This window comes from Somniosus microcephalus, chromosome 11, assembly GCF_052327205.1.
Source record: "Somniosus microcephalus isolate GS21.2 chromosome 11, FLI_Smic_1.0, whole genome shotgun sequence".
In the NCBI taxonomy this organism is placed as follows: domain Eukaryota; kingdom Metazoa; phylum Chordata; class Chondrichthyes; order Squaliformes; family Somniosidae; genus Somniosus; species Somniosus microcephalus.
The window spans coordinates 25,370,837-25,442,776 of NC_140997.1; the positions used below are offsets into that span (position 1 = coordinate 25,370,837).

The 71,940-nt window shown below is 45.6% G+C and overlaps 2 protein-coding genes across 2 annotated transcripts; both read left to right on the plus strand.

Moving 5' to 3' along the window:
* The first annotated feature begins 5,817 nt into the window (after nt 1–5,817).
* On the plus strand, nt 5,818–43,337 carry LOC147110400 (mesothelin-like). Its single transcript, XM_086002228.1, has 23 exons — nt 5,818–5,835; nt 6,019–6,156; nt 6,350–6,399; nt 8,713–8,833; nt 9,511–9,596; nt 10,448–10,577; nt 16,159–16,349; nt 17,125–17,212; nt 17,913–18,033; nt 18,790–18,968; nt 22,581–22,727; nt 23,796–23,923; nt 24,492–24,625; nt 25,635–25,729; nt 26,568–26,727; nt 27,485–27,512; nt 27,779–27,860; nt 28,362–28,529; nt 30,382–30,593; nt 39,576–39,670; nt 41,834–41,952; nt 42,858–43,016; nt 43,296–43,337. The coding sequence occupies exons 1-23, from the start codon at nt 5,818–5,820 to the stop codon at nt 43,335–43,337; spliced, it is 2,691 nt and encodes an 896-aa protein (XP_085858354.1).
* Nucleotides 43,338–43,624: 287 nt separating this feature from the next.
* Nucleotides 43,625–53,642, plus strand: LOC147110401 (uncharacterized). The gene is made up of 5 exons (XM_086002258.1): nt 43,625–43,674; nt 44,652–44,737; nt 47,052–47,179; nt 51,371–51,526; nt 53,439–53,642. Exons 1-5 carry the CDS (start codon nt 43,625–43,627, stop codon nt 53,640–53,642), a joined length of 624 nt encoding a protein of 207 aa, XP_085858384.1.
* Nucleotides 53,643–71,940: the final 18,298 nt, after the last annotated feature.

Below are 71,940 nucleotides of genomic sequence, written 5' to 3' on the forward strand. Positions count from 1 at the left end.
AATGCTCAGTCCTAGTTTCCAGTTCAGCAAAGCTAGTCTTCAAGAATGGATCTACTTGGTAGAATCACATGGCAAGCTGAGGGAATCTTTGTCATCATGTTACAATTTCAGTATTTTGTTTTAAAACAAGTCTATATCCTTTTCCTTTTGCAGAGCAATCTGTCAGCTGGTAATCGAGTTGCCATCATAGAGGGTCTGTGGCCTCAGTTTACCAACAGCCTGCCTGTGCTCAGTGAAGCAGAGGTGGATGAATGGCTTAATGTCAGACTAACTCCATATCTTCCATTTATCACCACCCCTCTTTTGTCTTCCAACAACACCCTGAGAGTTCGGTGCCTTTCCTACAGGAAAATGTAAGTACAGTCACATCCATTCCGCATGTATCTTCACGTGAGCAAAGTCCCTCATTGTCCTGTGTAAATCGTTCTCCAGCATTAGTTTACTCATTATATCAGCAGAGCGCTACAGCTGAATGATTGTCACTGAGAAAGGACAATATGGTTTGATAAAGAATATCTAATGTCCAGGTTGCTGGTGGTCATCATCTATAATTAGGAAAAAAAGAGGAAAGGAGAGTCTGAGGGGCTTCGCACACGCACGCACGCACAAACAAAGATTGTGGTTAGCTGAAATAACAACAGAAAATGCTGGAAAAGCTCAGCAGGGCAGGCAACATCCGTGGAGAGAAATTTGAGTTGACGTTTCGGGTCAAACCCTTCTTCAAAACTGGAAAGAAAAGAAAATAGATCGAAGGCAGGCTGCGATCGGACAAAAGAAGTGAAAGAAACAAAAGAGCTAGACGAGATGGTAATAGGCTGAGATTAGGTGTAAAGTGTACTGGCAGGGCAAGAGATAGCTGCCAGGTGTGAGAGAGAAACAAAAGGAAAGGCGGGGGGGGGAAAAGGAGTGGAAAAATTACAAGAAAAAAATGTAATAGGGGCCGAGGTTATGATCTGAAATTGTTGAACTCGATATTGAGTCCGGAAGGCTGCAGAGTGCCTAATCGGAAGATGAGGTGCTGTTCCTCGAGTTTACGTTGAGCTTCCGTGGAACAATACAAGAGGCCAAGGACGGTGAGGTCCGAGTGGGAATGGAGCGGTGAATTAAAATGACAGGCGACCGGAAGCTCGGGGTCACCCTTACGGACTGAACGGAGGTGTTCTGCAAAGCGGTCACCCAATCTGCGTTTGGTCTCCCCAATGTAGAGGAGACCGCATCGTGAGCAGTGAATACAGTATACTAGATTGCGAGAAGTACAAGTAAATCGCTGTTTCACCTGGAAGGGGTGTTTGGGGCCCTGGACAGTGGGAAGGGGGGAGGTATAGGGGCAGGTGTTACATCTCCTGCGCTTGCACGGGAAGGTGCCAGGCGAAGGGGAAGGGCTGTTTGGGGTGATAGAGGAGTGGACTAGGGTGTCTCGGAGGGAGCGGTCCCTACGGAATGCTGAAAGGGGAGGGGAGGGGAAGATACGTTTGGTGGTGGGATCACTTTGGAGGTAGCTGTCCTCTTTTGGTTCTATCATTATAATATCTTCATTTATATTATGTTGATTTAAATTGAACTTATCAGTAATTGAACTCGATCTGCAGATGAAATTCTAAAATGTTGTTAAATTTCACCTTTAGTGTGAGAACGCTGAGTGCTCGTTACAGTGACTTTACCTCAGACAAACAGAAGGAAATCTACAATGGCATTAAAACTTACCTACAACAAGGTGAAGTTACACTCTATTGTTTTAAAGTCTTAGAAGTGGGACTATTGTTACTTGTCTTAGACGAGGAAAGTGAAAAATCAGCCAGGGTTTTCGCTGCTGCCACCATCCAGAGACCTTTACTAGAAATGGTGCCTGAGTTGATGAGCGGTGAAGACGGCATCCAGCTGGGTTATGATGTCTCTGCAGTCAAGAAACCTGCTGACACTTCCTGTTTAGGCTCAGACGTGACAAATTGCAGAGTAGTGCCAGGCTGCTGGCACCCATGGAACTGTACCCCAGCGAGAGTCACCACCATGGGGAGGGGAGATAGGTTGTTTTAAAATTTGCAATAATTCTAGAGGGGGATGGTGAGAGCCCCTTTTGGTAGCAAAAATTGTGTGGAATTTATAACATGCCTTTAAAAATGACACACCATTTTATTTAGCGTTAATGTGGAATTATTTTATATAACAGGTCCCAAACCGAAATGCTATAATGTAAATGATCCAGCCCTGAACTCCACTGCTTGGTTTGCTCAATATCTGGGACTATATATGAACCAAGTGTCACTGACTGATCTTCAGTCTTTCTTTGATAATGAAACACAGGTACATATTTTCCTTTTACTCTAAGATTGGGATGGTAAATGATTGGGTTCTTGGGAGAACTGACCTGTTCTCAAAGATCGGGTTACATGAAGCTTCGAGTGCATGACAAATCTACTCTGAATTATGTTGCCAACTAATTTAATATTTTGCTTCCCGTGGGGTGTAAATCGTGTTGGGCAGTAGTACGAAACAGGAGATAGCGAATCGGCAGCCCATTTGAAGTCAATGGATAAGAAAATCGGGTGGAGTGTAAAATGAGCTGCCGATTCATGATCGCCCAGTTTGTGCACCCACCCAAGATGACATTATACCCTTACCGGCTTTTATATTAGGAGTTTGCCAATAAAGCCACTGCGAAGTGTTGTTGGAATCCATATTCACTACAATTGTGTGTTGCAGCAACATGAACCTTAAAGTTTCATTGTTTAAACTATAGAAAGAACATTGCATCATTGGTGTCAATATTTGTAATTTCTCCTAATCTCTGCGCAGCTTCAAGAATTCTCTGTAAACCCTGAAAACCTGGTACTTCTAGAAAAGTTGACATTATCCACTGAAATGTCAAAGGTCTACCTCAACTTGCTGCTTAAAAACAATCCTAATGTTAATATTTCTAGGTACGTCTTACACAGTTCATATTTTCCCAACATGAGTCGTGAAATGAAAGGTTCTGTTCATTATATTTTTTTCAGATCCATAAAGATTAAGAAAACTGTATTCTAAATTTGTTGAGCAGGGATGCGGCTCAAGCGGGGTGGGTGTGCAGGATGCCCGAAGGCGGGAAGACAAAGTCTGGCAGGGAATGCAGAACGGGTTGCCAGAGCAGCTGGCCTGAGTTTGAACAAAATGAATTAACTGCTTGAAGCAAGTTGAAAAAGAAGTTAAAAACTTAAATGTAATGTTTTTTAAAGATCATGGGGGAAAAATTCAGTTATTTGTGCCTCCCGTTAGCGCCTTAAGAGGACGCTAATGGGCAGAAAGCAACTAGCACCCGGCCGCGGCGATGTTTGTGCCGCTCGTGAAATTAAATTAACGAGACAATCTCTGCAGAACTTCAAGGCCCAAGCCTTGTTTTGTTGACAGTTCGAAGATGTAAATATTCTAATTACTGACAGCTGTGAGACAGAAAGAGGGAGAGACAAAGAGAAAGAGAGTTTTCTTTTTCATAATTTCAGATCTTTTTATGAAAAAAGTTATTGCAACTTTGAAACGACATAAAGTATTTTTGGGGAAAATAGCGGGTAAGATGGGCAATGGAAAAATATGCTGTTTGAGATGGGAGTGGATGATGAACCCTTGTAAAATATTCTGCAACACTCTAGGAAATTATTCAAAGATCTTATTTGTAGCATATCTTAATGTATCTGCAGGGTGCTGCGGTTCTGAAAGATATACTAATACAATCTGTGACTGACATTCTTTTACAGTCTGCCAGACTCGCTGATCTGCTTCATTACCGATACTAATCTACTTCAGTCCTTGAGTGCACAGCAAGTCTTGGCTGTGATTGGAAAGATAAACCAAGTCTGTGGGCTGAACATACCACCTAACACAACTGCCAATGGAACATTATCCGCTGAAGGTCCAACAGATGAACAACTTAAGGTAAGTAGGAAATATTTGCTGCCAAACATTGTGATTTCACTTAAAGTGTATGCTGAATAAGACGTCCAGAATTAATGCTATTTCTGTTTCTTTTCCAGCTGTCGATAGTTTTAGTGAGCAAAATTGACAACTTTGCAGTCAGCACTTTGAATACTTTGGGACAAACGGCTGTCGGACTGTCATTGTCACAGGTTGGAGATATTGATGGGAACACTCTGGAGCAAGCCCTGCCAAGCCTGAGCAATGTCAGAGGCTGGAATTTTGGCCAGGCCAATGCGATTGTAATCAAGTTACTCAGAATTGGTTTCCGGGTAAGAGCTGAGTAAATCAGAAATGCATTATAGTATTATACATTATATATACATTATAGACGGCTGAATGAAACGGATGAAAAATCTGGCTAAAAACCCTGTGAGAGTGAGGTGCAGAAGCAGATCCAGCCTGATGCAGTGGATTTTATGTTTGTGGATGGTGGAAGGCTATCAAAGAACACAGAGTGCCACATTCTCCTTGTTGTCATTAAATCTAGGTTTGTAGCGGTTCGTGTGCATCGTCACTAAATAATCGAGTTTGACTTCGACGAACTATAAATAAGTTGTTTATTTTCAGGAACAAGCTAATTACAGCAGGTAAGATAGCAGGCAAGGCGGTTGAATGCAGGAGCACCGTGATGTAGGTCTTTCCCCAGCGGGGACTCCACGTGGACTGAATTCGCAGTCCTGTGGAGAGCGTGATGATGTCATCACGCACTGCTGTGTGTTCCCGTGCTTTGGGCGTCACGTGACCGCGTCGTGACGTCAGCACGTTCTCGTGCGCTTAGGCGGTCACGTGACCTGCGTCGGTGCATCTCCCCGGTACGGAGGCTGGCCGTTGAGGCCAAGTTCGCGAGGCCGGGCTGTGCCGGTGCTTGCCGTGGGAGTGGGAGATCGCGTCGCTCCTGTCGGCTGGCCGATGCGGCCGAAGTCGCGTAAGGCCGGGCTGTGCCGGCGGCCGTCATGGAAGGCCGAGTTGGGCCGGCGGCCGGCGCGCGTGCGTCACGTGATACGTGACGTCAATGCGTTAGGTCGCCTCTTAAAGGGGCAACGGCCCCAACAGGTAAGTTAAAGGGGCAACAGCCCAAACAGGTAAGTTATACATACAGTAAGGTAAGTTAAAGGGAATTATGTATATCTTTATGTAAGGGACAACCGGTGGTACCGCCACAGGTTCATATAATTGTTCAGGCAGAATTTAATTTGTGTGCTCCAGATGGAGGTCTGAGAAGAATGGGACACAGATGACAACTTTCAGAACACTGGCACCTTATAAGGTCATTCATAAAACATTGCCTCTGCAAAAATAACTGACACCAGATTTATTCTCAATCCAAAACTCACCTTTTTGACAAGTCCAATTGAATTAGCAAATTTTCAATACTACATTTTAAACAGGTGTCCAGAATTACCCAGGATGTCCTTTATGCTGTGTCCATCATTACATGAGTTCCAATGACCTTCAGCACCGTGCAGTTGTCCTTATGCATCCAGGTTCTTGTGTAAACAGAGAGGAATTGAACCTTAAGCCAAGTGTGGAGAGGTGAAGCCAACTGAAGTGACAGCAGAATATTTTCTGTTATTTCTCATCACCTTTTCTCTGCACAATTGTGTGGGGAGCTGGACAAGTTTGTAATCGCACTGTTATGCCACAAAAAGTGGAAAACTGATTTAATCCTGTGACATCTTCTGACAACATTTGATTTGTCTTCTGATTTTTAACTAGGTCACTAGCTCACAGAATCTGCTAAGTCTGGGAAGCTTGTTGTCTGGTATTCCAAGCGGTGTGTTCCAACGCATTGATCCTCGGGTGTTCATCGGTGTAATCTCAAACCCGACATTCGTTAAGAATATTGGAGCAGCACCACAACCTATACAAATGATCTGTGTTCTGCAGGTGAGTGACATGGGATATATATCAGTGGTATTAAAATTAACCTGAAATTTATTTGTTTCCTACTTCTGCCTATATTTCTTCAATGTTAATGCTTCTGTTTGAAGACTGTTTTCATCTCTAGCTGCTGCTCACAGGGTGTTGTATGTTCTGGTTTAAATTATATTCTGTTTCATTCTAACTCAGGTGTTGTGGAATGTAAATGACCCGGTAACCACAGTAAAGAACATTCCATCTGTTCTCGCCAAAGAGGTCCCACCTGTGCTGTTAACTTCAAAGCTCAGTCTCAATGATGTCAACAACAAACAGTGGGTTCCCAGTCAGGTAAATGATTCTATTGTTTGACTGTCGAAGGCAATGCCTGGAAAGAAAATCAGCTGCAGTTGGCAAATGTGCATTAATTCAAAGATAAGTTTAAAAATCAGACTTGACCTAGCACTATCAAGATTGTGTTAGTGTAAAAGCAGTTTGTAACTCCATTGTGTATATTCATGATTTAAATGTTTTTGTCCCACAGTCTGCTGTGTTCTTTGAATATGTGGTCAGAAACAGCAAGAATTTTAAGAAGTAAGCAATATTCTTTGACAATCTATCTGGTTCTCTGCCTATCATCTTCTGTCTATCTGTCTATATTCGCATCTGTGTAATTTGGTTTTGTTTTAGCCTTGATATATAGCGCTCGATTTTGCCAGTGCTCAGGGGTCGGGTTTGGAGGCGGGACTGCTGGCAAAATCAAAGATTGGCAGCGGGTCCCGAACCCGCTTCCATCCCGCCTCCAACCAATCTTCCCAGGAGTCGGGTCCCCGATTTGCGGAGGGATCCGACTTCTAGCGGCGGGAAGAGGATTATAGCCACTTAACTGCTTGTTAAGAGGCAGTTAAGAGGCTATTTCCAATTTTGCCAAGTCAGTCAGCGGGCTTCCCGACATCTGGACACCGCGGTTGGTAAGTGTGGCGTGATGTGAGTCTACTGTAATGTTTGTTCATTGATGATAGCTGCAGAAGTGGTGGGAAGGATCCAGTGGTACACTGGTGAGTTTCAGAAGTAAGAAATGGTGGGAAAATCATTTTTAATTTTTTTAGGGGGAAAATTTGAGTCGCGCCCCCTTTGGGACGCTAACTTCGCCGGGGTGCTACGAAAAAATTAGCATCCCCACAGCCAAAATTCATCGGTAGCACCCCCAAGAGGGCGAAAACATTAGCGCCCCCGCGGCCAAAATTCATTGGTAGCGCCCCGCCTCCCTCTTGGGGCGCTGCGAGGGAATATCGTGGCGCTACGTGCAGCGGTATTGCAGGCCTTCATCCCCTTCTTAAAGGGGAGGGGCCTTGCGAAGTGCGACCCAGGGCCCAGCTGGGCCACCGGGATCGGATTGCCGGCAAAAGAGCCCGGCACTCTAGAGAAGTGCCGGGCTCATGGAGTGCAGCCGGCACTCCGCTGGGTGGGGTGTGGTGCTCAGGAGACCAGGGACGGCAATGGAGGCAGGTGCTGGCAGGCAGCCAGCAACAAAAACGGACACCCGGCACCTCGCCTTTAATTAGTGCCGCCCCGGCCACAGGAAGGCCCCCCTGAACCCGTTGGATATAGCGTCCGGCGGTAAATCAGGGTGCGCTACCGAAGACCGTGGCTGGGGCGCGAGTGGGTCCTGCGCACGGTGATGACGTCATCACCGGTGGCGCTGTGCTGCGGGGCGCTAACGGTTACCGCCTTCACTAACCCCCTGAATTTCGCGGGAGGCGTTGGCGGCGCTGAGCCCGAGCTAGTTGCTTTGCGCCCCGTTAGTGCCCTCTTTGGGCGCTAACGGGAGGCGCATAGCAACCAAATTTCTCCCCCTTAGACCTTTCTCTACGTAATAAGGCCTGAAGTGTTTGTGTAGTCCCAGCTCATTGGGAGAACCTCTCACCAATGACAGATCGCTTCTGTAACCTCACCTGCAGCTGCCATCTCTTTTATCCTAAGGAGAGAGTCTCTGGAGAGTCTGGGTGCAAGGGCTCACCTTTGTACAGTGATTGTCAGTGTTTACAGCACCTTTCAAACACTGAAAAATCATCCGACAAACTAAAATGAGCGTGTACCTTTAAGAAAACGGGTAGATGATGCGTCATCAACTGATGCCATCTGACACTGGCTTTCTCTTAATTGGCTGGCAAGCCCGCAGGGCGGGCTTAACCAGGCCAATTGACGCAAAATAGCGTCTTTGCGTCGGGCGTCGTTGGGGGCGGGATCAGAACCCGCAAGTCAGCTGACCCGCTCCCAACTCGCCTCTTTAGGTAAAATCACGGCCATAATCTGCAGAGCAGAATTTATTTTCCACGGAACGGAGTTATAGCTTAAGTCAATAATTAAACCTGTTGTGAGTGGAATGCTCGCACTATCTTTCACAGAGTAATGTTTACCAGTTGAATATTTTGTCCAGTGCAATGACAATAACTATTTCTGGGTCTCACCATTGGGAGCTCCAATTGGTCAATGTGTCCCTTATAATCCTTAGAATCCAAAAGTTCCTGTTCGTAGCAGCTCTAAACTATACAATCATGATTTCAGCCATAAAATGAGCCACATTAGGCTGTAGCAGAACTTGCATCAACTGAAATGATTAAATAGAGTTGAATGATTTGGCCCAAGTGGGTGTACATTTCAGATTGTAAACTTGTGTGATAGCCCCCGTTCCACAACTCAGTCCCTCATGATTGCTGAATTAGGCCCAGTATCTCGGTGTTCAGACGGGTAAAATGTAAAAATGTAATAAAGTCGAGATCCAGTCACTTAATGGATGATTGTGTTACAAATACAAATGATGTAGAGATTGTGATAACAGGTTTGAAAGTTATGAAGAAAGTGAGGTGTTTAGAAATGAATTAATGATGCCATTATTTCTTTCAGATTCTCACCCTCTGTCCTGCAAGGCTTCAGTTGTGGTGCAGTGAAGACCCTGAATTATACTACATTTATTCAGCTTGTTCAAGCAATGAAGGGTAAAGGGGTTGTGCTTGATGAAAGTCAGGTGAGGTCATTCACAAAAATTGCATTGGAGGAAAGTTTGAGTGCATTCCCATTAAGCATATTTTCCATTGTTGCTGATAGATTGGTTTAAATGTAAAAGTAACAGAGTATATTTTCCAAATTAATTTTAATGAATGGAAAATCCTATGGGACTCAATGACCTCCACGCTCTAATTCATGATATGTACTCCGAGCACCAAGGGTCAGCACCAGTTAAATCTACCCTGTAATATCAGGACTAGGGTAGAACGTGACAAAATGGCCATGGTCAACCTTGACCAAATGACTGAGGTACAGCATCTTAACAGCATGGACATTTGACCGTGTAAGATGCCCATTCCACTATCTAACTGCAAGATTGACTTGAGTTAACAAAATGTGTGATAGCTCCCCGACTTGATATTCAAGTAGTTACATGTCAATTTTCCAAGGACAAGAATGTGAGTGAAACTTATTTTAAGTCTGAAATGTAGCTGAGTCGAGTTGTAAGTTACAGTTTGTGTGGAGGTGAAATTTTAGTTGTTGCGATTTGGTAAAACTTCCTATTTTCTGCTGCTCACCAACTTCAGAGAAAGCCATTTGCAACAAAAGAAAACGGAGTGTACTGAGGAACATCACCAATGAATGTAGGTTTTTATGTTTTTGTTCTCTACCTGAATTTGTGGCATCTCTTTTCAGCTGGACTGTATGGCTGCTAGACTAACTTCTAATGGAACCCGATTAGCCATAGACACCTTCCCTGTGGATGTTCTGCTGTTCTTCAAGTATGTTCTATTTTATCGGAATTTTCCTCAATTGTTTTGTTGAATAGAGCTTTGATCATGAAATCTGTAACGACCCTTGAGCACTTTAACTTGTAACTTCCTTCGGGATATAACTGCCTGATAGGGTGGTGCATTCAAATTTAATAGATTTCAAAAGGGAATTAGATAAATACTTGAAGGAGAAAATAAAGCATGGCTATGGGGAAAGAGTATGGGAGTGGGACTAACTGGATTACTCCTCAAAAGACCTGATGAACCAAATGGCCTCCTTCTGTGCTGTGCTGTACTATTCTATGATTCTATAAGGGAGGAAAATTAGAGGTGGGATTAACGAGTTCTACTACACTCAGCAGCCAGGAGCAGGTCACCACCTCCCTCTATTTTACCTCGGTTTGTGAATGATGTTTGGAGTCAAGGGTATATGCCGCTGGGACATCTATTGAAAAAAATAGTATAGAATGAGTCAGGAGGAAAACAAAAGAACAGCATAGAATGTTGTTTAGTTTGAGTTTGACTCAACCAGCAAGCTTTTTTAATTCTAATATTTAGCTCTTTCATTATGCATATAATCCATAAATTAACGTTACAAAATGAGATGATGTGAAGGCAGTGGTATGGCTGTGACAATTGTCCTCAATGCCTAAGGGTGGAAGACTTGGGGATCTCACACTGATATCCATCTGGGAAGTGTATGCGTGTGTGTTTGTATGTGTCTGAAATTATTTGTGACTGTGTGCGCCTTGAGTAGAGGAAGGGAGAAAAGGAGAGAACATTGGGACTAGGGAAGTCACCAATCAATCTGGTCATCCTCCTTAATATAATCTGAACGTATCTCCTGTTTCACTTTGTAGCTCTGCACACTTCAGGAGATCCTCCAACTGCCAGACATTCTTCAAATTAGTTGGGAAATCAAACATTAATATCTTAGGAAAACGATCAGCAAGAAGACGAAATATGTTGAATGATGCCAGAACCTGTTTGGTAAGGATAAAGTGCTCAGCAGGTACAAGCTAGGGATTAATGAAACCAGCATCCTGGGCAGCACTGATTGTGAAAAGGAGCATCACTCCTCTAGCCAATCACACATTGGCACAATGTATGATTATAAGGAATGTCTCACCATTCCACCTTTTGTATTAGGATGACAAGTGAGTTGGTCCTTCAAGAGCCAATACAAACCTAAGTGTTAGACATGGTCACAATAAACTGATGATAACTCAATTACTGGACACCAGTTCCAGTGGTCTGGATGTGACATTTGTCCTCAGTGCCCAGGCTTAGGTGGTGGAAGACTTGGGGATGTTTCTTCGCTCTAATTACCATAGCTACCTCCTTTCCAAAATGGTCAGTATTTGCTTTGAGTTTTGATCATTGATACATTGGTTAGAATATACGAATTTGAGAATGTAGGAATGAGTAAAGGCTGTTAGGCCATTAGATCAGTGGAATAAAATCTCTTTAGTGACCACAAATGCAGTAGGCTGTGCTTACAAAGTAAGCATTACTATCATGATATGGAACATCATATCATTTCTAAGCTTTTTAATATACTGATAGACAACTGGAAATATTCCCTTCCTTTGAGAGCCCCAACCTGTAATAAAACTTTTCTGAAACATGCTTCATTGTCTTTGAGTAGCAAACTATATGTTGCATCCTCTTTCATCTTGAGCCTGCCAACCACAAAATTGTTTGTTTGGCTGAACGGTAACACTCTTAGCTGTGTAACAGAAAGTTGTCAGTTAAAGTCCCACTTCAGTACATGAACACATAGGGGTCGATTTTAACTCGGGTGCGGGCAATTGTCGGGTTCCCCGAATTTCGTGATTCCCACACGAATCTAAATGGATGTGTGAGATTGATGCAATTTTAACTCAATTGGCCAATTGATTTCCAACGTGTGGGAAGCCTTTGCAAATGGGTTTTTCATGACTGCAAGTCCCCTCCGATGACGTCATCATTCCTGCTGCATTTAAGGTCCACAGCAAGCCTTGCTTCCTCTGCAGGCTTCCAAGCTTTCCCCTTATGATGGCACAGGAGCCTGCAGGAACAATGGCCAGTGGGAGGGCAAGAGCTGCGCCTAAATTTGATGAGGCATCACTGCAGGCATTGTTGGATGGGGCTAGGGCCCACAGGGAGGTCCTGTTCCCTTCTTCAGGGAGGAAGAGGCCTCCCAGTCAGACCAAGGCTTTGTGGCTACAGGTGGCTGGGGAAGTCAACTCCTTGGGGCTCACACGGCACACTTGGATGCAGTGCAGGAAAAGATTCTATGACCTTCATCGCACTGGAAAAGTAAGTATGAAGTTTCCCTCACCCTCAATCTGATCCCCATTGCCTTTCCTCACCAGCACTCAGCTTTAGCAATCTCTTCCTCCACATCCCACTTGACACTGACATCCATGCACCCTTAGCCATTCCCTCTCTCTCTATGCTCACATTCACCTAACTATTTGACCATGCAGCCCTCACACTCCCTCTCACTCTGATGCTTTGAACACAACTGACAACACACAGAGAGGCCCCTTGGTCTTGCAACCTCACTCCATCTTTGTCTCCTTCTAAGTATCTATGCTATGCAATCACTATACTCACTCCTTCAGTCTCACTCAACCTCCACTTGTCTCCCTCATTGCAGGAGAAGAGAGCTCACAACAGGAGAGAGCGAGCCAGGACAGGAGGAGGGCCACCCTCATTAGCCCAGCTCACCCGCTGGGAGGAAGCCGTCCTGGAGATTGTCGGGGCTGATACAGATGCGGAAGTTGGGGAAGGACAGACAGGTGCATCCCCGCAAGCTGGTGACAGAATAGTTTTCCATCTCTCTCATTGACATTGCATGAGTCGCTGATAATGATTCTGAAGCTACATTATATGGACTTATGATCATCTGTTAAATGCAATGTGGATGTAACCTTGGCATCACATCTCTAACTTTTTCCTTGACTCCCCCACAGGACCATCGAGAGCCCCCGTCCCCACTGTGCAGGAGGAAGAGCCTGAGATTCCAGACTCGTCAGAGGAATCTGCAACCTCTGAGGGCGTAGCGTCAGCAGAAATAAGCGCACCCAGCACCAGCACAGACACTCGCACCTCGGGGGGACCTTCGGGACATAGAGTAGTGTTGTCACCTGGTGTATCACAGCTCACAAGTGAGCATCAGCAGATTGTGGAGAGTCCTCGTCGGAGGGCGCAGGACTCTGCCAGCTCGGCTCAGCTGCATGTCGACCCTCTGCCTCTGGGTCCATCCATAAGATCAGAGGTGATGGAACTCCATGCACAGATGCAGGCGTCTCTGGCAGGTTTTGTCTCCAGGGTCGCTGCGAGTGTGGAGCGAATGGAGGAGTCCATAGCGAACATGAGCAGAGCCTTTGTGGAGTCAGTGGCGCATGAACACATCAACACGGAAAGGATGGCTACCTACGTGGAAATGATTGCTGCCTCCATGGTAAGGCTGGCTACGGTAGAGGAGAGGAGGGCTACGGCCATGGAGGAGCTTAGTCGCCAGGGTATGGAAAACATGGTGAGTGTTCAGAATAGAATGACATCTCTTGAGGAGCGATGGGCATCTATTGAACATAGAAACCAGACCTTCATGGAAGTCCTTCTGAGTAGGACTGCCATTGCAGATACGGGTCCCCATGGCCCCCCTGATGTGCAGCAAGGTGCTCTCAAGCCACTAGCCGGCGCGGAGGGGGAGCTGACCCGTGAGAGGGAGATTGGTGGCAGGCCTCAAGGAAGTAGGGGGTTCCTCTCCAAGCACTCACACTTCCATGCCACTGCAGAGCCCTCGGTCAGAGCCCCGCCGGAGTCCACACCCAAGTGAGATAGACGTCTCAACCCCTGCACAGCCGCAGGAGCAGCAGACTGCTGATGAGCCCTCACAGGCTCGCCACCCCAGAGGACGCCCGCCAAAGGTGTCGAGACAGGAGCAGCAGGAAAGTGAGCAAGGGGCCTCCACATCTGTTGAAGCCACAGGGGAACCACTATGTAGGAGCACACTTAAGAGGAAAATAAAGCACAAGTAGTCACAAGGGTAGTCACTTGGGTGAAATTTTGTGCATATTGCAAAAATGCCATCAGTTGGTTCTTGTGCATAAAAATTCTGATGGCAACTGTTGCAGTTCTGGCATGTGTAATTTCGCAAATGTGACTTTCACATTGAGGGCTTAGGATTACTTGCAGTTGTCAGGATGCTGGTCAAATAGCTGGGAATCCGCAGGGTTTGGCCATTGTCGATGCTCAGGTAAGAAGCTGCGAGGCAAAAGAGTTTGATTTACTAGGCTAAGTAAATCTGGCCAGGATGAGTGCGTTCCTTGCATCCTGGGCAGCAATGTTCTCGCGTAATGCTGCCGCTGGTTGATGGGCCTCTGCAGGATGCGCGTTTTCGCCCTCCTCCTCCTCATCATCATCATCATCTGAGGAGGGTATGTGAGGAGCCACTTGGTCCTCAGGAATATGCAAGGCACGACGCTGTGCCATGTTGTGGAGTGCACAGCAAACCACGATGATTCTGGAGACCCTGGCTGCTGAGTACTGTAGGGCTCCACCTGATCTATCCAGGCATCTGAAGCGCATCTTCAGCAAGCCGATGGTTTGCTCGATTATGGATCTGGTGGAAATGTGGCTGGAGTTGTAGCGCTCCTCAGCTTCGTTGGCTGGCCTCCTCAACGGCGTCATTAGCCAAGTCCTCAAGGGATAGCCTTTGTCTCCAAGTAGCCATCCGTGAAGTTGGTCTGGCGGCCTGAATAGCGGAGGCATACTAGACTGGCGCAGTATGAAGGAGTCATGGCAACTGCCAGGGTACTTGGCACAAACATGCAAAATCTCCTTCTTGTGGTCACACACCAGCTGAACGTTAAGGGAGTGGAAGCCCTTGCGGTTGACAAAAATACCTGGATTGCGATGGGGTGCCCTAAGGGCCACATGTGTGCAGTCAATGACGCCCTGCACCCTTGGAAAGTCTGCCAGATGAGCTAATCCAACCGCTCGCGCCGTCACATTTGTGAGATCCCTGGTGAAATGGATGTAATTGTCCACGAGGGCAAAGAGGGCATCGGTTACCTGCGTGATGCAAGTGTGTGCGGCCGACTAGGAGATGCCGCTGATGTCTGCTGATGATCCCTGGAATGAGCCTGAGGCAAAAAGGTTGAGTGCGGTGGTGACTTTGATGGCCACTAGTAAGGAGTGTCCACCTGGTCCTCTGGGCAGCAGGTCTTGCTGTATCATTGCGCAGATGTCAGTCACTACCTCTCGCGAAAGTCGGAGCCGCCTTTGGCACTGCTGCTCAGTCTTGTTGAGGTAGCTGACCCTGTGTCTGTAGACCCTGATTGGGGGGTATCTCCTGCGCCGACGGGCTTCCATGCGCTGTCCCCTTCTGGCCTGTGCTGCCTCAGGTGGGTGAGCAGCAGCCTGTCACTCCTGTTGCTGCTGCCGTTGCTGGTGCTGCTGTTGTTCCTGGTTCTGCTGCTGCCGCGCCTGGTGCTCGAGCTCCTCTAATGCCAAGAAGGGAAGGAGAAAAATGGCTTCCATGCTTCTAGCATATGCCTCCACTGAGGAAGCGCTGAGTGAGGGTGGCGAGAGGGGTTTCCCAGGAGTTCACACTGGAGATGTGTGTGAGGCTCCAACCTTCCACGGGTGTGGTTAAGCTTGGTAAAAGTTGCCCCAGGCCTGAAACAACAAAGCCCTGCCACCTGCAAATGATGACTGATCAAATCTCCTCTTTAATGGTTGACCTGCAGCTGATAGTCAGCAAGCCAAAATGCTCACGCCAGGTTTCACAGGCGTGATCCCCACCAGGCGTGTTTTACGTGGGAAAAGGGTTAAAAATGCAAGGGCCTGTTAAAATGGCATTATAAAGGCCAATTATTGCTGATTAAGGGCCTTAAAGACCAGTCCCGCCTATTGGAGGCAGGACTGATTCGGGACCATCAGACACACCTGGGTTAAAATGGCTCGGAGTCGGGAACCAGGCAGGGTGGGGAGTCCCGCCCGCCAGTTTTAGCGATTTTAACCCCCCGCACGCCTCAAAGCCCGCCTCACGGCTCAGTTAAAATCGACCCCATAATCTGTACTGACAGTTAGTGCTGTATTGTGAGATGTGCTGTCTTTCAAATGAGGCCTTTCTGCCTGTTTGTGCGACCTGGCTGTGTGTAAATTGGCTCCAATGTTCGCCTACAAAACAACATTGACTACACTTCCAAAGATTTTTGGGGGATTACAAACACTTTCCTTACTTACGCTTCACTGCCATTATACTAGATTAGAGTAGAAAGTTTTGTATATGAATTGCCCAGTTAAAGTCGTGAAATGGACTGAATGTTGCATTGTTGATGGTGGCAAAATATTTTGGGATCCATTCAGCTGAAGCTGCAATCTGAGTTTAAAATGAAGCCCATGACCAGATGAAAATTTCTCATATTTTCTTGATAAAATTGATGAATTATGGCACTGTTATTTCATGCAACTAATGTAGTCTTCAAATGGTAAAGATGAACTGAGTTTCATTTGTGCGCAAAAAAAATATTGTCTTGCTGAATTAATGTTGCTCATTTTGCCAAAAATTCAGGGAATTTCTGGCAGACCTCTGACGAAGGAGAGTGTGACAGTACTGGGTGTTTTGGTCTGTGACCTCGAGGGATCCATTATCACCGAATCTGATATTTCCATTTTGGATGCATTAAAGAATTGCATTTCGTACAGAGAGGATCAGAAGAGAGCAATTGAAGTTCTACTTCAGAGTGGAGCCAGCAAATACGGGTGAGTGTGAAATGTTCACGTATTTCCTTACAGATGACACCAGAGTCTCTTAATTTCATGCTTCATTGCTTCGTGTAATACTGTGAACTTTCTAAGGGGAATGTGGATACTGTCTATACAACAATCCCCATGTATACCGCAGTAGAAGCAAGTGAATTGAATTAACAGCAGACTTGGGCCTGAAATCTGCCATCGTTGAGCAAGGAGAAGTGCATGCTTGGGAGAAGAAGTGACTGTGGACCTACGGTTCCCAAAGCTTTCCACCACTGGGGCTTTCCTCACCTCATGTCTGGGTTTGTTGCAGATTAATTGCTAGAGATTGATCGCCATGATTAGTCAACAACTCCATATCATTGTATCTTGCGACTCGCAGGATGGTAGAAGGTGAACAAGATGAACCTTGGTCATTTTTGTTTAGCAATTACCATATTCCTAAGCACTCTACTGACTGCTCTAGCAGCCTGCGGCCAGAAGAAAGGTGTGTGTGAGAAAAGGGTTCTTAATTTTCAAGTTTTTCCTTCCTCCACATCCCAATTGGAAAAATCCGTGTATATTTTCAAGGGAATGATTTTGAAAGGAAGGTGACGTTTGGGTGTTGGGCATGGGATTTTAAAATTGCTCAGTGAAATTCAGAAAAGTTTGAGGATGAATATTTAGAGGATATGCGTTGCAGATTATTTACTGTTGAAACACAGGCGGTACTTATTGGTTGTATTTTTAAGGTGGCAGTTATAGAAATGTATTCTTTAACTCAGAGTGTCTTGTTTGGCTGTAGTGTTCCTTCATCGTGGTCGTCATCTACAATACGCGATCTTGGAAATCTTCCGTTGGCTTTGACCGACACGTGGACTCAAGTAAACAGGGTATGCTTTACTTGGTTTAAAATTGATTCAGATAGCTAAATTTGTTAGACAATAACCCCGCTGAATTCCTTGGGTAGACTACAATACACTCTTCAGTTAAAGCCTGTTCTTAAGAAACACTAAGTGATCCAAATCCCACGTGATGAACATATATTTTCACTTTTTATTTGATCAAAACATTGGCACCCGCATAAAAATGAGTTCCAGTTTGAAATTACAATGACCTACAGGGTAACTTCATTAACGTGGACAATGATACTGGGCAGTTTGTCACTAACCTATAATGTGGTTGTGGTGCTTTTGTTGAACCTTATATTTGGAGACCCAAAATTGAATCTGAAATTGTGTTGGTTTCTAAATCATTGTAGCTTTCATTAGAATCTGGTGAGGCTCATTGAGAACTCTACGCAGAGCTGCTTTTACCTGTGTTTGTGTTCTTTTCCCAACATGCTTAGCACTGGAGGCTTGCATTGAATTTGAGATGTTGCAGGGTGGGCTTGTGAATTGCATGGCAATAGTGCCTTTATCCTGCAAGCACCATTCTTTCCAGTGTAGCACTGGCACTAATGTTTTCCAGCAAATGCTTTCGTCGGTGAAATATGTTTTCTTGCAAATGTTACCGTAGGCAAATCAGGAACTGTATGAAATTAGATGTTTTTTCTGTGAAATTCTTCAGCTTTTCACATTTTGTCCCATGCAGGTTGTCCTGAATGAAGCTCTCCCAAGATTTATTAAAAAAGCAAAAAGGTTGAGACCCCCACGTGACTTGCTGCTATTCATAAAACAGCTCAATTTACGAGGAAGATCAAACAATACAGCAAGTATGTAATTAGCATTTTCTATATTCATTCTTGGGATGTGGGTGTCGCTGCCAAGCCTAGCATTTATTGCTCATCCCTAGTTGCCCCTGAGATGGTGAACCTTCTTCTTGAACTGCTGCAGCCTGTGTGGTGAAGGTACTCCCGCAGTGCATGTTAGGGAGGGAGTTCCAGGATGCTACAGGAGAAGCACCGTTATGTATGTAGAGCATAAGTCATCAGTGAAAGGACAGGACTGTCCTTCATTTATGAATATGATGCAGCCTCAGTTCATGAGCAATGTTCCCTGTAATCTGCGCTTTGTTTTGCGCGGCCTTTTTCTTTTAATGCACGGTCCCTTGAAATTTCAGCGCATGTGCGATATTTACAATGTAACCTTTCAGATTACTGTGCGGCCGTGCGCGCGGGCACCTTAGCGGGAACATTGTTCATGAGCATCAATGGAACAAGAGGATGTTGATGGACACGTGCAGTATGTTTACTTGATTCCCCAACCCATATAGCTTTGTGTTGAGTGCCCATTGTTCCGCGGGTGACAGAGTAAGGTAACGCATAATTATTTTTACTGTACAGAAAATAGCAAAGTGATGCTAAAATATTCTTTATCAACTGCAGACCTGTAATTTCACCAGTGTTACCTTTCACCAGCAATTCAGTAATCCAGGAATGGCCTTGGTTTAAATGGTCATTTTTGATATTTTAAGAGCATGATTACCAGCAAACTGAAATATTATAACTAAAAGACGGCTATGTTTCCAGTCTGTACAGAGGGACCGATTGCAGCAGAAGCCATTAATGACCTGACACCTGCAATCTATGATGCCGCCCAGTTAGACCTCTGTTTGAGTAAACTTGTGCTGAAAAACAATGTCCTCCAACTGGGATCTCTTGCCTTTGATTCTACTCAGCTGGAAGTTCTGAAAAAGAGACTATTACAGGTATGTAAGTTTGATGTAAAAACAGAAAGAAGAAATTTGCATTTATCTAAAAACAGAAAATGCTGCAAATACTCAGCAGGTCGGGTTCGTCGAAAGGTCATCAACCTGAACCATTAACTCTTTTTGTCTCTCCAATGACCCTGCCTGACCTGCTGTGTATTTACAACATTTTCCATTTTTATTTCAGATTTCCAGCATCTGCAGTATTTTGCTTTTGTACTTGCATTTATATAGTGCCTTTCACTACCTCAGGACATCCCACAGTGCTTCACAGGAAATGAAGCAATTTTTAAATTGCAGTGATGTTATAATATAGGGGAACGTGACAACCACTTTGCACAAAGGAAGGTATCACAAATAGCTATGGGATAAGTGACCCAGAGGCACCCTGATTCCAAAAGGTTCAAAGTTGACCCGTATCGGTGACCGTGATTTAATTTTATTCAGCGCAAGCAAGGCTTTATACATTACAGTATTAGAGCAGTTTACAGAGTATAATTGAGACTTACATTACTCTGTTATGCTCTGAGTCAAAGTGATGACTGTAATTAGGCTGCACACTGTGCCTCTTGTCTCTCTCAGTCTCTCTGGTGTCCCCTGGATTCTTCCTGAAATCTTCTACCCTGTGTGGCTGATGGGACCGCCTTCTTGTTCCCTTCCTATCATTCAATACCTAAGGAGCCTCACTGGACCAATCATTGGCTTACACCTACTTGCTGACACCATTTTGTGCAGAGATTTTGCTTTCAGGAGTTTGCAGGTAATTTCTGCAACTTGGGAAGACACCCTCACCACATTACAAGTCACTCTCACTACATTGGAGGATTGTGTCTCTGATCTCCACTTTACCTGGCATCTATCAAATCTGCATGGTGCCACTTATGCAGTCTCACCTTGGACCTCGGATTTGGACCAAAATGAGCCCCAGCAGCAATGACACCAGCAGCCTTCTCTTCACCGACCTGATGCTCCACAGGAAAGAGGGGATCAGCACAGGGGTGCACCGCGCCGAAGGCGATACCCTCAATGCAGGTTATACAGGCTTTCTGGACATGACTGAACGGCAGTGCTTCAGGAAGCTCAGGCTATTGCGCCAGGCCATTGCAGACATTTGTAACTTGCTGGAAGATGACCTGCTGCCCAGAGGGCCTGGTGGACATGCCTTACCAGTGGCTGTCAAAGTCACCACCGCCGTCAACTTCTTCGCCTCAGGCTTCTTCCAGGATCTGCAGCAGACATTTGCAGGATCTCTCAGACGGCCGCCCACAAATGCATCACCCACGTGACCGATGCCACGTTTCACACGTCAGCCACGTATGTAAATGTCGCCACTGATGAAGCCAGTGTTACTGAGCGGGTGCTCGGTGTTGCGGCTCTGGCTGCTCATATGTGGCCAGCAAGGCACCTGCACGTCACCCAGGAGTGTTTGTGAACCGGAAGGGCTTCCACTCCCTAAATGCTCGCTGCAGGAGGAGGAAGGCGCAGAGAGAACAGCCTCTTCGAAGGTGGAGGAACAGATGGAATGTGAAGCGGAGGAGAAGGAGGAACCGGAGGTGGAGATGGCACCAGCAGTGGCGCCAGCAGCGATGCACATTGCTGCCCGGGATGGCCTCATAATGGCCCGATTTACTTAAGTTGTACCAGTGCACCATCTGACTCCCAGATGCTGTACCAACTCACCCCCCGCCGCCCCCCACCAGCACCACAAAGCAGTTGTAAGATGACCAAACCATTCATGTCAACCAAACACCCATTGCTCAAGGTTAAGTAATGTCTCACCATTCACTCCAAGTGACCCAGCCACTTTCCAGATAGCAGGCAAAAATGGACAAGACGGGAAAGTAGTGCAAAGAAATAAATTTATGTGGGTCATAAATAGAACTGAAACTTAACACCAACATTTTGGCAAACACCCATGTGCATACCTGTGCATCTACGATTGTGTCTTTTTTCTTTTCCGAGTGCTTCTACGAGGTGCAACCCCTGTGACTTCAGCAGAGGTAGAGGCAGGCTGCTCACTTCCCTGCTGTGACTGCTTCAACACTTTTGATGGACGTCCTCTGGGATTTAGGGCCTGTGAGGGCCCCGCCAAACACAGCTCCTCCTGCAACTGTGCAGTGGCAGACTCGGCCATCGGGATCCGAAGCAGCATGTGGGGCTCTGCCTGAGGGGGAGTCAATGGGGGAGAAGTGGGAGCGCTTTGAGGAAAGCCCCCACTTCCACGCCCCCTCTCACCACCATTCCTCTCATGGGCCACCCACACTTCCCTGCTAGCACAGAACTGGACATCACATTGCTGCACATCAGTGGGGCCATGAAGATCTAAGTCTACGTTGGTATCCGTCCTAAAGATGAAGTCAGTGAGAATCTGCAATCTGTTCACAGCAAACATGTTCTCATTCGACTGGCACATGAGCTGCTCCATGCAGGAGGCCATCCTTTCCATGGAACAGCACTTCATTGCCATTGCCTGTGATATGGTGGTGCTCATGTTAACGATAGACTTCTCCATTCTCTACAATCGTGCAGATCGTGGCTTGAAAAGCCCCCGAGGTTCAGCATCTGCATCCAGCTGAGCAGTGCTTGGAGCGTGGTGCGCCCTCCAGCGAGGAGTCTCCACTGCTCTCCCTGTGTCCACCATCTGCTCTTGCTCACTTGAGATGTATGAGACACCAGGTGACAGCACTGCTCCATGTCCTGCTGGACCCACTGACGTGTGTGTATCTGCGCTAGTGCTGAGTGCACATGGGTCTGGTGACTGTGCACCCTCCGAGAATGGAGCTTCCTCTGAGGAGTCGTCTTCCTCCTCCGGTTGGACAGTGGGGGTGGGTGCACTTGATGGACCTGTGGGAGAGTAAAGACATGAATAAGACGCTTATGTTAAGAATGTGTAACATTACCATTATGCACATGATGATATTTCGCTGGCTGCTGACATTAGTCACCATGAGTGACTGTTGTATGCCATGCGGGAGATTTAATTCTGTCACCAGGTTGCTGGGTGGTCCCCCTCTCTCCGTCTCCCACTGCCAGCAGCTCTGTCACTCCAGTTATTTCGAGGGCCTCCTCTGCAGTCGTCAAATTTGTATATATTGGAGGGCCACCTCCGGTTCTCTCTCTTGGACGCACCCTTCTGTCGCTGTGGCTCCATCTTTGGTTGCACTCACACACATCTCTTCAATATAGACCAATAGCCACCTCTCCCAACCACCTGTAAGCCTCCTCCAACAACCTTCAACTGGGGTGTGTGCAAGGCTCCTTTAAATATCTGAGCTGAAAGCGAGTCATCGGTTACCTCGTCAGACCCTCTCCATTTAATTGGCCGGGAAACCCGCGTGATTGTTTCAATTGATGTAGTTGAGTTAAACGCTCAGTGCAGAACGTGCTGTTGAAAACCTCGGGAGGGCGACCCGCTGCGCCGCCTGCACGCACCCGCCCCGACTCTAAGGTAAAGACTCCGGCCAGTAAGTTCAAGGTTTAAAGAACAGATCTGGAAATCAATCTGTTGCTAAATATTCTAGATCCAAAAAGGAATTTGAAGCTGGATTTGAATACGGGTAATCACTGCTAAGAAATTGACTGTATTTTATTATTTTGGATTTCCTGAAACAGATTTATCCCAATGGGCTACCAGAAAACCAGATTCAACTGCTGGGGAACATAGCCACAGTGTTTAATGCGACAGAAGTCAGCAGCTGGAATATCACTCAAGTTGTGACACTTTCCGCATTAATGATGCAACAGCTGGAAAACACAACGGTACTGAAACCAGGAGAATATTAATGTGAAAATATTGGTATCTGCAGACATAGGGTGGCTTGATCATGAGTGAAATGTGGAATTTGCTCTCTGAAGTTTAAGACCTTGAGGGAGAAAAATTTGGTTCCTTTGCGCCTCCCATTGGCGCCATAAGAGGGCGCTAACGGGGCGCAAAACAACTAGAGCCCGGGCGTGTCGCTGCCAACACCTGCCGCGAAATTCAGCGGGACGTTAGCAGCCGCGGTGTTAGCGCCCCGCAGCGCTGCGCCGCCAGCGATGACGTCATCGCTGTGCGCAACGACCCGGCCACGATCTTCGGTATCGCCCTTGACTTACCGCCGGACGTTTTCTCCGACAGGGTCAGGTGAGCCTACCTGCGGCCGGGTCAGTGCTATTTAAAAGCGAGATGCCGGGCGGCCATTTTTGTTGTTGGTCACCTGCCAGCACCTGCCTCCGCTACCGTCTCCGGCCTCCTGACCCGCCCCCCCGCGGAGTGCCGGCTGCGCTCCATGAGCCCGGCACTCTGATGCCCGGTGGCCTAACTGGGCTCCGGGCCGCGCTATGCAAGGCTCCTCCCCTTTAAGAAGTTGTGGAAGGCCTGCAATGCCGCGGCGCCCCGCTTCCCTCTTGGGGTGCTACCACTCAATTTCGGCCACGGGAGTGGTAATTTTTCCGGGGTGCTAAAAGTAGCGCCCCGGCGACGTTAGCGCCGCAAAAAGGGTGCAACTCAATTTTTACCCCTTTGTCTTTCCTTGAAACCGGAACCACCTTGGGTCAGTGATAACCAAAGACTGTTTTGAAACAGCTGCAGGAAGTTGGGTACAGTGTGTAATTGCTGGGAATGGGCAATGGAACAGTGGAAATTTGAGAGAAATAATATGTAAGGTGCAATTAAAAGGTTTATTGATAGATATTTTCCAAAAGGAGAATAGTACAATTATTGGAATTTTATGTAAAAATTGTGTAGTTATAAATTTGTGGAAAATGAGCATCAAATAAAGCAGCATCTTAAATTATAGGTCCTATGTAACAGTGAGGTATGAGCAATTTTAAAAATCCCTTCTGCAGGTTAAATCCATCATTACACGATACCTCCAGTTAGATGGTATTCTAAACGCAGTTTCATTGAAAGCTATTGGTGGAGCCAACTTGTGTACTCTGGATGAAAGTCAGCTGATGGCAATTTCAAACTTGACGTAAGTGTTGCATCTTTTCATTGCAAGTTTCCTGACGAGTGAAATGTGATCATTTCCATCAGCACCAAAGTTAGTCTATCAAGTGACTTAGTGCCGTGTAATTGTGAAGCAAACAGTGATGAGGAGACACCTTGTGGAACAACGTCACAGCTGACAGAATGCTCTCACCGGCTCAATCACTTATGAATTTTGAACATTGAACATTTCTGGCGTACATTTGCCACGGGTCTGTACCCAGTCCAAACAACTGTTCATTCAATGTGAGCCTAGTGAGCAGGCTATTTGTCTATGGAAAGCATCACAGCAGAAGGCAATCCTGCCCTCTGCTAAAGTCTCCCAGTGAATACACATGCCCTTTCTAACATGGGTCACTGAATTGATATTGTCAGTAAAAGTTCAAATTACACTGGGAGATGTGATTGAGAGTTTGGCACATCTGACACTCTACCACATACTGCCAAAGTATTGGGTCAATCTCTTTGGGCTGAAACGTGCAGTGACATGTCCTTTACCTGGTGCAGTTGCAGAAGCGCAAAACAAAATTAACATTGTAACCTTTCTCCCACAGGGATGCAGGAGCTCTGGATCTTTCTGTGTGCACACAGTCGAAGAAAAACTTGCTTTACAGTCAGGCACTCTCTGCACTGAGCTCTCAGCAAAGTAACCCGATCCCCTACTTCCACCTGATAAAGGTGTATGTTGGTGAGTAAAATTAGGCTTTTTCTTTACTCAGCTAGGTGTCTGACTCACAAGCAAACCATCTTCATATTTTTGTCTTCAATCTAAGCTCCTGAGGTGCCCATAGGTAGAGTCTCTGCCGGTCTGATCTGGAATTCACACACTCTACCCTAATTCAGAGGCTCGGATTGGGAAAGGCTCAAGTGTGTGCAGAAATATTGCTGCAGTTTAACCAGCTGCGACAGCTAACTCCGTTCACTTCACGTCTGTTCATTTTTGATGAGTTCATTATATTTTTAATCTATTGCTGACCCAATTTTGTTACAATTTGATAAAATTAGCAGAAATAACCAGTTAAAACTCCATTGTATACATAATGATGAATGCTGTTGGGAAAGCAATAATGGCAGAAGAATGATTTCACTGGAATTTTTGTTTCTCCTTGAAGCCAATAGAGCTGGAATTCCAGGAACCTCACGCCACCACTAGAAGTGCGTTGGAGCAGGACTCCTGTCTGAAAAGGAAGTTGAACCAGTCCCAAATCCTCTGAATATTTGGGGGAGGCTATCCATGCCTGTAGGGGGACTACAGAGGTCCCTGTCCCAATTGCTCAATGGAAAATCCAAGCAGCTCTCTGCCACTCCAATGGGGAAACTAGATGCATTCTTGCATCAATTATCTCAGTTCTGCAATGTCTTTGAGGACTGTGGAAGGCCCAGTACGGAACCCAAGTCTGCTCCCACCAAGCGTGGGATGAGTGGGCCTTAGGGTGGAGTGCTCAGGAATTCTCCCAAACTGCTACTTGAACATGGAGAGGGCCAGCAGATGCTTCCCCATTGAAAATTTTTTTCAAGAAGTTATTGGGGCAATATACCAAGAAATCGTCCAAGGTTTCGTCCCTATTTTTTAGGCCTCCTTCCCCTCTGGCAGAAATACACATTTCCGCACTCGCCTTACCCTCAAAGGTCATCGCCAATGTGTATAACTTGTTATACCGGAGTGGGCAGGTAACAAATGTCTCTGTTTTCTTCAGGTGGAGCCTCAGCTAATGATCTGAAGTATCTTGCAAATAACAGGGTTAACATGGACTTTGCAACCTTCAAGGGTTTGGATCCTGAAGAAGTAAAGGTATGTACAGTATGATTATGATCTTCTGCCTATGTTAGTATGGCAGTGATTCCAGTTTCTTTACCTCACATCTCATTCTCAGCCCATCGAGTGTGCACGCTGACCCTGAAACAGTGCTGTTGATTGATTGCATGTCATTGTAGAATTGCCCTTCAGTAATATAAATGTAGAGAGAGTAATTGTGTCTGGTATTATATGAGTAACAATATAATGAATGGAAAGGCTGCAAAACCCACAGTAAATGCTACACTCTTTAGAATTCTAAATAATAGACATCTTAGCAAAAGAGTACAGTGGACACTGGGCATGTGGTTCAAATTATATTGTAACATGTGAGAAGTTAGGTCAAATAACTTGTTTTCTGGCTGAACTGCTAACGCATGGCAAGGCAGTGCGGTTTTTAGTCTTCGTATTGAAAGATGGGACAAGCGTACGTGAGGGTGCATGTGAGAGATGCGATATCTAGATGACAGCAGAAGGTGATGCTATTGTTACACCCTCAAGTTATGCAAGTATGTAATTATATATTGGGCACTACCAGACATGCTCCTGAACATAAGAAGTGGGGACCACTTACTGGGGTGACCAGCATCACTAATTGTTAGAATATAACTCAAACAGACTTGAAATGTATAATATGTACCTTATACTCAGTAATGTATGAATCTTCTGGTAAGGGATCCAAGATACTGCAAACTGATCATTAGTTCAAATCCAACATTGCCAGTCCCATCCTGCAACTTGATTTCATGCTGTCAAGTTAATAAAGGGCAAGTTCCTGATGAGGTGTGAAATCCAATATGTTAGACTCATTCATCAAATATTTTTTCTGTTTCAGAAACTGAATTCCCAGAATCTGATCGACTTGCTTGGATTTAACCTTCAAGCTCTTCAAGGTGGAGTGAATGAAACTGTAGTGCTCGTTTGGGTGGCCTCACACACTGAGTCTGAAGTGAGGAGACTTGGGTTGACAGGAGGAATTCCAGATAATTCATCAGGTAATTCCTTGATGAAACCAGAAAGTACCACGCTCAAATATCAGTTGTTTTTTGTCGTGTACGTGAAAGCTTCCATGACACTTTCAGCATATTTTCTTGGTGATAACAGTTCTGCAATTTTGGTTCTATTGCCATTTTGTACTAATTGCACACATTGATTATAATGTAATGTCAGGAATCCTTAGGATTAGCACAGCCAAGGCAGTGACCGATGCTTTAAGGGGCTAACATTTACTGTCAGGCCCGTCGATTTTACAGTACAGTACACGTCAAACATCAGGTGTGGACACATTGTATTACGGGATTGAGTGAGCCTGTCAAAGGGAATGTGACATTTCAGAAATGTTGTTTCTTCCTTTTGAGATCAGTAACTGTGAGTGTAATTTAGTGGCCCTGAATTTGCGGTCAGAGGCTTCCCGCGGGGAAATGTCGTTGATCCGCAAATAAAATGCCCGCGTGCCTGGTGGTCTGGGAGGTACGGAGACTCGCAGTCCTGGGGGTTTATGGGTACCCATGGGTCGAGGCCGATGCATCCCAGGGGCACACATGGTTCGCAAGCGCCCCTGGCATCACGTGGGCCAGAATGGGAATACCCGAAAAATACATCTATACATCAAATAAATCAAAAAAAATTACATATTTTAATTTAATTAAAATGCCATGTAATTAAATATTTAAAACAAAACTTTTTTATAATTTCACCAGTTAATTTCAATATGATAATTACTACATATTATGTTTTCTACTTTTCAAACAGAAACAATACTCTGTGCAGCTGTGAACAGGTAAGAATTTGAGAATACCTTTTCTACACTGCTTCAAGTGAGGCCCTGTTTTAGTAACCCTGTCAACTTGTTGGTGTGTGACTTCACCTGACACTGAGGATATCCAAAGCCTCTCGTGTCCCTGAATTTGAAACTGTTAGAAAACTTAAACCACAAATTTGATTAATTTTAAATCATGTGACATGTTGAGCATTCGAGAAATTGTTCTGTTGTTTGTTCCTCAGTGTAATTTCTTCCCTAAGAGTAGATTTATTTCTCTCCCACAGTTCGGCTTTGAATAATTTCCTGTCTGAAGTTAACATGACCCATCTCTGCAACTTCAACATTACAGACTACGCATGTGCTGAGGTAAGCTATGTCGCAGTCCAGAGTTTCACATAAGAATGTCTGTGGCAGCTTACACTCCAATAAAACAAAGTACAGTAAACTCTTGTTTCAATGGCACTTAATCATCTGGAATTCTTTAATAACCGGCAAAATAGATAACCAGTAACTATGCCGATTCCATCCATTTTTCGTTTTTCCGAGTCTGAGTTTCCCACGATGGCCGAGTTAGTCCGTGGTTTTTATTTTTTTGTGTTAAAAATTGCCTACCTCTGTTGTCCGGAATTTTTCATCAACCGGCACCATCCCGGTCCCTTAAGTGCCGGATACAAAAGAGTTTACTGTAGTTGTAGAGCTGCTCCATTCTAAGACTGCATTTTAATGGCTGTTGCACGCAAATTCAGCACATATACTACTGAATGAATTTATTGACGCTGGAGTGTTCCTCACTTGGTGATATTTTACATTAATGTACCAGATGCCTTAACCCAACATATGTTTTTTTCTAAATTGATTGCTTTGCAGATTGATCTACTGCTTTCAGGTTTAAGCAGCGATGCCTTGACTGGTGTATTCCAGTGCTTCGTTGGCCCAAAAGCTCTAAATAGGTCAGATGAATCTGCACTGACCGTTTTTGTTCAGAAGCTTGACAGAACTACACTGAATGAGGCACTGGACAAGTTCAACAGCAAGGTAATTAATTATTAACCAGAAATATTGTATTGCGAAGCAAAACTATGCAAACCACAATTTACATGCAGTGTTAGGGATTTCTTGCACAGTGCTGTGAAAGCTGCCATATAAATTCGTCCTGATTAGATTGAGATACCTGAAGATATGCAGCCTTGGTTGGCTATCATTGGACAGGCTAATGGGTTGAGTTTCCCTTCTTAGCCAGCCTGTGTTCAGGGCTTACAGTACTCTGAAGGCAGACCACTGTAGCTGCACCAAATCATAGTAACCTTCTCTCGACATTGACTACAGCCTCCTTAGAAACCTAAGAAATCTCCTTTCAGATTTAATAGGACCCAATGTCAGATTTTACAATGCCAGCTTGTTGGCTGCCATTCCCTGTGTTATAGCCAACCATTGGTGACACATTTATTAAATGCCAGAGTTGGAGTTATTCATTTCTTAGATGAATTTCTGCCTCCTGTTATATAAATGCAATTACGTTTGTTGTTATGGTATGGGTGCTGTGGAACCTGGCTAATCCAGGTAACAATAAAGGTAGATAGTAGGTTAACATACAGGTGGTTAGTCAAGGTCATAACTGTTATCATATATAGTTACTGGAAAGCCCAAAAAGCTGTATACAAGCTTAGAAATTGTATGTAACACCATCTATTTCAACTCTTATTTTGGATGGATTTCACATCACTTGAGGTGCGATGAATAAGAAGGCACTTTACAGATTCACCATTCCCTGCTCAATAAACCCCTCCAGGCACTCTCGACACAATGATCCAGCATGGCTTCCGTCACTTGTGTGAGAACTTTGAATTTCTGCATCCCACTGCCTTTGGTCTGACAGTTTCTACTGCATTGTTTTTTTCACATCAAGGAGTAATTTCCTGGCTTCCTATCAAATTATAGAGGTTGAGAACATTGCGTTGACCCTGCTGATGATCTCCCAACTTTATATCTGGTTTGTGAATGGCAGAGATTGACTTCATGCCTGAGTCAAGTATTGCTGCTCTCCTGGCCAGTTACTCTTGCAGACTAGATAATTCAGTAGCATTTTGTGACTACCTTTGAGCCATATTGTTGGCATTCTCCTTAGCAATAACATCAGCAAGTGTACAGTTTTTCAAATCTACATTCTATTCAGTAACAACTGAGGTCACTGCCCAGTGGGTCGTTATTGCTAAGTTGAGGCCTCACATTTTTCCTCCTGTTACCTCAGGATACAGTAAGGCACTGCAAGAAGTGCAGCCACTGTATGAAAACTTCTAAGTTCAGGACTCGTGTTTTCCTCAAGCAACTCAAGATGCAATAAGATACAGCAAAAAGTAGAGCCACTGTATGAAAAGTTCTAATTGACACAGAAGGATTAATTTGAACCTAACCCGCCCGGCGGCAAACTGACTTGATCCGAGCAGCGGCCCGTTTTACACTGCGCCCAATTTTATTTTCCATTGACTTCAATTGAGAGTAAAATCGGGCAGAGTGTAAAATGACCGGCCCATTTGATTGTCAGTTTCCTGCCTGGTGGAGTAGCTTAAAATTACTCCCAAAATGTGTGCTGTTTGTTCCCCAAGAGTTGGGTAGTTTTAGAACTGGTCACAGAGACACTAAAATGCCATATTGTTGGCATTCTGCCATAACAATAATATTAGCGATTGTACAGTTTATCAGATTGTTCAGACAAGGTTCAGATGAAGAATTATTATGTACCCTACACTTGTACGATTCCACTGCATGATATTTTAGATTAGAAATATTTCAATTTTCTTTAAGTTCTAGAATGGAAGTATCACTTTTAAAACCTGTAAAATAAGTTCTTTACTGACTGAGTTTAAACACACGTCATGGTTTGTTTCAGACCCTGAACACATCAGCAATTCCTCTGATGACAAAGATCACGTTCATGAATGCCCTGTGGGAGATTGTGAAGACCAATGAAAACTTAACCAGTGCAGCTTTCCTGAAAAAATGGTTCCAGGAGCGATTCAGGCCATTCATTGCTGGCATTTCTCAGTCAGTGCTGAGCCGCCTTCTGACAATAAACATAACCTGTGATGGTTACCAAGCAGTGTGAGTGAATGACTCTCTTTTACAATAATCCATTGCTGCGTATTCAACTGGAAGAACAACCCCTATCTAAATATTTTAAATTGTTAATAGTCAGGGAGCACACTTAGGGGGAAAAATGCGGTTGGTTGCACCACCCATTAGTGCCTAAAGAGGTCGAGAAGTGGGGCGCTAACCAACTAGCGCCCGGGCGCAGCGAACCCTGCGCCTCTTCCCAAATTGAGCGGACATTTAGCGCCGGCGCTAAACCGTTGCGCCTGCTCACCGGCGCACGCAGATCATGACGTCATTTCAGTGTGCAACGCCCTTGGGGCGCCCCGGACTGGAAATTCAGTGGCGCCCCCCTCCGTTCCGCCTGGCGCTAACAAGGACAGGTTACCTTGAATGTTTCCCAGTCACTGTCGGGCTGGGGGGGGCGCTATTTAAAGGGGACTCTTCCTGGATCATTAGTGGTAGCCATTTTTGGACCACACCTTCTGTGAGAGAGAGAGAGAGTTGCTCAGAGACAAACGGAGAGCCATTTCTGCAGTGAGCCAGTGCTGGCTGAGGAACTTTAGCCTTCTGAACATTACTTTGCAGTTGGTAAACTTCTCAACCGGCATAACTTTCAGTGCGCACTTACTGTGGGGGCTGCATTGGATGGGAACGTCGTCCTTCTCAATCATATTGACAGGCCACAGAGACGCAGGGATAGAGTGGCAGGCATGGCCAGACAGAGGAGGGCCTACAGATGTCGGCACATGAGACCTTACGCTGCCAGGGTTTTCCGGCAACAGTTTTCGTATATCAACATGTCGGAGGAACAGTGTTTCCGAAGGCTGCGCTTCAGTAAGGAGGTGGTCACTGAGCTCTGCCACCTGCTTCAGCCAGATCTGCAGCCTCAACTAAGGTGCAGGACATCTCTGCCGGTGGCTGTGAAGCTCACTGTGGCTCTAAACTTCTATGCCAGTGGCTCCTTTCAGGCCGCTACTGGGGACATTGCCAACATCTCACAGTTCGCGGTGCATTGCTGCATCTGTCAAGTCGTCGTCGTACGTGTCTTCATACTGTTCCTTTTGGGGAACTGTATGAAGTGGTGGAAGGATTTCTGGCCGCGATTAACGCTCCTTCCGTGACCATAACCATCTTCGTACCAGTCATTAGGGTGGTTAGTCCTATGGCGGGAGGGTTTTACGGACGCAAGTATCCCGCTGGATGTCAACCCAGAATTTAGAGCCGGAGCTCCGACTCCACTTGCCGGGACTGTCTGGAGCAGGGTTCGAAACCCTACGCCTTCTGGCCCAGCGGCAGGAATGCTACCGCTACGCCAAAGGCCCACTCCATCCGTCAAGTGACTAATGCCCTCTTTAAAAGGAGACGGCAGGACATCTCCTTCCCAATGACCCTGGACAAGCAGCAAGAGCGCGCAGAGGGCTTCGCAAGGATAGCAGGCTTCCCCATGGTGCAGGGCGCCATTGACTGCACGCATGTAGCTTTGCAGGCACCTCTAGAGAATGCGGAGGATTTCCGCAACCGAAAGGGGTTCCATTCTTTGAATGTGCAGCTGGTCTGTGACCACCGACAGCTGATACTCGCTGTCAATGCCCACTTTCCAGGCAGCAGCCATGACGCCTTCATCCTGCGCCAGACTTCTGTGGCCGACCTTTTCGAAGCCCCGGCTCACCCAGGAGGCTGGCTTCTCGGGGACAAGGGCTATCCTCTGTGCCCCTGGCTGATGACCCCGCTCCATTCGCCCAGCACCCCTGCTGAAGAACGTTACAATGAGAGCCATCAAGCGACCAGGAACATCATTGAGCACACAATCGGCGTGCTGAAGCAACGGTTCCGCTGTCTGGAGGAGCCCTTCAGTACTCACCTGAGCGAGTCTCCCACTTCGTGGTTATGTGTTGCATGCTGCATAACCTGGCAATCCTCAGGACCCAGCCAATGCCACCAGACATTGAAGCACCAGCAGAGGAGGAGGAGCACCAAGACGGGAGGGAGGCACAAACGGCAAGGGCCGTCCGTCAGAGGCTTATAGCAAGTCGCTTCTAGGCCCCTCTGAGGGAATGCTTTCTGCCATTCCAAGAACATGAATGGAACCGTTCTGCTACCCCTAAGCCGGTCAAGGCAACAATTAGTGCAAAGAACAGACATGGACATTGTGAATAAATCAACTTCTTTATTTAACAAAATGTGTATCCTTCCCGCATGACAAAGCAATGGAAACAAACAGCAAAACAAACAGACTGCCACATAACTGTCTCTCACACCCTGGAGACAATGTCCAAAACATAACTATCTCTCACACCCTGGCGACAATGTCCAAAACATAACCAACATTCAGACCAGCATCCTCGGCCTTGAATGAAAGAAATAACATAATTTAGCAGCACCTCCTACTTTTTGCCCCTCGATGGTGATCTGCTTCCCTTGCGGAATTGCCCCCTTCCCGCCCTGCAGCTCCTCCGTAATGGGACCCCAGTGGCTGCAGCAAGGCTGGGGGAGGCCTGCTGACTGTCCAAAACTGAGACCGCAGATGCCCTTGAGGTACAGCCTGGACCAGCTCTGGGCCTGGAGGGCCTGACTGCTGACTGCTCCAACTCCGCATGGGCGGAAGCAGTCTGTTCTACAGGTGGTGGCAGCTGCAGTGGAGAAGTGCCAGTGGTGGCATCAGGAATACTGTCATCCTGAGAGCGGACAGCAGCTCCCTGGTCGGCCGACACACTGGCACTCTGACGGGGCAGCACCGCAGCATGCGCAGCAGTCGGCTGGTGCACAGATTGCTGGCCTGCTGTGGCACGGCGAGGGCCCAGGGGAATCCTGCCCGATCCAGCGAGGGTGGCAGCAGTCCGTGCTCGCGTGGCCTCAATCTGCGTCTGCATAAGACCAGCCACTGACTGCGTGGCAGCACTCAGCACTTGCGTGGCAGGTGCCAGTGCTTCGCCGAAGTCCTGGAGAATCCTTGCCAGTGCTGCCCCGAAGTCCTGGACACTCCTTGCCAGTGTCTCAGTGGAGTCAGGCACCCTTGCCACTGCAGTCATGAGCTCAATGTGCCTCAGCCCAGCCTGGGCGCTCATTTCTGCGAGGGCTCGCACCTCTTCTGCGCTCTGTGCAACAGCACTCGCGGCCCGACTCGCCCTCCGGGGAGACGGCCCCCGAGCTTCCCTACTCCCCTTCCGTTGCTGCAGGCCGCTGTGTCCTGGAGCTGCATCCTCCTCAGACCATTCCCCCCCACCCCCGCTCCCCTCCAGGGAAGGCGTCTCCCCAGTCTGGACTTGGGCTGGCTCGCCTGAGGGTGGTACGGATACTCCGGCTTCCTCCTCCTCGTCGCCTCCAGAGTCACTCGCACTGGCAGCTTGAGGGCCCGCCTCCCGAGCTGGTGATGCAGCATCTGAAAGCAGGGAGGTTCAAGAGTGGCTTTAGCGGAAGGACAGGGTGGCAGCAAGGGATGCATGAGTGCTGCAATGCTCTGAGTTGGCTCGAGAGTGAAAAAGCATGCTGGTGTGGGGAACAAGTAGAAAGAGAGAGGTCAAAAAGGTGATGACCTTACCATTGCTGTCCACAATGGGGTCGGCATCTCCAGAGGCGACGGGGCCAATCATCCGGCTTGCCACAATCCGGTGGACTCGCTCCTCCAGGTCTGTAAGGGTCTGCAGGCGAGGCCGGCCTCCTCCGGTCCGATGCTGTTGCCTTCTATTATTGGCCAGCTTGGCCTGCAAGAGAAAGGACGGGGTGTGATGAAACCTGCAGCCCTGATCTGACATGACATGCCTCCCATGGTCGATTAGCCCTTACATTATGCTGCCCTGATCTGGGATGACATGCCTCCCATGGTCGATTAGCCCTTACATTATGCTGCCCTGATCTGGCATGACATGCCTCCCATGGTCGATTAGCCCTTACATTATGCCTCCCATGGTCGATTAGCCCTTACATTATGCACAGAGCTGAATGTGCGTGTGTGTTTCCAGAAAGGGCCATGGGTGCTGGATGACAGCTGGCCATTGGGGCTTTACACACCCTCTGGCCATAAAGTGAGGTCCAGATGGAGGGATGAAGATGATTCTGAAAAAGGCACTCACCCTGACGACCCGAGTGAGGTCGTTGAACTTCTTCCTGCATTGCACAGGAGTCCTGGGAACCATGCTACTGGAGGTGACTCTGTTGGAAACTTCCCTCCAAGCTCTGCGATAGTCACTGTGTTGAGGCCTCCTGCCATTCTCTGGGTAGAGTACAGACCGCCTGCGCTCCACCGTGCCAACCAGAGCATCCAATGCCCCCTCGCTGAAGCGCTGCGCTCTCCATATTGATACGGTTGTCAACGCCACAGGTAGGTTACCGCCGAGTTTGAGGCCTATGAGGCACAGGGTGCGGCTGGAGATGATAATCGATCCGCCCCTTTAAGAGCTGGCCGACGCCAGCGTGTCTGGCTGAAATCGATAATTGACAGCACCTGCGCTGCGCCCGCCTGCAGAGAAATTGCGTCGCGCCGCCGGGTTAGCGCCTTAAGGCCTAGAAATTCAGTTAGGGGCGCCCAGCTCGCCTGGGCGCCGGAATTACCGCTGCGCGCGGAGCCACTTGCGCCAGCGGGATATTCAGTTTCAGCGCCCCAAGTGGAAGCCGGCCGCTAAACAAGGGTTTCGGCGCCCCGCTTGGGGCGCTGAAACTGAATATCGGCGTGCAAAGTGCCGCAGCGCCACCCGCTGCGGCACGGCAGCCTGCGGTACTGCAGGCCTTCCTCTCACTCTTAAGGGGGAGGTGCCTGCAACAGCGCGATCCCCACTCGCGAGTGCCGGCAAATGAGCCCGGCACCAAGGAGAAGTGCCGGGCTCTCTGGAAACAGCCGGCAATGCCGCGGGGGGGTGGTGAAGGAGGCCGGGGACGGAGGTGCGGGCAGGCGGCCGCCGAAAAAGCGGCCGGCCGCACCTCCACCTTAACTCGCCCCACTACCGGCACAAGTAGGCCCCGTGTACCGGTCGCTGTTTGCGGCCGGCGCGGGGGAGGCGGCAGCAACCAAATATGGCCAGCGGGGCGCTGCGCACACCGATGACGTCATTGGCGGCGCAGCGCTACTGGCTAACGCCGCCATTAGCGCCCCGCTAAATATCACGGTAGGTTTGCACAGTGGCGCAAAAGCCCTCTTTGGGCGCAAACTGGTGGCACAGGCCACTGAATTTCTAGGCCTAAGACTCGTGCAGCGCCTGATTTAGCGCCACAATCACCTTCAGGGGCGCAGCTACCCAATATCGCTCGAGGTGGCGATAAATTGTGCCTGGCGTTAAACTTTGCGCACCGCCAATACTAGCGCCCCAAACAGGGCGATACCGAATTTCTCCCCCTTAGTGCCTTGCACACACTGGGGAATTTCAAGATCCAAATTCAATGCAGTAACAACTGAGCTTCACTGCTGATTTTGGAACTGATCCCTGTGAGCTGTTCATCACTGTGGGAGAGATACTGGGATCAGCTTCCAGTTACAGACACAAGACCTGATTATTGAGCTTCTTTACTGAAGGATCCCAAACTTGTTCTCTGCCAGATGAAAGATCTGACGTCTATTTTTTATTCGTTCATGGGATGCAAGTTATTGTTGGAATGTGGGCATTGCTGGCAAGGCCAGCATTTATTGCCCATTCCTAAACTGCGTGGCTTGCTAGGCCATTTCAGAGGGCAGTTAAGAATCAACCACATTTTTGTTGGTCTGGAGTCACATAACTGTTTTGTTTTCTTTTTGGGTTCAATAAAGACTCATTTCTGAAAGAGAATGTTGTTTAATCTAAAGTCTTGTTCAAGACTTTCTACAGCTTTTTACAGAACACACCATGCTGCGATGCATCTAGAAAGAAACTGAAAGTAAAACTCCTCTGGACTGCTTGTCTCTCACATGACCTCTGCTGGTCAGGCACAAGTAATCAAAAACACAGACAAATATGCTGTAAGGCATAAGTAATCAAACACAGACAAATGTCATCACTATTTGCTGATATCCTTACATCTCCCTTTCTTAAAACAAAAGTATTTTACTTTTAACTAACAACATTTAATGAACTTACATCATCATTATCATGATCAAGGTTTTTTACCCTTGCTTTGTGTGTTCACATGAAATATGTCAATACACTAGAACTTGAAGAAAGAATAAGATAACATTACTTCCTTCTTTAACAATAGTCCTTAAATTTGCTCAATGAGTCTCTCAGGAGGCTTCACGTGTCTTGAGGATTTTCTGATTGATTGTCCTTGAATCTGAGTTGTTGCCTCAGATGATTGGTTCTCAGCTGTGTGAGCAGGTTGTTCACCAGTATCAGTCTCTTGACCTGCTGTGGCTGGTCCCATGAGAAGATCTCGACGATTTCTTCTCAGAACAGCACCCTCATCTGTCTGAATGGTGTATGATCTTGGTTGAACTTCACTCAGGACAGTTCCCTTCTGAGTCCATGTGTTTGTTTTGTCTTTCAACCTTACTTGGTCACCAGTGTGGAGTTCAGGTAGGTTTTGTGTTCCTCTGTCATAGTAGTACTTTTGCTTTTCTTTCTGTTGCTCTTTGAACTTCCTCACTTTCTCCCCCTCTTTTGTTTTCAGGAGGTTCTCTGGGATGGGTAGGTTTGACCTTAGCCGACGTCCCATCAGGAGTTGGGCTGGTGACATACCACACTCGAGCGGCGTTGTGCGGTATACAAGCATGCTCTGGTTGAAGTCAGTTCCACTGTCTTTTGCCTTGTACTTCAGTCTTTTCACTGTGTTTGCGGGCTCTCCTGGGTCAACAGCTCTGGACAACGTGTCTGCTGTATACATCAGCTTACCCGGTGTGTACGCAACATTCAGTTCATCATAGACTGTCTCTCTTTCACTTTCCACAACGAGGACTCTCTTTACCAGGTTCAGTCTCTCACAGGCTTTTAAACCTAGTATGGCTTGCACATCCTTTGGCACCACGATTAATGCTAGCGTGTGCTCTCTGTCCTTGTGTGTTACTTTGACAATGCATTTTTCTTTCACTGGTATATCAGTACCTGAGTATCCGGTCACTTTCACTTGTATTCCATGTAACTTTGGTCTGGGTCTAATTCTCTTAAAATCGGTCTCTGATATCACATTAACTTGTGCTCCAGTATCCAATTTAAATGGAATGTGTATGTCATTCACTTTTAGTGTCAACATCCAGTCTCTTTTTTTGTTTTCAGACACAACATCTACATTGAATTCCTCTATCTCGCTTTCATCTACTGTATGGACCTTGCTTTGTTGCGCTTGGTTCTTACAGCAACGGGCATAATGGTTGTTTTTGTTGCATCTATTGCATGTTTTACCATATGCTGGACACTTTCTTGGTGGATGCTGTGTACCGCATCGACTACATGACTTCCGATTGTCTCTTTCATTTTCGTTTGCTGGCCACGTCTCTTTTTTCACATTGGCGCTCTCTTTGTTAAACGGTTTGTATCCGTTCTTACTCGCTGCATCCACGTTGCAGCTACTGTCACTGAACAGCTCCTTTGCCTGCAACTTCACAGTCTCGGTAACCCTACACAGTGCAATGGCTTTTCCCAGGTCTAGATCTTGCTCTCTTAGCAATCTTTCCCTTAGACCATTATCTCGAATACCACACACCAGTCTGTCTTTTATCAGCGAGTCTGTGAGTCCCCCAAATTCACACGATTTGCTCCGGTTTCTCAGTTCAGTCACATACTGATCAATAGTCTCGCCGATTTTCTGTACACATGTGAAAAATTTGTGCCTCTCAAAGGTCACGTTGCGTTTAGGTATGCAGTAGGCCTCAAACTGTTCCATTATTTTATCTAGCTTCATTTTGTCTCCATCAACGGCAAATATGAAATTATTATATACCTCCAGCGCTGCATCACCCACTACATGTAAAAACACGGACGATTTCTGTTTATTACTTTTATCATCAGCTCCGATTGCTGATAAATACAACCCTACACGTTGTTTGAATCTCCTCCAATTTTCAGCCACATTACCGGTCAATTGAAGCGTCGCCGGTGGGAGTAAACCTTCCATTTTTTCACTTCGTTAGCTATTCTCTAATGGTAAGCAACGATGTTCTCTTCTGGCTTGCTAATATGTGGAGAGCTGATTTCGCTTACTTGCCACAACTGCTTTCACTGTCCCATCAAGTTGCTAACTTCAGATTTTTTCTCTTTCAGCCACTTCTGACATCATGTTTTGTTTTTCTTTTTGGGTTCAATAAAGACTCATTTCTGAAAGAGAATGTTGTTTAATCTAAAGTCTTGTTCAAGACTTTCTACAGCTTTTTACAGAACACACCATGCTGTGATGCATCTAGAAAGAAACTGAAAGTAAAACTCCTCTGGACTGCTTGTCTCTCACATGACCTCTGCTGGTCAGGCACAAGTAATCAAAAACACAGACAAATATGCTGTAAGGCATAAGTAATCAAACACAGACAAATGTCATCACTATTTGCTGATATCCTTACAATAACAACAACAACAACTTGTATTTGTATAGCGCCTTTAACATAGTAAAATGTTTCAAGGCGCTTCACAGGAGTATTATAAGACAAAAAATTTGACACCGAGCCACATAAGGAGAAATTAAGGCAGATGACCAAAAGCTTGATCAAAGAAGTAGGTTTTCAGGAGCATCTTAAAGGAGGAAAGAGAGCCGGAGAGGTTTAGGGAGGGAATTCCAGAGCTTGGGGCCTAGGCAACAGAAGGCATGGCCACCAATGGTTGGGCGATTATAATCAGAGATGCTTGAGGGCAGAATGAGAGGAGCGCAGCTATCTCTGGGGAGTTGTGGGGCTGGAGGAGACTACAGAGATGGAGAGAGGCGAGACCATGGAGGAATTTGAAAACAATGAGAATTTTGAAATCGAGGCATTGCTTAACGGGGAGCCAATGTAGGTCAGCGAACACAGGGGTGATGGGTGAACAGGCCTCTGGATTACTAGTCCAGGAACAAAACGACTATGCCATTGTACCCGATTAATACTACTATCAATGTCTATCCATTTAGCGTAAAAGGACTGAATAATGGATTCAGGGAGATGCCACAGGGAACAAGAGACAATGTGCTGAAAGTGTGGATCTTCGGTTACCTCAACACCACAGGTAAGTTACCACAGAAAGGCCTGAGAGTCGGGGAGAAAATTAGATTTACATCCAGTGAAATGAGAACCACAACAGCGTAGAAAATTTAACTTTTAAGTAGTTCTTCGTAAAATCCATCTGATCCAAACCAAGGATAATATGGGATTAAGGTTTATTGGCCTAGAAATTCAGTTGGTAGCGCCAGCGATAAGCGCCTAAAGAGCCCGAGAATTGGGGCGTTACCCAATTTTCAGGCGGGCGCAGTGAATATAGCGCCACCTCCCATATTGAGTATCCTTTTAGCGCCGGCGCTAACTCTTTGCGCGCGCCCGTGGGCGCAGGCAGATCATGACGTCATTTCAGTGTGCAACACCTTTTTGGCATCCCGGACCGGATATTCGGTGGCGCCCACAACCTTTCCGCCTGGCGCTATTAGTGACAGTTGGATGGAGTGTTCCCAGGCCCTTCTCGGACTCTGGGGGCGCTATTTAAAGGGGACAGCACTAGTATAAAAGCTGCAGCCATTTCGGCTGGCCAATCTGATCGTTGCTGGAGAGAGTTCCTGACCTTCTGTTGGACAGTAATTTTATCATTGAGCCTTCGGAGGCACTGGCACTGGCAGCTTGAGGGCCCGGCTCCCGAGCTGGTGATGCAGCATCTGAAAGCAGGGAGGTGGAAGAGTGGCTTTAGCAAAAGGACAGCTGGGCAGCAAGGGATGCCAGATTGCGGCAAGGCTATGACATGGGTCCACAGTGAGAAAGCATGCTGGCGGGGGGAACAAGTGGAAGGAGACAGTTGTAAAAGGTGAGAACCTTACCATCGCTGTCGACAATGTGGTCGGCATCTGCAGTGGTTACAGGACCACTCAGACGTCCTCCAAGAATCTGGTGGACTCTCTCCTCGAGATCCGTGAGAGTGACCACTTGTGGAGGACCTCCACTGGTGCGAAGCTGGTCTTTGCCAATCCTCGCCAGCTTGGACTGCAGGGGAAAGGAGGGGAAGTTATGTGACATGATGCCCTGAGTGATCATCTCATGCCCCCCATGGTGCAAGAGCCCTTACATGACGCCTTGAGTCAAATGTGCATGTGTGTGCCCAGAAAGGGCCATGGGTGCTTGCTGGCAGATGGCCAATGGGGCACAGCCCACCCTGCAGCCATAAAGTCAGGTGCAAATGAAGGGATGCAGAAGTTTGCAGGAACAACACTCACCCTCACGACCCGAGTGAGGTCGTTGAATTTCTTTCTGCATTGGACAGGGCTCCTGGTCACCATGCTGCTGGAGTTGACTCTCTGGCATACATCCCTCCAAGCTCGTCGGTAAAGAACATCTCGCCGGCGCTCCAATTGCTCCAGAGCCTCATTGGTGAAGCGCTCTGCTCTCTGTCTCACCTTCTCCATCTGGTCCAAGTTTTTAGCGCCAGAGAAGGGCCTGCGCCGATTCTGAGGCCTGCAAGGCGCAGAGTGTGGATGCTGAAGCTGACTGACCCACCCCTTTAAGAGCTGGCCGGCGCCTGGAAGTCTCATGGTCATCGGCAATTGAGAGCACCTGCGCAGCGCCCGTCCGCTCCGATATTGGGTTGCGCCAGAAGTTTAGCGCCTTAGGAGCCCCGTGTAACGCCTGAATTCGCGCCTCAATCACCTTTGGGGCGATGCAACCCAATATCGCGCCAGGTGGCGATAAGTTGCGTCTGGCTATAAACTTTGCGCTGCGCCAATTCTAACGCCCCAAGCGGGGCTATACCCAATTTCTAGGCCATTGTGTTTAAAGGGCCGATGCCTTCATATTTCTTAATGCACTTGAAAATTCCTGAGCACTTTAACTGTTATTGTGAGAAAGTACACACACAATTTTTGTTCTAATATTTTTCTTTGACAGTATTTTATGTTAATATGTGGGAACAGTAACTTCATTTTTTTTGCCAAAAAGCAAATGGAATAATCCAAACCGTCTAGTCTGTTATGTAATGCAGTGCAATTAAAGGCACTCAGCTTGACTGATGGACTCAGTGCAGTTGTATCAGCGCTCAAGATTCTTACTAAAACATAGCTCTTACAGAATTCTTTTCTAAGCGGCTCTGCTGACAGAAGCACAGTGTGTTAATTATAAATGTGAAACTGTTTCTGGTAATCAACTGGGAAATATCCAGTCCACACAGCTAACCTTCTTCATCCTTTAACTACAGGTGCTGGTTGTACCAGCAACACTGATGGGTCCAGAGACTGGCTGCTGATGAATTGGGGGATGTTCAGTCACCTTGTTCAGATCGACGATTTAACCAGGCTGAATTCAGACTTCAATGCAGTAAGTTACAGAATCAGTCCTGAGCCTTTAGGATGCTGAATAAAATGATTTTGCTGACCAGAGTTTGATGTAATGAGATTGAAATTATTGGACTGGTCTTTAATGTGGAGAAGATTTAAATAGAAGCAATTAAATAATGACATTTTATGTTACTTTTAGTGTTGCAGACTTATAAGTTCCAACTTAGTATTGATTGAAGTTATACATTTGAAAGGTATCAATAGTTTAATAAGATCAAATAATCTAATTTTGCCACCTATTGTTATGAAGTTTCCCTGCTTCAGAAGATAAAGTTCCCATTTGTAAACAGATGTCATTGAACTGTGCAGATACCTTTTAATCTCTCAATGACGATGTGAATCGCTATTTGTACATAAGCTCTACTCATGCCAGTATTGTTACATTTACTAAAATGACTCCTATGCCACTAGGTGTCATGTAATAATAAAAAAGTTAACGGGACTTCTCGAATGACAAGACTGTTTGGCTAAATTTAATTGCCCCTATTTAGCAAACACTAGAGAATGGATGGAAAATAAATTGGCACTTAAGTATAATGGTATTTTAAACAGAAGCCTCAGTAAATTCTGAAATAAAAACCGAAAATGCTGGAAATATTTAGCATCTGTGAATTCTGTTGGGGTAGAAATTCAACCTGGAAGGTTGCGCAAAACAGTTGATAACGAATTGGCTAGCCGTTTTGCACCCTGTCCGGTTTTCATTTTCCATTGGTTCGCCCATTTCGAGCTTCTGCACAAGGTGAATTTCTACGTCTAACTCCTGTAATTAAAAGCTCACTGATTCCAAGTCAATAGAAAATAACAGGGAAATACACGCCAAATAAATTGCTCTGTATGTGCGTCTCTGTGAAGTGATTAGTCTTCAGAGTTTTCCCTTTTTCACAGCTCAATGCAGCAGAATTACTGACATCTTCCCAACTGGGAGAGTTTGCTGGTAAGAATGGAACATTAAGTGACGCTGATGATGTGCGGAAGGTTTTCAACAGCATCACTAGCGCCACTGTTACTGAGTTCATTGACAAATTCAGAACTGCTGCCAATCAGGTAGGAGACTGTTTGTTTCAATTTATTTTAGATCAGTATTTGTTTACAATCCCTCATCATCACCTGTCCCGCCGCCCCCCGCCTCTCAGCAATTTCTCCAAATGAATTGTTTTTAGTTTCCAAAATATTCATCACCATGGACACCAAGTGCATCAGAGAACCTCCAGTAATGTTCAGTTCCACAGGAGTTGTAATGTGATTATACCAGCAGGTCATTGATTGCAGTGCAAATTTTTGTTTTTCTTTTCGTAAAATTGTAAAACTTCAATGTGTGTTTAGAAAATTCACATTGCAGCACCTATTGCAACTTTTGCTGCATGAATTTGCTGCAAACTCGGCTGGACCAGCTGGGACTGAGCTGTCTGAAATTCCCCCCTGACATTTAAAGCAGTTTTCAGTGCTGGGTTATGTGTTAGTGTCTATTTTTGGATTAATGCTGTTTCCCCCTTTTTCAGAATAATGTGGTTTTCGCTCCTGGTGTCAGAACAACTTTACTGCGAGAAGTTCTGAACCGCACGCTGCCAATTCTTTCAAATGCCAACAACACCGAGCTCCAGATCTGGTTTGGCACAAGGCTGCAAGCACTGCTCCCAGGACTCACTGAAAACATGGTGCCATTAATCTTTGTCACCGAGAGCTGCAGTGGATTTCAAATCATGTAAGTCTGATGCAGGTTTTTTGGTGTTGGTAGGAAAATAGGGAAATTGAATTACTTGACATCGCTGCTTTTGGTGGCAGTGAAGAACACTTGTAAGTTTAATGCCAACAAGACTGGTCTTTGCCTTTGCATTACCTGGCACTTGTTACCTTGCTCTTTGTCAGTGGGTGTCTAACCTTGAAGCAGTTGGATCCCCTGATGGCTCGGTGGGTAAATGCTTCACGCAGTGTTGTCTTCAGTCTCGAAAACCATGTAGTTGTCTGGATTGTGCTGAATTAGCTGTTGTCAGCTGGAGCAGTAGACCTTTGAGTCTGTAGGGGGAAAACTCAGTCATGACGCCTACGCCTCGAGTTATCCCAGCTAGAAAGTGGAGATCTGGATATTGAACAAATGCAGAACAGGGCTCAGCTGTGAAACCCCCATGGTCTAGACTCTCAAATGAAAAACAACTTGGGTGAGATACTGGAGAGCTGTCTGTACCATCAGCGCCTTCAAAGGAGGTGAGGAGCAAAAGGAATCTGATTGCACCAGCATTATGAATATATTGGGCAATTTGGAATTTCATTTTGATGGCATTGCTTCATCTATAATCAACCCCTTTGATAACAAGGAAGGTTTTCCAAGAAAAAAATCAGTTCCTAACTGAAATTATGCTCCTGTCCTTTCCACAGTTATTCCACAAAAAAAATCATGGTAACCTGGAGGTAGATTTTATGAAGTTGTGCTGCTGGCAGGGATCTTCATGTGCTGGGAATTTGGTCATTGGGACCTGCTGGATTTTCCATCTATTAAAATTAATGGACAGAAAAATCCTTGGGGGCCTGTTGACCTCCATGTACAAACTCCCGATGTATGCTTCCACTGCATGAAGCTCCAAACTAGGACTGCAAGTCTGTGAAATCTACACTTTAATATTAAGGGAATATTGCTGTCAATTACAGTGATGTGTGTATCTCATTCATTTGTTTTTTTTGTAGTGTCACAACACTGAGCTCAATCAAACAGCAGCTGAATAGCAGTGTTCAAGAAGCTATTTATAGAAACATATTAGCTTACACTAAAGGTAATGAAATTAAGTATGACTACATTCATAAATGTGATTGTTCCTGTTCAACAGAGACTGGTAATTTGATCCTTAGATGGTTTTTCATACTCCCAATAATACTTTCAATTTCCCAGTCTGTCACTGTAACATTGATCACGATGGTTAATTCTTGTTTGGGTTTTGCCAAAACACTTGGGGTGAGGGGGTTAAATTGGGTTGCGTAAGGCCCATTTTTCAGGCGCTACGCAGCCTCTAAAGGCCCAAAATGACTGGAAGTGCGCCACCTGCCATATTTGGTAAGGACAAACAGAAGAAGGCCTTTACCCATGCTTGAAGCAGTGGATAGGTGCTATGCAAATAAGGAACCTAGCACCTGCTTTAGGACCCTGCTGCAACATTGGTCTGCCCCGAGGCAGCCAGTACTAAACCAACCCTAAACATCACATAAATAAAAAAAAGGTAAATACTAACCACGAACTCCCCGATCCCTCCACCCATGTTCTCAAACTCCAAGCCCCCCGATCCCTCTCCCTCCCCCACCGAAGCCCCTGATCCATCCTCTGCCCCACGATCCCTCCTCTGAGGATCCTGACCGAGTTCACGGTCCTCTCCTTCCCTCCCCCGGGCCAACAATCTCAACTCTGAAGCCACCGATCCTGAGTTTAATCACTTGCCTGTGGGACTAACAGTGGTCCAAACTTGAAGCACCTACCTCCTCCCACAGGGCCATCTTCATTATGATGAGGTCCGTGGCCCTCACCATTTGTTCTCGGGAATAACGCTGCGTCTGGGTGGGCGGGCGTGGGGGCTCCTGAATTTAACCCCCTTGCTCTAGTGATTCGCATTTGAAAGATTTCTATGACATATCTTGCAAACTTTTACACTTGCTCCTTGACATGCAATCTGCTGAGTACCACCCAATTTGGGCCATTGAGCATGAAAAATCCTGGAGGCAGCAAAATGCTGATTTCCTCATGGATATGAGCAATACCAAATCACTTGCGCTAATAAGCACTTGCTCCATGAAACATTCCAAACAGACTAGAGAATATTCATGCCTCTTCTCACTGTTCACAAGAGCAATAGTAATGGTGAATACTGTGGAAAAATGAGCTGTGATAATGCAATCATCATTCCAAGCTTCACACAATGCTGGTTATTGTAATAAATATACATTTTTGTTTGACTAATCCATAACTTCAGACAAAAAAAGGTGATCTGTCCAAACCAAATCTATTTGCCTAAATAATAGGTCCTGAAAATCCAGGTAGGTGCGCATCCCAGGGTCAGGGGCAGATTGCTTATTTTACATTACAATGGCAGGCACCTTTGCCACAAGGGGCACAACCAGGGTTGCACCATAGTAAAGAGGCTCCTGGGCTGGAGGGAATGTCCAGACACCCAACCTCTACCCGTAGAAACAAAATTAAACTTCTCCCTGCACCCAACTTTGTAAGAGTGCTGTATAAGAACATAAGAAATAGGAGCAGGAGGAGGCCATTTGGCCCCTCGAGTCTGCTCTGCCACTCAATAAGATCATGGCTGATCTTCTACCTCATCTCCACTTTCTTGAACTATCCCCATATCCCTTGATTCCCTTAATATTCAAAAATCTATCGATCTCTGACTTGAATATACTCAATGACTGAGCCTCCACAGCCCTCTGAGGTAGAGAATTCCAAAGATTCACCACCCTCTGAGTGAAGAAATTTCTCCTCATCTCAGCCCTAAATGGCCGACCCCTTATTCTGAGACTGTGACTCCTGGTTCTAGAATCCACAGCCAGAGGAAACATCCTCCCTGCATCTCCCCTGTCAAGCCCTGTAAGAATTTTGTATGTTTCAATGAGATTTAAATATATATTTTTTTTAATTGCTGTTGCTTTGCGGGTGTCTAGGCTTTGATCCCAACCTGGTTCCCCAGGTGGGGCCCACCTTGGAGGGGAAAACCCTACGCTAGGCCCCTCTGTGGGCCAGAAATGTGGGATGTTCTGACGGAGGGGCTCCATCAGAACATCCAGCCCCATATATCTTGCACTGATAGTTGCCCCGAACAGGCCATCCTGGTATTCCCAGCATATCTGGGTCCCAGTGTCATTTCTGACTCTTCCAGTGCACTCTCCTGTGCTGGAAGGATCATGGATTTTCAGCCCCATTGATCCGGGTATCCAGTTATCAAATAAATTTGTCCTATTCTGTTACATTCTTTGTCATTATATAGATTCACAGCTAAGTTAGATGACAGATTCCAAGTCACAAGGTGACATCTTTATGTGAGTACGGTCATTGTTTGGAAAATAAACAAAATATTTACTGTTGTTTTCTTTCCCCAGCAATCCCTCTTCGCTGTTATGAAAACAACAGTTTTAGCCTTTACCTGAACAGCCAGTTTGAAAATTTCTCCAAGTTTCTAACTTTGTCTGATGTATCATCATTTGTTCCTTCCAACCGTCTTGATGAGGTAAAAACAGTGGGGGTAACTTTAACTGCGCTGCCCACCGATGGGCGGGCAAGGGTCAGGGGTCGGGTTAAATCAGTAAATATGTGAAACCCAACCTGCCACGAAGATGCCTACTTCCTGGTTTAACTGTGGTGGGTTTGGGGGGCAGGCCAAGTAACCCGCTCTGGAGAGGTGAGTCCGTAATCTATCTATATATATAAATGAGAGCTCGGGAAATCTGCCAGCTTAAAGGGAGGCGAGAACTGCCGAATCCAGCAGATAAGTGCTTTTTAGAGCACTGCTTGTGAGCTAAGACCAACCCCGACCCACCCAATTTAATTTCTGTGGCGATCCGCCTCCCTCCCTTCGCCTCTGCCCCCTCTTCCCTGCTCTATGCCCCAATCTTATCTGATTGCCTGGACACAAAATTTGGAAGCATAGTGAACAGTGAGGAAGATAGTGATAAAAGAAAGAAAGACTTTCATTTATATAGCGCCTTTCAGGATCACCGGACGTCTCAAAGCGCTTTACAGCCAATGAAGTACTTTTTGAAGTGGAGTCACTGTTGTAATGTGGGAAATGCGGCAGCCAATTTGCGCACAGCAAGCTCCCACAAACAGCAATGTGATAATGACCAGATAATCTGTTTTTGTTATGTTGATTGAGGGATAAATATTGGCCAGGACACCGGGGATAACGCCCCTGCTCCTCTTCGGAATAGTGCTGTGGGATCTTTTGGGCAGGATTTTCATTGGGCCGTGGAGGCGGGATTGGAGGCGTGTGGGGGGTTAAAATCACGAAATCGGGGGGGCATGAACCCATCCCGCCTCCATGCCAGTTTCAAAGGAGGTGGGTACCCGACCCGCACTGGGACCTGCCTCCCCGAGGTGGGAAGGGGATTAGTGCCAATTAACTGCCTGTTAACAGGTAGTTAACGGGCAGTTTTTAGTCTAATCCCTATTTTCATTGGTGAAATGTGGGATTCCCGACGGCTCCAAACCACGCCAAGTTAGCGAGGCGGGCCGTTGGGATGAAGGGCTTGGAGGGGTCGAGATGTCCGGTGTTCAGGTGAGTGATGGGTGCACGAGTGCAGAGGTAAGTGTGTTTGGTGTCAGTAAAGTGTTTAAAGAAGTTTTACTTACATGTACTTACCTATACAGCCTTCTTTCCTTCAGGTCTCGGGAGTCCCTCATCTCACCAGCACAAAAAACAGAATGGCCGCGAGCTGTCAAAAGTTTCAGCATTCAGCTTTCTGTTCCGTGGAGGAAGGAATTAACTTAGTGTACAGATTGTCAGCGTTTGACAGCTTCAAAAGGTCTTGACAGATGAAATACCAATCTGTGGCGTCACCTGTTGCCGGGTGGCCCTTAATTGGCCTGCTGGGCGGGCTCAACAAGGTCAATCAAGTCAAAATCGCATGGGTTGGCTACAACTCGACGGAGGCGGGACTACAACCCCGAAAGTTGTAGTCCCGCCTCCTACCCGCCTCCTCAATGAAAATCCAGCCCCTTATGCTCACCTGAGAGAGCAGACGAGGCCTCAGTTTAACGTCTCATCTGAAAGACGGCACCTCTGACAGTGCAGCACTTCCTCAACACTGCAGCCTGTGTCAGCCTAGCTTTATGTGCTCAAGTCTCTGGAGTGGGACTTGAACCCACAACTCTGACTCAGAGGTGAGTGTGCTACCAACTGAGCCACAGCTGACACTAGAGGATACACTTCCAAGAGGACATAAACAGGCTGGCGGAATGGGCAGGCACATGGCAGATGAAATTTAACACAGAAAAATATGAAGTGATACATTTTGGTAGAAAGAATGAGAGGAAATATAAACTAAAGGGTACAATCCTAAAGTGGGTGCATGAACAGAGAGACCTAGTGGTATATGTGCACAAATCGTTGAAGGTGGTAGGGCAGGTTGAGAAAGCAATTAAAAAAGCTTGTGGGATCCTGGGCTTCATGGATAGAGGTATAGAGTACAAAAGCGTGGAAATTATGATGAACCTGTATAAAACACTGGTTTGGCCTCAACTGGAGTATTGTGTCCAATTCTGGGTACCACACTTTAGGAAGGATGTGAAGGCCTTAGAGAGGGTGCAGAAAAGATTTACGAGAATTATTCCAGGGATGAGGGACTTCAGGTACATTGATAGACTGGAGAAGCTGGGGTTGTTCTTAGAACAGAGAAGATTGAGAGGAGATTTGATAGAGGTGTTCAAATTCATGAGTGGTCTGGACAGAGTAGATAGAGAGAAACTGTTCCCATTGGCAGAGGGGTCGAGAACCAGAGGACACAGATTTAAGGTGATTGGCAAAAGAACCAAAGGCGACGTAAGAAAAAACTTTTTTACGCAGCGAGTGGTTAGGATCTGGAATGCTCTGCCTGAAAGGTTGGTGGAGGCAGACACAATCACGGCTTTCAAAAGGGAGTTGGATAAGTACCTGAAAGAAAATAAATTGCAGGGCTACAGGGAAAAGGCGGGGGGAGTGGGACAAACTGAGGTGCTCTTGCAGAGAGCCGGCACGGGCTCGACGGGCTGAATGGCCTTCTTCCGTGCTGTAACCATTCTATGATTCTATGACCGTCCCCAGCGCTTCCCGGTTGTGGCCTTCTACTCAGACTTTACACCTTGCAGCTGGCTTCTTAATTTGACCAGCTGCCAGGCGAGAAATCGAGTAAAAAAAAATATTAATGAGGTCCTGCCATTAAATTCAGTTGGACCTCCGGCATTTCCACAAACATCCGCCCCCAATCCCTCCCCGCTTCACCATAAATATCCGTGCCAATGTGATTTCTCTTGTGAAATGGGGTGGGTATCCGTGTTTCCAGTTTGACGTTACTTACTTGACCTCCTAGTAAACACCTCAGGCAGCCTGTTCTAAACATTTCAATTTTCCACATGGCCAGTCAAGTTCCCAGAATAAACTCGGTAGACTCCTGTCAACTCAACCATGAATAAAATGTATCAAGGAGAAAAGAAATCGTTTGCTGCCTCTTTAATCCCGTCCCCCATCTCTGTAACATGTGTAATTTCCTAAGTGAGAAGCTTAAAGGGAGGCAGAGATCTTTCTACAGATCCTGTCTATACCTTTTTAACCAACTGCTATAGAACAAGATCCACTCAGGATTAATGCTTTTTGTAATAGGTGACTGCAGCTGGGCGTGTAATTATAACTTTGAACATCACATTAATGGAAAAATCCTGTTAAAAACATGATAGTACAGGTATCATCAGATATTTGCACAATTAATATTAATATTGAAAAACCAATAGGTACTGTTGAAATAGCATTTTTGAATAAAAAGGTGATTGGCCACAAAGGTGGGGGTAATTTTAACCCCCCACACGACGGGAAATTGAGCCCAAAATGTGCTCAAAATTGAGCTGGTTAGGTTCCAGTTCAAATTTCCGCTAAAAATCATTTGCATCATCAGAAACGTATGAACCAGCGCAGTCGGGCAGTGAAATAGAACTTAATTGTTTACTTTTTTTTTTACATTGAAATGTATTCCTTGATGTATTTAAGAGTGGTAACCTGGTGCAGTTTTATTAATACAGCCAAAAATGGGTTTACAACAAAAAATAAGCATTTTAATAAGAGTGCCGGTAACTTCAACTAAAATCACTGAAAATGACTTTTAAAAAAACTATTCTGAACCATTTACTATTTTCAGTCGGTTTCTTAGTAAATTAAATATATTTTGATATGAAAAATCCTTAACAACGAGCCTACTAATGGTTGTGTGCCTAAGAAAATTAGCGCAAATTGAAGAGCCTTCCCTAACCAGCGCAATTGGTGGAAACTCGAAATGTCGACCTGGGAGGCGTGGCCAGTTTTGTGGGCGGGGCCTGATCCGTGTGACTTGAAACTTGAACCAGACTAAAAAATTGCGGAAACTCGAGCGCAAGTGTTTTTGAGTGTAACTCACTTACCTTTTTAAATTCCCTGATCTTTTGCGCTAGTTTTGCCCATTCTGCCCGGATTGCGCTGATATTACTGGCGTAATGGAACGGAAACTCTCCCCCATCAACTTTTTTTGAAGAAGAGCACAATATACCCACTTAGTTTGGATTCTTAATGGAGTAATGTGGGCATGATATATTCCATTGGAGAATAGGTTGACATTACCCAGCTTATTCAACTTGCGGCTCAGTCTATACTTTTAATTGCCTCAGAAAAGTTAAAAATTTCCCTCTTGTGTTTTTACAGGTGCTCAATGCCACTGCTCCCAGTGATTTGGCTGATTTGTTGAGCAGGCCTGGTTTCATTGATGACAATAGAATCCTGATCATGGTGTTAATGAATTACCAATCCATCCAGAATCTGGCAGCGTTTGTGGATCAGTTCAACGAAAAGAAACAAGATGTGAGCTGCCAGTGTCATTTTTACCTTTAGTATCACAGGAGTTGATTTTTTGCAATGCCATTTCTCTGGGGATTCCGCGGATCTTCCGCCGAAGTTACAGCGGAGAATCGGGAGAACCCCCGCAGAAGTTCAACCCCACAATGTTTAAGCAGGGCACATTGAGGTTTTCCAACTTCAGTTTTTCTTCCCTGTCACTTTCACAAATCTCTCAGCTGTCTGAAAGATTGGAGGCTAGTTGCCAATAATTACACATATATGGTACATGATGCAAGATTCAGATATCATAGTGAGCACAAAATCAAATTAAAACATAGTCTATATTTGGAACATGTATTGTTCGGGAGTGAAAACCAAATCTGGAGCCTTGTGGTGGAATGTATCCAAGCTCCCTAGCACAGGCAAAATCATTTGAACTTTCTCCTGCACTTAAGAACGTGCAAAAGAACTACCATCATCAAATAGCTATACTGTGATTTATACGATCTTCTAATCACATTTACAGTATATGGATTTCATATCCTTCAAAGACAAGTCTGAATCCCAGGTCTTATCTTAGTTCTTTTTTCAATATTCAACAATTAATAATCTGAGAACAATAGTGAGCCAACAACAGCAACTTACATTTATACAGCGCCTTTAATGTCGTAAAACATCCCAAGGCACGTCACAAACAAAATGTGACACCGAGCCATATAATGAGATGTTAGGACAGAGGACCAAAAGCTTGGTCAAGGAGGTAGTTATGAAGGAGTGTCTTGAAGGGGGAAAGGGAGGTAGAGAGGCGGAGGGGTTTAGAAAGGGAATTCCAGAGCATTAGACCTAAGCAGCTGAAGGCACAGCTGCCAGTGGTGGAGCGAATAATATCGGAGATGTTCAAGAAGCCAGAATTGATGGAGCGCAGAGATCTCTGGAGATTGTAGGACTGGAGGAGATTACAGCGATAGGGAGGGGCGAGGCCGTGGAGGGATTTGAAAATAAGGATGAGAATTTTAAAATCGAGGCATTGCTTAACTGGAAGCCAATGCAGGTCAGCGAGCACAGGGGAGATGGCTAAGAGGGACTTGGTGCAAGTTAGGACATGACAGCAGAGTTTTGGATGACCTCAAGTTTACAGCCCAGATAATTACAAAATAATCAAATGGAAGGTGGAATATACGTTAAAGGATTGGGAAATGTGAGTCATTGAGTAGGGTAGGAGTAAGGGATCAAGCAATCGCTAACATATCCATTGCTGAATGTGGTGTGTTTGGCTTGGTAATGTGTTACTGTTGGATGTTAAGGTTAAGAGCATTCATCGGAGGGGTAAATCCTCTAGTTAGCAAAACAGAACAGCAGTAGTCCAGAAATGGGCCATATCCCAGAGAATGTGGGATGAGTTGAAAGTAGTGCATAACTTTCTCTGTCTGACTGTTGCTCCCACAGCATGTATATCCATGCTGCAGACAACAGGTTTATTCTGTTTGAAAGACCCCAAATGGCTTGTTTCTGTGCTGTAAATCCCATGTAATACTATGTTAGTATGCACCTGTTCAAGATGGGAAGCAATAAATCCCATGGATGGGCCAGGTGGGACCTCACCAGGAGGCTATCAAGGTGCCTATTATCATATGAAATAGGTGACACATCATTCAACACCACTTCTTTACATTATGACTTGACCAGTTACAACCCATGCAACTTAACTTCCCCAAGTACTCTCGCACAACCATGGCGGACTCTTGTAGGTCATTTGTATAAATGTATTGAGTGAGAGTCAGGCTCCTCTTAGGTGGTTGCTAAAGAAAATTTAATAGATAAAAGATCAGGATCTACTTAGAACAAACCCCAAACGTGGTAAGTTCAGGGCCATCTCGTTTGTAATTTTACATATCTAAAATAACAACAAACCCATTTCCCTTTTCTTGTTTTTCAGGATAATCTGACAGATGCTAACCGAGCTGCCATCATGGAGGGTCTGTGGCCTCAGTTTGTCAGTAGCTTGCCTGGACTCAATGACACAGAACAGGATGAATGGCTTAATGCCAGACTAAGTCCCTATCTGTCTTTTATCACCACCGACCTCCTGGCTTCCAACAACACCCTTAGAGTCCAGTGCCTTCCTTACAGGAAAATGTAAATATAGTCACATCCATTTATAATCTATTCTTACGTTAGCAAATTTCAACATTATTCCATGTCAATTGTTCAGAAATATCAGCTTATTCGTTAGTGTCATTTAAAGTTAAAATCAGATCAGTTTCATAGAACTAAATCATTGCTAATAATCTGGACAATACTGGGTTCACATAATGGGTTTGTATAGCTATGTGTGGTGTACTTAATTCAGTATCTAGGAACTGGAATATATATGTCACCTACAAGAATCCAAACCGTGATCATTATTGGCATGATTTAGTTCATGTTGAGTTTATTCATGCCCAGTTTCAAGTATATGCAGCAGCAAAATCACTTAATATTCTCTCCCATTGTAATGAGCCATTGATTTAGGGAAATTCTAATGTCCATACTCCTGATCTAAGAAGACCATTGTTTATGTTTTCAACACTGACCAAATCTATTGCCCATTTTATCCAATTATAAGTGAACTGATCTTATATCGGAATTTCTAGATCAAAAAAGACCACGGTCCATCTAGTTCGCCTTCCACCATCCTGGTAACCACATGATACAATAATGGAGTTGTTGACTAATCATAGAAATCAATCTCTATCAATTAGTCTACAACAGACCCAAAAATAACATCTTTCAGATGTTATGATTTTTAAAACATTGAATTTTGTCACTTCTGAGAAGAAAATGCAAGTTGAGTGTTGCTGAAATTCGGTTACATGCTGATTTGTCAGTTGTTGGCATCTGTGATAATAACCCCTTTTAACTTTTCTAAACCATTTCGTCCTTTACATCGAGGAAAGGTCTTTTTTACACATGATGAGCCCGAAATTCATAGGGCTATGGGGCATGTGGACTGGAATATGGGACAAGACCTGGTTCTGCCCGATCCCCATGTCTTTTTTTTTTTGTAACGTCAAATGACACTGCAAAAAGGGGCCGTCACTTCTTCGATGCCTGGCCCCTCAGAGCAAAGTCACCAGAAGAGGCAAGAATGGTGGATGACATTATTCGCTGGAAATCTTGACCGTTCTGGTTCAGTTGCCCCCCCATCACTCAGCTTGCCTACATGATGCAGGCGTACCAGCATGCCAGAACCAGATCCTGGTGGAACTGGAGTCCACAAGTAACTCAAATGCTGGTTTCCCAACAACAATTGATCGCAGATTGGGAAAGGAGCAATTCTGAATTACTGACCATTTTTCACATTTCTGGGCATCTTTGGTTAGCACTGCTAGCCCCCATAACATTGCACAAGGTGCCCCTCTGACATTCCTCCCTTCCCCTACCAGTTGGCCCCAGTAGCACCAAAAATAAGGTGGGTGCCCACCACTCATATGCAAATACCCCGACCATGGGGTTTCGAGATGGCCTGAGACTCAGCAGATTGGCGGCCAGATCTCCCAGCCCTTCGTACTTCTGGCAGCTGAGCGGGTCCCCAGGAATTGCAGGTCCCATATCAGCAAAAATCCTGATCCATCTATTATACTAATTTAAGTATAACATTCCTTGGTGAACTAATTCGAAGTGCATGTAGACTACTTAGCTCTAGTTAACTATAGTTACTAACTTAAAAGAAGGAAACAGCTGTAACAGCCCCCGCTATCATTGTCTGTATTATGATTATTAAAGGGATACAAAGGAAATGACAGGGAAAAGTAAATCAAGTGGATTTCTTTTCAATTGAATTAAAACTGATTATCCTTTGAGACTGTGTAACTTAGAAGATTAATTTAGAGCTCAAAGTGTGGGAATCTTACCTGTCCAATAGCATCTGAACCATCATTATTAAAATTATGAAAAATCTTCTACAGCCCCTTAGGATTATGTGTTCATCTAATTAAGATATTAATCCAGGAAAGGTAATAAACTATATTACATGGATCTGAAATCTTATACACAAGTGTGTGAAAGTGGAATATGCAGTTGAACTGATTTGGGCAAGTTATTCTTATCTGATTATGTTACAGTGATCAGTTCAATTATATTGCTTGAACTTAGAAATTAATTGTAACAACTCAGGTGATTAAATGTTAAATTTCACGTTTAGTGTAAGAATGCTGAGTGCTCGTTACAGTGACTTTACCTCAGACAAACAGAAGGAAATCTACAATGGCATCAAAGCTTATCTACAACAAGGTAGTATGACACTATTGTTTTATAGTATTCTCTATGTGTAATAAAAATAGTGTAATAGGAACACATTGATCAGTAAATGGAGTAGATCCATCAAATGAATTTATTGAATATTACCAATCCAGATTATAATTTCTATGGGGTAAGTTTTAAGGTTGCACACAGAAAGATTTAGTTTTATGTTGCAAGGCTCAAACACTGAGATTTTTGTGTAACTGCCAGTTCAACTACAAAGCAATTACAGATCAATACTCAGCAGCTCTCCCTGCTGTTCTGCTGGGCTCCGCACCTCTGTCTAGACTGAGTAGAGTTAGCTTTATTTAGTCTGAGGTAGAATACAGCAAATAAGTTAATAATATTAACATGGACCAACCTAATATGATTCACTCAAAAGACCCCATTCACAGTCAGTGACACTTAGATCATAGTCGTCTGGAATATACTGCACCTTAAACAAATTATTAACCAGAGCAATTGTTAATATTTCCCCGAACTGTATTAAATACTGCACTGATCAGTTCTATTATTATTCTGTACTTCCCAGTACAGGATATACCATCAAGGACTAATGTAAAATTGTGAAATACTATTAGAATCTCTACATATGGGTTTGGGTTGAGCCATCCAAGGTAAAAGCTGTTGGTTAGACCTGTAAGAAACATGAAGGGATTGTGTCTGAAAAATTGAAAGAAGCAACACTGAATTGATTTTTTATTTCTAAAGATGTATTTAAACCTTTCTTTATTCATCATTCTAACATTTTGTTCACTTTGTGTAACAGGTCCCAAACCAAAATGCTACATTGTTAATAATCCAGTCCTGAACTCCACTGCTTGGTTTGCTCAATATCTGGGACTCTTTATGAATAAATTGACAGTAACTGATCTTCGGTCTTTTGCCAACAATGAATCAATTGTATGTAGCTTTCTGTTTACTCTACTATATAGCACAAAAATAGATTGAGTTCTAGGAAGAACTGTCCTCTTCTCAATGACCAAGTTATGTGAAGGTGCAACTGGGACTAATCTGGTGGGGATAGAGTGGCAACTGGTTTAATAGTTCAAAGGGGTTGAAGTTGCGTTGTGTGTTAGTGTGTTCATATGAAATTCTATTCTGCAAAGCTGTTAACCCAGTTCAAATAAACAGGTTGAAATATTCATTAAAATAGGGAGCAAACATTTGTTTGTTGCACACCGTGTAGTTCACGTGATTTCAGATGAAATAAAGCTTCACTTGTGATCTCGCGATGGAACGCCTAAATCATGCAATTGCCTTTGGAAAAAAAATGCCGATCTGTGCGTGTGCGGAAAAATATGTGATTTGCGCATGCATGAATAACGTATATTTTTTCGTGCATGCGCAAATCAGCATTTATCCCAGGATTTAGGCATTTTTGAAGATTGTTTGAATCTAATTGTTAGCAGCAATGTTGCAGTACAACTTAGAATCATAGCATGGTTACGGCACAGAAGGAGGCCATTCGGCCTGTCGAGCCCGTGCCAGCTCTCTGCAAGAGCACTTCAGTTCGTTCCACTCCCCCCATCCTTTCCCCGTAGCCCTGCAAAAAAATTTCCTTCAGGTACTTATCCAATTCCCTTTTGAAAGCCACGATTGAGTCTGCCTCCACCACCCTTTCAGGCAGTGCATTCCAGATCCTAACTACTCACTGCATAAAAAAGATTTTCCTCATATCGCCTTTGGTTCTTTTGCCAATCACCAAAAATCTGTGTCCTCTGGTTCTTGACCCTTCCGCCAATGGGAACAGTTTCTCTCTATGTGTCTAGATCCCTCATGATTTTGAATACCTCTATCAAATCTCTTCTCTACTTCCTCTGCTCTAAGGAGAACAACCCCAGCTTCTCTAGTCTATCCACGTAACTGAAATTCCTCATCCCTTTAATCATTCTCGTAAATCTTTTCTGCACCCTCTCTAAGGCCTTCATATCCTTCCTAAAGTGCGGTGCCCAGAATTGGACACACTACTCCAGTTGAGGCCAAACCAGTGTTTTATAAAGGTTCATCATAACTTCCTTGCTTTTGTACTCTATGCTTCTATTTAACCACTTTCTCAACCTGTCCTACCACCTTCAACGATTTGTGCACATACACCCTTAGGTCTCTCTGTTCATCCACCCCCTTTAGGATTGTCCCCTTTAGTTTATATTGCCTCTCCTCATTCTTCCTACCAAAATGTATCGCCTCGCACTTTTCTGCATTAAATTTCATCTGCCACTTGTCTGCCCATTTCACCAGCCTGTCTATGTCTTCTTGAAGTCTATCGCTATCCTCCTCGCTGTTCACTATACTTCCAAGTTTTGGGTCATCTGCCGATTTTGAAGTTGTGCCCTGTACTCCCAAGTCCAAGTCATTAATATACATCAAGAAAAGCAGTGGTCCTAGTACCAACCCCTGGGAATCACCACTGTACACCTTCCTCCAGTCCGAAAAACAACCGTTCACCACTACTCTCTGTTTCCTGTCACTTAGCCAATTTCGTATCCATGCTGCCACTGTCCCTTTTATTCCATGGGCTTCAACTTTGCTGGCAAGCCTATTATGTAACACATTATCAAATGCCTTTTGGAAGTCCATATACACCACATCAACCGTATTGCCCCCATCAACCCTTTCTGTTACCTCATCAAAAAACTCAATCAAATTAATTAAACACGATTCGCTTTTAAGAAATCCATGCTGGCTTTCCAAGTGACTGTTAACTTTGTCCCGGATTATCGTTTCTAAAAGCTTCCCCACTACCAAGGTTAAACTGACTGTCCTGTAGTTGCTGGGTTTGTCCTTTACACCCTTTTTTGAACAAGGTTGTAACATTTGCAATTCTCCAGTCCTCTGGCACATCCCCCGTATCTATGGAGGATTGGAAGATTATGGCCTGTACCTCCGCAATTTCCTCCTTAACCTCCCTCCGCACCCTAGGATGCATCCCACCCAGTCCTGGTGATTTATCAACTTTAAGTACAGAGAGTCTTTCTAGTACCTCCTCTTTATCAATTTTTATCTCATCCAGTATCTCTACTACTTCCTCTTTCACTATGACTTTGGCAGCATCTTCTTCCTTGGTGAAGACAGATGCAAAGTACTCATTTAGTACCTCAGCCATGCTGTCTGCCTCCATGCGTAGGTTTCCTTTTTGGCCCCTAATTGGCCCCACCTCTCCTCTTACTACCAGTTTATTATTTATTTATATACATATAGAAGACTTTTGAATTCCCTTTTATGTTAGCTGCCAGTCTATTCTCATACTCTCTCTTTGCCCTTCTTACTTAATTTTCACTTCCCCTCTGAACATTCTATATTCAGCCTGATTCTCAATCTGACATCTGTCATATGCGCTCTTTTCTGCTTCATCTTACTCTCTATTTCTTTCGTCATCCAGGAAGCTCTAGCTTTAATTGCCCAGAGCTCTGGCCAGATTATTACATAGAAACACTGATACTTCACCACATATGATGCAGTGTCTTGTCCTGCTCCACAGTGAGACTAAAGCAGTAGCCTGTACTGCAGAGTGAAGGTCAAGTACAGGTACCATTTTGCGAGTGGATAATACAGAGAATGTGATGTGGCGAGCTGCTAAGTGGGAGAAATGGTGGGTGTATTAATGGTTGAATATATGCTCCACCACAGTGAGATTTAACAGAAGTGCTGTGTTTCTGGTTGAGGGCTTCATCAGAAAGCAATTAAAGGGGGAGTATGCTCTTTGTGTAAAGTTGCATTACTAATTTACATAGAATGAATGGAATGTTTTGACCATTTGTGATGTATGTCTTTACTACTTTAATCTAAACCTATATTTTTATAAAACAAAGGCTATTGATGGAGATTAGAGGCTGAATTTGATTGCTTCAGGAATGGAGCCATACCCAACAGGAGCCCTGTGATGTTGTAAACCTTTTCCTACCTTGCATGAGATGATTGTAAAATGGAAAATTTCATGTCAAATAGAGCAGACAAGACGTGGTGAAAAGATATGGCCAAAATGAAAGAAATTCGGGTCATGCACGGTTAAAGCTTTTTCCAAATTTCTAATCGCAACACTTTTTTAAAAAGTTGAATAACACCATGTTAATTTTGTCTCTCTTCCCCACCCCCCCCCCTCCCGCACCCCCCCACCGGCCAGACCTGAGCAAAACTAGGTCTCTTGCAGCAATGCATAAAAACAGGATTTCAAAATACTAAATTTACCAAAATATAATTGAGTTAAGTATTAAATACACTTGCTGCTGCATAAATATTTTGCTGTGTCAATTGTTGAGAAAGACAAGTTTATGTAACAATTGAATCGTCCTTTCCTTTAAAGGTCACGGAATGCGCTTCCTGTCCAGGTGCAAAGGTCAGCGAAGGGTTGGGTCAGGAAAAAATAGCAACTCATGATTTCTATACCAAATCTCATAATGCTTAAGAGTTTGTCTCCTGATTTGAGACGGTGGGGTTGGCAATACTCCTTAATTTTGAAAAGCATTTGCACAGAAAGATTTATTTGGTAACTGTAATGTTATCTTATATCTTAGTATTAAGAGGCTTACGAGTAGATATCGTTGAGGACTCTTTATTAGGTCTTGAGTCAGTGCCAGCTCGTGCAGTACTGCTGCATGGCCAAGATGGCTTCCTATTTATACGACTGCCGTCAAGCAGCTGTCTTCACTACAGCTACCGTAAAGCAGCTGTCTTTACTACAGCTACAGTTATCTGTACATCTTTCCCCCTCAACGATGACATAAACAGTAAACAACATAACATAACACATAGAACACATATTAACAACATATAAAAACAGTCAGTGTAACTACTATTAATTACTATTAACAACATGTAAAAACTGTCAGTGTAACTATACCTTGCAATAACTGCTGGTACATATAAGCACTACCCACACCCAGAAGTCCATTAGCTGTTTACAGTCTTTCCCTTGTCTACAGGTCGAGTCTAACGACAGGCTTTCTGGTGCGCTGTGACCTGCGTAGCTGAGCAGGTATTTGCTGGGCCAACCCAGTTGTGTCCATTAAGTTCATGTCTGTACCACACGGATCCCTTGTCTCATTGTCACCCCGTGTACTTCATCACTTTGTGGCATTGCCCTCGTCTCCTCATCACTCTGTCGGATTTCCATCATCAACTCATCCTCTCCTCCTGCGGTTGATAGGTCTCGGTGGTTTTCAGTAGGTGCCTCCTGTTTCTGCGATACACATTGCCATTTTCTGTCATGACACTGTATGACCTGGGGGCGACCTGTTGTAGAACGGTGGCTCTTTGATTCCATGACCCAGGCCCTTCAATGCGAACTATATCTGTGATGTATGTAATGTACATATACCTCAAGGGAGAGAACTACTTTTTACAGCTCCTGTATACTGTAGTACCGGCAGTGACCACACCTGTATATAAACCCTGAGTAGTGATCTGTACAGTTAGTTCTAGAGTAACCCTCATTCAGTAAACACCTGTTGAATCGTTCCCTGCAGTCTGTTGTCTGATTATTGAAGGACACAACATTAAGATACATGGATCTAACATTGGCGACGAGGCAGATTCGAACCTACCTGCAACTCTGCATCGCCTCCCAGGGATTCGCTCCTGGAGAACAGTGGAAGAAGGTCGAGTCCAGAAGCACGGGCGTCGACCACGGGCAACCGCCCAGTCATCCAGTGGAGATTTGAGCATCGCAGGGGAGGCTGTCGAGAGCCAGGCTTGGCTTTCCAGTCACGGTGGTCCAGCGAAACGGGCTGGCAACAGGTACTGCGCAGACCCTTCCCGGACAGCGACGGGCTAGAGCCCGACCAAGCGGCACAGAAAAAGGCCGAGCAGCATCGACGGGGGAGAGAGGGCAGAGCACACAGGGCGCAGTCGGTGTTCAGGACCGAGCGGCATCAACGGGGGAGAGAGGCGCACAGGAAAACGCGAGGTGCTGCCATTGCCACGAGGACCGCAGAGAGCAGCGTGCGCAGGAGCAGCGCACGAAACCCACAGGGCGTCGCCATTTGCCACGAGGACCGCCGAGAGCGGCGTTGGCAGCAGCGCGGGAGACGCCATTATAAGCCGCAGCGGGGAAGAAAGGAAAGCGCGGGAGACGCCATTTTAAGCCAGTCTAACCACACCCAAAAATGCCGAAGAGTGGCAGTATCACAGCGTTCGACAATGAAGTCGAAGATTGGACGACATATGTCGAACGCATAGAAGTATACTGCAAGGCGAATGAAGTGCCAGATGACAAGAAAGCGCTGGTATTGTTGAATTCAATGGGTGCAAAAACGTATGGCTTACTACGAAACCTAGTAACCCCAGAGAAGCCAGTAGAAAAGGATTTTGAAAACATAGTGTCAATCCTACAGGACCTCTTAAACCCCACACCGCTGCTGATAGCAGAAAGATTTAAGTTTCACAAACGGAACCAGCATAAAGATGAAAGTAATGCTGAGTATTTAACGGAACTGCACAAGCTATCGAAACACTACCAGTTTGGAACGGGACTAGCACATACTTTAAGGGACAAGTTTGTGTGTGGGCTTCAAAGTGAAAGAAGCCATTTCTGGGTTCCATCAGAAAAGGATCTTACGCTGGACAAGGCTTTCAGCATTGCAGTATCACACGAAGCAGCAGCACAGGGCGCTGCAGAGATACAACGGAGACCGCAAGAATATGGCACAAATGAAATGTCATACGGAACAGTGAAGTGCTATCGCTGCGGCAGAACAACACACGACCATAATGATTGCTGGTTCAAGGACAAAGTGTGCAGACAGTGTGGAAAAGTAGGACACATAGCAAGAGTTTGCAGGTCGGGAAAGAAAACCAGCAGCAAGAAATCTCCACAGGAGAAGTACAAGAAGGTACATAAGGTGACGGAGAGTAGTTCAGACGAACAGAAGAGTGATACAGACTCCGGAAGCAAGGAGCTGGGTTGTCTGAAACTACATAATGTGATCAAAATGGAGGATCACCAAACTATCTGGGTCACGCTCAAGATAGCAGGAGTCCAAGTGAAAATGGAATTGGACACAGGATCAGCCCTAACAGTCATAAACCGAAGGGACTACAAGCAGCTATTCTCACATATACCCTTGAGAGATACAAAGATTGTCTTGAAGACGTACACGGGGCAAAAAGTCTACCCCAAAGGAAAAATAAGGGTGAACGTTATATATAACGGCAAGGAAACACCCAAAATGGACCTATATGTATTGCCAGATGGAGGACCACCACTACTAGGACGTGAATGGATCCGGAAGATACAGCTAGATTGGCATTCCATACAAGCACTGACTGTAGATGCCAAAGACGACGTCACACCTGGACGACTGTCAAAAATGCTAACTGACGCACAAGAAGTGTTCCAGCAGGGACTCGGAACACTAAAAGGCATAACAGCGACGATCAAAATAGAGGAAAATGCAAGCCCAAATTTTTTAAGGCCAGACCGGTACCTTATGCAATCCGCCCAGCCGTCGAAGCAGAGCTGGAAGGTTTGGAACGTTCAGGAGTACTGTCCAAAGTGGACTGGAGCGAGTGGGCTACACCCATCGTTCCTGTAATGAAGAGGTCGTTGAGTAATACGCCTGGGGAACCAAAGAAGGTTCGCATCTGTGGGGACTTTAAGGTGACAGCGAACCCAGTCCTTCACACTCTACAATATCCGCTTCCGCGGATTGAAGATATTTTCGCTTCGCTATCTGGAGGGAAACTCTTCACTAAGATTGATCTGGCCCAGGCGTACCTGCAAATGGAGGTAGAAGAAGCCTCGAAACAGTACCTCACGATCAACACTCATAAAGGTCTCTACCAATACAACCGGCTGGTGTTCGGGGTAGCATCAGCTCCGACTATTTGGCAAAGGGCAATGGAACAAGTCCTGCAAGGGATTCCAGGGACCCACTGTTATTTGGACGACATCCTGGTCACGGGCGAAAATGACAGTGATCACCTCGCCAACCTGGAGCAGGTGCTCACTAGATTGAAGGAATATGGGCTCCAAGCTAATCGCCACAAATGCGAGTTTTTCCAGAAGCAGATCTCGTATTGTGGCCACGTTATTGATAAAGAGGGATTACATAAGTCCCCTGAAAAGATTGAGGCAGTAGTCAAGGCTCCAGCACCGGAAAATGTGTCACAACTGAGGTCGTTCCTCGGGCTGGTGAACTACTACCATAAGTTCTTGCCGAATTTGTCTACCGTACTACACCCACTGAGCACCCTACTGCAAACGGGGGTACCATGGAAGTGGAGTGACGAATGTAAATGAGCTTTCCAGAAGGGCAAAGCATTGATCACATCAAAAGAGGTGTTGGCTCATTTCAACCCAGCACTACCAATTCGGTTGGCGTGTGATGCATCACCCTATGGCATTGGAGCGGTGCTGTCGCACAAATTCCCGGACGGCTCGGAGAGGCCAGTAGCCTTTGCGTTTCGGTCACTAACCTCAGCCGAGCGTAACTACACCCAGATTGACAGGGAGGCCCTCAGCCTAGTGTGGGGAGTGAAAAAGTTCAATCACTATCTGCACGGGCAGAAGTTCACCTTGCTGACTGACCACCAACCACTTGCCTCCATCTTTAATCCAAAGAAGGGCGTTCCGGTGATGACTGCGCAACGGCTACAAAGATGGTCCCTTTTTCTAGGGGCGCACCAATATGAAATCGAGCATAAGGGCACGAAACAGCATGGAAACGCTGATGGGCTATCACGCCTGCCACTGCCGACTGCGGAGGAAGCACCAGCAGTGGATCCTGTCGAAATATTTCGTTCGACTATAATTGAATGCTTGCCAGTAACTAACGCTGGTATAGAGAAGGAGACCCGAAATGACCCGACACTGTCTCGGGTATATGATTTGACGGTGAAGGGATGGCCAGCACATGGCGACTCACTGTTGCCAGCATTCTCATCCAGAAGAGAACAGCTGTCAGTATGCCAGGGGACCTTGATGTGTGGATCCCGAGTGGTAATTCCACCCAAGTTAAGGGAGAGAGTGCTCAATGAGCTTCACGAAGGTCATCTGGGAGGGGTGAAAATGAAAAGCCTTGCTAGGGCTTATGTGTGGTGGCCGGGGATCGATCAGCAAATCGAGGACCTGACAAAGAGCTGCTCAGGATGCCAGAAGGTCCAAAATGCACCAACACATGCCCCTCTACACCCATGGGAGTGGCCCTCATCTCCATGGCAACGGGTGCATATTGATTTTGCTGGTCCATTCATGGACTCAATGTTTTTAATAGCCGTGGATGCGCACTCGAAATGGCCTGAGGTGATCAAAATGTCCTCCACCACCACGGAGAAAACGATTGCAGTCCTACGGACCATTTTTGCCAGGAACGGCTTGCCAGAGCAGATTTGCTCTGATAACGGACTACAGTTTGTGTCCGAAGAGTTTCGAAGATTTATGAAAAGGAATGGGGTAAGGCATTACACATCCGCCCCGTATCATCCAGCCACAAATGGATTGGCTGAGAGGTTCGTACAAACCTTTAAAAAAGCAGTAAAGGTCATGTGCGATGACGACATTCCACTGCAGCATAAGGTGGACAATTTCCTGTTAGCCTACAGAAATGCGACACATGCAGTCACCAACCAGGTCCCGGCCATGATGTTCTTTAACCGAAGGTTGAGATCTCGTCTGGATTTGCTCAGACCAAATGTACGAAGAGATGTTGAGAGTAAGCAATTCCAGCACATCAATGAGAAGCCGACAAGGAGCTTCAATGTAGGGCAACCAGTCTTGGCCCGCGACTACCGTACAGAGAATTGGCAACCAGGAACGATATGCACACGGCAGGGGCTACTAATGTACACAGTGGATGTTGGGGAGAACATTGTGAGAAGCCATGCTGACCAGGTCCTAGAGTCACAGGAACGAGTCAACCCCATGTCTTGGCCATACGTACCTGGTGAGGAACCCGACGTACAGGTCGCATCTACCTCGGAAACAATAGCATTGGAAGCTGATGTATCAACTGACGACAGGGTGCCAGAATCGCCTCCGCACCAAGAGCGAGACACTCGGGAAAGGCGTTATCCAGAAAAAATCAGGAAGCCTCCCCAGAGACTGAATATATGAATGGACTATTTTCATATAACATTGTATATTAAAAATGTTAATTGTTAAATGAGTATTATGGTACTGTTAATCTAAAAGGGGAGGAATTGTAATGTATGTAATGTATATATACCTTAAAGGAGAGAACTACTTTTTACAGCTCCTGTATACTGTAGTACCAGCAGTGACCACACCTGTATATAAACCCTGAGTAGTGATCTGTACAGTTAGTTCTAGAGTAACCCTCATTCAGTAAACACCTGTTGATTCGTTCCCTGCAGCCTGTTGTCTGATTATTGAAGGACACAACATTAAGATACACGGATCTAACAATATCCTTCTCCTGTAGAGGCACTAGTGCAGTGGCTGTGCGGTCATGGAGCGTTTTTTGTTTCCGCTGAAGTTTCCGGGCCTTGTCTGCCCATTCCTCATCTCTGTGATCAGGTGTGACATGCCTGGGAAGTCGAGTACGGATTTTGCGACCCTGTAAGAGCTCAGCTGGAGACTTGCCACTTTCCAGCGGGGCCGCCCTGTACGACATCATGGCCAGATATGGGTCATTGTTGCTGTGTGCTGCTTTCTTTAATAGTCTTTTCACAATCTGTACCCCCTTCTCCGCTTTTCCATTGGCTTGAGGGTAGAGCAGGCTGGAGGTTACATGCTTAAACTCATACTCTGTAGCAAACGACTGAAACTCATGACTGGCATAGGGAGAGCCATTATCAGAGACCAGAGTTAGAGGGATGCCCTGCCTGGAAAGATTGACTTCAGGTGAGTTATCACAGCTCTTGACGTGGTGCTGGGTAGGAGAGCAATCTCAGGATAATTAGAGTAATAATCAATAACTAACAAATAGTCTTTTCCTTCGTAGTGAAAAATATCAGTTCCTACCTTTTCCCAAGGTTGTGATGGGAGCTCTGTGGTAATGAGGGGCTCTTTTGTTTGCTTGCAGTGATACTCCTGACATGTAGCACTGTAAGGCTGGGGCTTCTTTAAACTGGTTTAAAGTAATTTTCCTGGTCTTGCAGCCTTTGCCTGCACTCAGACCAATTCCAATAAAACCAATTTTAAAACAGCGGTTTCGAATCGCTACCCCACCTTCCAGTTCTGACTGCAGGGCTTATAATTATTGATATTAAAACAGACACGTGGTTTGGATGAGAGAAAAGATCAAGTTTTATTAACTAAAAGAAACTATAATCAAAATATCAAACTATCCCACACGAACACAGTAATTACAGTAAAATTGCTTAAAATGGGGTAAGGCAGACGGCAAAAACGAGGGGTAAGTGACTACAATGTTGGTTAAACAATCTTAGCAATATCCCCTTAAATTACCATCCCCCAAACTCCTTAACTAGGTTGCTTTGCTGAGGAGTCAGAAACTCTGCTCACATGTGGTCCAGCGAAGTAAAGCGAGAGAGAGATAGCTTCTCAGCAGCTATCTTTATACCTGGTGAGGTCCTACCGTTCTGCCCTGCAAGGGCTGTGTGCAAAATTCCCCGCCCAAAGGGTCCAATACACAAGAGAAAGCTGTGATTGGCTAACTCAAAGTGGTTAGACTGGGTTAATGTGTCTTCCGGAGCTCCCTGGGCTGAAACAAAAGAGAATGCAACAGCCCTATTGTCCAGAATGCTAAGTAATTTAGACCCATTCAATTCTTAAACGGATCCCATTCAAGATACAAAAGTCTCTTCTGCAATTTAGATGTATCCACTCGATATACAAACAAATGCTAATAGATTTCAATTGCTTTGTAAACAAAGCATTGCCCTTTGTCTTCGGCCATGTGGTGACAGCCATTTTTATCCCTGGAAATTTGAAAGCACAACGCCCAGGGATTCTGGAATCAAAAAAATTGATCTTCAGAACTGTAAATTATTGCGAATTCTTACAGCACACTCACTGATCATCTGGTCAATATCAGAGTTCATGTTTGGCCAGTAGCGTGCCTCACGTGCTCTCCTTTTTGACTTTTCCACACCCAGGTGCCCTTCATGTATCCTGTTAAGCATTTCTCGTCGCATAGAGATGGGCACTACAATCCTGTCACACTTAAGCAGTAGTCCATTGACCACAGAAAGCTCAGACTGAATATGATGATATTGTTTACATGACCCTTTCTTCCAACCCTCTTGAAGATTTCTCATCACTTTCCTCAGAACAGGGTCCTTTGATGTCTCTGTGGCTATCTTTGATAGTTGTTCCTGTGAGGCAGGCAATGCTGCATAGACCACATCCACATGAAGGGCCACATCCTCTTCTGTTTCACTGTTTTGTGTGGCACGAGGCGCAGCCCTGGATAGTTTATCTGCTATGAACATTTGTGTCCCTGGCACATATGTGAGCTCAAAATCATAACATTGTAGTCTCATCATTAGGCACTGTATCCGTGATGACATGTCACACAGATTCTTTTTTGCGATCCTTAGCAGTGGCTTATGGTCAGTTTCTAGGATAACCTTGGGAAGTCCATAGATGTAGGTATGAAATTTTTCACACCCAAATGCCAAGCCCAGGCACTCCTCTATTTGCGCATACCGGCACCCTGTAGCCGTCATGGAGCGTGACGCATATGCCACTGGTCGCCATTCTCCTTCATCTTCCTGTAGAAGGACAGCCCCAAATCCATCCTTAGAGGCATCTGTGGACACTTTTGACCTCTTTTCAGGGCAGAAGAACTTCAGTAGGGGTTCACTTGCTAGAATGTGTAGCAGCCCCTTCCATTCATTCTCATGTTCATGTCCCCATTGGAACTCTGTCTCTTGGTGCAGCAGTTTTCTCAAGTGAGCGGTTTTCACTGCCAGATTTGGAATGAATTTCCCTAGGTAATTAACCACGCCAAGGGCCCGCTGAACCCCTTTCTTGTCCTTTGGTTTTTCCATGTCATGTATGGCCTTTACCTTTGATTTGTCTGGCTGAATCCCTTCTGCAGAAATCTTGTCCCCGAGGAATGTGATTTCATTGACGCTGAACTGACATTTGTCTTTATTTAGTTTGAGTCCATACTGCCGTATCCTCTGAAGTGTTTTTTCCAGTCTGGTGTCGTGCTCTCCCTGAGTGGAGCCCCATACTACCAGATCATCCACGTACACCCGCACACCATCCAGGCCCTCGATGATTTGCTCCATTGCTCTGTGGAAGATTTCTGGGGCGGAGCTAATGCCGAAGGGCAGGCGCTGGTAAGAGTATCGACCAAACGGGGTGTTAAAGGTGCACAGCTTAGCACTCTCCATCACGTTTCAGCTGCCAGAATCCATGCGAGGCGTCCATCTTGGAGAAGAATTCTGCTCCTGTCATTTCGCTGACTATTTCCTCTCTCTTAGGGATTTGATAGTGCTCTCTTTTTATATTAGCGTTAAGGTCCTTGGGATCCATGCAGACACACAATTTATCAGTCTTTTTTGAATTGACGCAAACCATGGAATTTACCCAGTCATTCGGTTCCTCAGTCTTTATGACACCTAGTCCCTCCATGCGGTCTAGCTCTTTCCGCAGTTTTTCACGGAGGGCCACCGGAACTCTCCTGGGTGCGTGAATCACAGGTTGTGCGTCATCTCTCAGTTTGATGGAGGATGTAAAGGGCAGTGCTCCGAAACCTTGAACTACATCTGCGTACTTGTGTGTTATAGCATCATGCTTTATATTTGTACTGTCTTGGGGGGCACTCTGCACACAGTTCAGTTCATTAATAGTATAGACTCATTTTACCAAGCCCAAATCCACACATGCCTTATCCCCCAACAGTGACTCATGTCCTTCAGGCATTATAACAAATGTCAATGGGTGAATGCGATTTTTTACCTTAACATTCAGCCTACACGTTCCTTTTGTTTCAATACTTCAAAGCCACTGTCTTGTTCAGGATTTTTGGTCTCACTTTGAGATTCCGTGCATCACTCCAGCTTATGAGGTTTGCCTTAGCACCTGTATCTAGCTTGAAGGGAACAATGGTGCCATTTACCAGCAAGGGGGCTATCCAAACTTCAGTCTTTAGTCCTACAGAATGTACTTCCTTTTCCATATCTTTACCCTGTTTTAAGTCATTTTGCACCATTCCAACATACAAAGTCTCCGATTCCGTGTCTTCAGTCTCAATAGCATGCACTGTCTTTTTACCTTCGGTTTTCTCTTCCCAAAAGCACATCTTAGCAAAGTGATTCCTGCCTTTACATTTTGCGCAGTTCCTCCCATAAGCCGGACATTGTCTTGCCACGTGTCTATTGCCGCACCGTCTGCAATCGTATGGCGTCATAGTCCTGAACTCTGTGTGCCCTCTTGTGTCCCTTCTGTGTACTACATCCACTGGAAGGTTGTCCAGTCCCAGCGCTCTCGCGCCCGTTGCTGTAGTTCTCCCATCGAATGTTTGCATGTGCATGGCTGAGAGTTCACTCGCATGACATTTTTACGGCAGCATCCAAAGTTAAGTCATTGTCCCTAAGCATTCTCTCCTTCACCTTCTTGTCAAGTATTCCAAAAATGACCTGATCGCGTATCATCGATTCCTTCAAGTCTCCAAAGTTACATGTTTGTGCTTTTGTTTTCAAGTCCGTCAGAAAAACATCAAAGGATTCTCCTTGCTTTTGCACGCGGGAGCGAGAAACAAATCTCTCGAACATTTCATTCTTTTTAGGTGTGCAGTATTTATCGAACAAATCTATCACCTTGTCCAGATCATTTTTGTCACCTTCAGCTGCAAACGTAAATGTATTATACAGCTCGATTGCCTGCAAGCCAGCCACTGTTCGCAACAAAGCTACCTTACGTGTTCCAGAGCTAGTCGTGGCGTCGATCGCTGTGAGGTAGAGAAGAAAGCGTTGTTTGAATTCGCGCCAATTTTTGTCCAGATTTCCTTCAAGTTACAGGCTAGTCGGTGGTTTTATCCCTTCCATTGTTGTGGTATGCCCGTATCGTGCGTTCTATAAATCCTGGTACCATGTAATGTTACCTTATATCTTAGTATTAAGAGGCTTACGAGTAGATATCGTTGAGTACTCTTTATTAGGTCTTGAGTCAGTGCCAGCTCGTGCAGTACTGCCGCATGGCCAAGATGGCTTCCTATTTATACGACTGCCGTCAAGCAGTTGTCTTTACTACCGCTACCATAAAGCAGCTGTCTTTACTACAGCTACAGTTATCTGTACAGTAACCGATCAGTAATATCGTAAGTTCAGTCAACTTGGAAGTAAAAGCTCCTTGGGTCAATCTTCCTTGGTTTAGCACCTCATATGGACCCGGTCCTGGGGTTTAGGCAGAGGAAATTGGAGCAGAGACCCTTATGCTGGGTCTCGGCCCTCTTCACACTTGACACACACTTCCAGGGACTTCCTTGGTAATGGGCAGGAAGCTCACACCTAAAGTAGATGGAGGCATTTAAAAGTAATTGTAAATAATGCGCAGTGACATTATAATGCCTCCCATGTCATAGTCATCAGGGTGAAGAATAGATTCGCCCAGAGAAATTGGCCAATTGAGGTTGCCTATGCCCCTCCAGATCAGGGGGATCATAGAAGGGGCTAAAAGCAATCTTTTCAGCTATCCTTAGGGGGAGAAATTCGGTTGGTTAGGGCCTTCTGTTAGCGCCTCCGAGAGGTGGTAACAGGGCGCTAACGACTGACCATCCAGCCGTAGTGATGCCGGCGAACTTCACCTGGCAGTTTGCGGTGGCGCGAACCACTACCACCACGATCTCCTGCTCCCAGAGCTTGTGACGTCATCCAGCTGCGCATCACCCCAGTAGCACCCCGGACCGGGAAATTTATTTTTGCCCCCTGCCTCATTAGGATCGACAGGTAGAGGAAGCGGTTTGCAGTCGGCTGGGAACTGCAGGAGCGCTATTTAAAGGCGTGAACTTCCTGGTTTTTTTTGTCAGACAACAATAGTGCCTTGTCACTTTGATAGAAGCAGTCAGGCGTTTTGACCCATTTGAGGTTTTCCTGCTTGAAGAAGTTTTGCTCCTGACAATTTATCAGGTTCATTATTCTTACTTTTCATACTGCAGCATTCCCAACACTTAATGGGAGCTGTACTGGCATGGGACCTCACCCTCCAGCTTCACCGTCAGAGGCAGAGAGAACGATTGGAAAATGTGGCAGAGGGAGGAGGCCTAACAGGGCTCTCAACAGGA

Bases quoted from the DNA above. Each gene is read 5' to 3' on its own strand.
- LOC147110400 (XM_086002228.1), top strand. The intron at 9,597-10,447 runs GTATGTTCTATT...TTCACTTTGTAG, and splicing joins GATGTTCTGCTGTTCTTCAA to CTCTGCACACTTCAGGAGAT. The intron at 28,530-30,381 runs GTAATTAATTAT...GGTTTGTTTCAG, and splicing joins TGGACAAGTTCAACAGCAAG to ACCCTGAACACATCAGCAAT.
- LOC147110401 (XM_086002258.1), top strand. From the start codon at position 43,625: ATGGTGCCATTAATCTTTGTCACCGAGAGCTGCAGTGGATTTCAAATC. The intron at 44,738-47,051 runs GTAATGAAATTA...TTCTTTCCCCAG, and splicing joins CATATTAGCTTACACTAAAG to CAATCCCTCTTCGCTGTTAT. The intron at 51,527-53,438 runs GTGAGCTGCCAG...CTTGTTTTTCAG, and splicing joins TCAACGAAAAGAAACAAGAT to GATAATCTGACAGATGCTAA.